The 72,089-nt window shown below is 40.2% G+C and overlaps 1 protein-coding gene across 2 annotated transcripts; it reads right to left on the bottom strand.

Moving 5' to 3' along the window:
- Window positions 1-20,762: 20,762 nt before the first annotated feature.
- On the bottom strand, window positions 20,763-70,031 carry ADAMTS5 (ADAM metallopeptidase with thrombospondin type 1 motif 5). Of its 2 annotated transcripts, XM_044251065.1 has the most exons (9): window positions 69,696-70,031; window positions 67,533-69,385; window positions 56,302-56,434; window positions 44,843-45,010; window positions 35,518-35,801; window positions 34,334-34,517; window positions 33,792-33,967; window positions 31,599-31,774; window positions 20,763-27,540 (listed from the first exon to the last, which is right to left on the bottom strand). In XM_044251065.1, exons 2-9 carry the CDS (start codon window positions 68,637-68,639, stop codon window positions 26,973-26,975), a joined length of 2,796 nt encoding a protein of 931 aa, XP_044107000.1. In that variant the 5' UTR covers window positions 68,640-69,385; window positions 69,696-70,031; the 3' UTR covers window positions 20,763-26,972. The 2 variants fall into 2 exon arrangements, with proteins under 2 accessions (XP_044107000.1, XP_044107001.1); XM_044251066.1 differs by lacking the exon at window positions 69,696-70,031 and having other exon boundaries at window positions 67,533-69,538.
- Between the last annotated feature and the right edge of the window lie 2,058 nt (window positions 70,032-72,089).

Raw genomic sequence — 72,089 nt, 5'->3', positions numbered from 1 at the left:
CTTAACCCCCTGAGCCACCAGGTCCCCCTTTTCCTTTCTTTAAAAAAAAAAAAAAAAAAGATGATTATGGAACAGCATATGGGAGGGATAATTCTTCAAAATTTGTAAATCAGAGAACAGAACTGCCTAAGGAGTAGCTAGATTATTTTAATTTGTCACACAGGGGAAAAATAAAAAAGGACTTTGACATACCCCTTCTGCTTCAGAAATGTTTTCCTATCCCTACTGCTAGGAGAATTATTAATACATTGTCAGGGATGATATTGAACATATTAAACATTGATTTGTGAGTTGGACAAGGGAGACTCTTAAATTCCAAAGATGAATATTTATGTTGCTCTTGTGGTCAAGGATGTGATCCAGACTGCTTAGATCTGAATATCTGGTCTCAATATGGAGTCAGATGCTGTCCGTGAGTTACAAACACGTGGTCTTTTGTAGAGCTCGAAGTATACATATTCGCTGATCCAAAAAAGTCCTGGAACTTTCACTTTATCAGTTGCTTTCGAATTGGATTGTTCTGGAGAGAGTTACGTAAGTGTGTGCCTGTGTGTTTTTGTTTACATACACATATGTATGCTGATAAATGATGTATACATATATGCATGTATGTGTCCATATAAATATGTATTTAATGAATTTTATGTGTCACTGATAAAGAACTGAGAGCTTTGATGAAGACAGCTCTTGATACCATCAAGCTATCCTAAGAGGGATACTTGACTGATCATTTTTTTTTAAGATTTTATTTATTTATATGACAGAAAGAGAGAGCACAAGGATGGAGAGAGAGAGAGAGAGGGAGAAGTGGGCTCCACACTGAACAGAGAGCCCAATGAGGGGCTCAATCCTAGGACCCTGGGATCATGATCTGAACTCAAGGCAGAAGCTTAACCAACTTAGCCACCAATGACTGATTATTTAATTCTGCTTTTCCAACCCCATTTCAAGTGGAATAGGGTTATAGCAGGGTTAAATCCCTTTGCACTAGTTCCTTTGTCTAGCACGCTCTACTTTTTTATAATACAGGTGAGACAAGAAGGTAGGTAGAGATCAAACAGAATTCAAGATAGATCCTTCTCCTTTTCAATCTGGAAGGGAGAGTATGATTGATGTGAATGTTCAAATATTGTCCCATAGGTGGCAATCAAGATAGCTTCTGATATGGGGCATGTTGGGGATGAAAACCCAGTAAATCTTGGTCAAATTTTTCCCAGAATTTCCTTGGTCATCTCTACATTCCTTTCAGGTTATCATTTATTGAGAGTGATGAAACATGTATGACAATTTGGAGAAATTCCTTGAACTAAATTAATTTAGGCTACCATGGGCAACAGAATTGTTAGACTTTTCACTTGGGGGATTCTTTCAAGAGAGGTTCGAAATGGAAGTTACTGGAGCAGAAGGCATTTGAGCTATCAATCAAAATAAAAAATTGTATTCCCTGAGAAATGTCTACAAAAATTACATTGTATTCATGATTATATTTCTTCATCATTTTTCATGGGTAGGGGGTGTGCTTGATTTTATAAGAATAAATTCCCAATTTGGAGTTTTCAAATCCAGTTGTGTTCCAGTGTGTAGTAAGTTGACTTTGCTTGATTCTCTCCTCCCTACCCCGGGAGTGGGAGAAGGAATGAGAGGGGAAGTGGGAGAAAGATCATAATAAGTTGTTATAAGAGAGTTTGAGGGGGGTGACTGGGTGGCTCAGTCTGTTGAGTGTCCTACCTTTGGTTTCATCTCAGGTCATGATCTCATGGTTCATAAGATCCATCCCTGCCCTGTGTTGTGCTCCATGTTCAAGGAGGGAGTCTGAATCTTTTCCTCTGCCTGCCCCCCTCCTCCATAAATAAATCTTTGGAAAAAAAGAGAAAGTTTTAATAATTGGTCTTATTTTTAGAATGTATATTTCCTGTGTTGCTGTGTCTTGATTTGGGTAAGATAGTACTGATAATATTTATTTGGAGTCTGAGAAGCTTACATCAAAATTTTCAGTGATACTTACATCAGAACTATTTAGAATGCTACATTTCTCTCATGGGTTGATCACGGTGAGCACATGACCACTATACGGCAACACATTTGGAAACTGAGTGGAAAGACCAAGTTGAAGTCATGGATCATTTCAGAGAGTCCCAAGTTATAAATAAAAGCACATTTAACTCAGAATGCTCTTCAGTAAGTAATGATTGTTTTGGCTTTTATAGTAGCCTCACTGATAATCTGCATTAAGAAGCTTTCAATAAGTTAATTTTCTAAAAATTTGCCCTCCTGAAAGAAGAGTAAGAATTTCACTGATATAAACAATAGATAAAATCATTAAATGCCGTGTTTTTCAGATAGTCTTACATTGTCATTGTATTTGTTTCTAGTCTGCTTTGTCCAATGTAATAGCTATTACTATAGTTAATCATTGAATACTTGAAATATAGCTAGTGAAATTTGAATTTTCAATTCAGTTGAATTGTTAAATTTCTTTAAATTTAAAAACTGAATATAAAATATGTCATTAATATTTTTATATTGCCTATGTGTAAAGATGGTAACCTTTTCATATATTGGGTTAAATACAGTATATTATGTATATTATTAATAATAATGTTACCCATTGCTTCATACTTTATTGTTAATGCAACTACCAAAAAAATTAAAATTACTTTATGGCTTGCATTATATTTCTATTGGACAGCACTTGTATTCGGTAGTGGCTCAAAGATGTCTAAGTTACTTAATCTCACCCCCTTTCGTCCCCCGTAAAAAAGACAGCTATATATCTCTTTTTCATTAATTGATTTAATAACTGGTTTCGGGAGAAATGACTCTGATTCTTCCATGCAATTTCCCAGTTCTGTGGAGAATAGCTTGTCTTTTTTTTCTGAGCACTGTTAACAGATAGGCAAAGTTACCTTTCTCCCTTGAGCCCCTTAATTCTCCAGGCTAACTTATGCCAACAGCCATGAACATGGCATTAAAAATATTTTGTGCTAATATTTTGGATTTGGGAATGCTTTCAGGTTCTCTTAATTCTATGTGCTTCAGTCCTGATAATGTGTTGATTCCTACAGATTTCGGAACTTGGCCTTAAACCTCTGCTCTCTCTCCTTGTCACATCCCAGAGGCACTTGTTAATCCTGATCTAAATGACTTCACCTGGCCTTCCTCAGAATGCTTCCTCAGAATGCTGCTTCCTAAATAATATCTACCTACTTCCACACCCCAACTCTAGGGGCCCAGATCAGTGCCAGGCTGGGGACAAAAGGCATTGTTGCTATTTTGCACCCTGCTCGGTATTGATACAGCACTGTTTGGGATGACCTGGTTTCTGACCTCCTGTGACCCACAGTCTAATGGGAGAGGCATAAAAACAAACACTTGTGGGTTTTGGGCCAGCTGCTCGAACCCGCCTTGCCTGCAAGCACAGAGAAGGGAAATGCCTGCGAATTTTGTTTTCCTTAGAAACAGCTCTTAGCCATTGGCTGATGCAAGAGGCAATATAAATACTCTGTCCCCTAAGGGGCCAACTCTGAGGTGAGACCTACAAGGAGGGCAGGGTGTCTTTGAATTCTTGAACTTAAGTTGTACTCTGTGGGGCTTTGCTGCTACCCCACTGTTTTTTGTCCTCCTTCCTTTTCTGGTCCCACATCCTTACTCTTTTACTTACTTGCTAGACAGGAAACTGTCATGAGCAAAGGAAGCTGGGAGACAGCCATAACAGCACAGACACAGATATTGGCATAGAGGGTATATCAGCTTATACAGCCTCCACTTGCAGATCAGATTTCACAGCACTACTTCTACTGGGGTCTGGAAAATATATGTGGTTGCAGCCAACATTACAAGGGATTCCCTACAATCTCTGTTTCTCTACCTTACAAGCTGCAAAACTGATGATTGGTGGATTTTTCTGAGCAGACAAGTGTAGGCTGTATGTCCCTGTGTCATACACCAGTCACCAGTATGGTTTGTACCTTCTGAAACTTAGGAGAATATTTTTGACACTCAACTGTGTTGTTGTGTGCACATATACGTTCATTGCTTTCTGTTGCGGAGTCCATTGTATAGGTATACAACAATTTGTTTCTATCTTAAAACATCCTTGTCTTCATCAAGTTTCTTAAAGGCTTTTTCCCAAGTTTTCTTTTGAAAGGTTGTAGTTTCAGATTTTACATTTAGGTTGATGATCCCATTTCGAAATTGTCTTCATGGTTGTAAGTGTTGACATTCTTTTTTGCCACATAGATATCCAGTCGTTCTACCACCATTTGTTGAACGAAGTCCTCTCCCCATTGTATTTCCTTAGCGTAATACATTGAAAATCAAATGATCATAGATGTGGGGAATTATTTCTAAGATTTTTATCATATTCCCTTGAGTGATACATTTATGCATTTAGAAATACCACTGGATTTGGAAATACTGTCTTGATTACTACAGTTTTATGGAGAAATTGGCCATTATTTCTTTTTTTTATTATTTTGCTCTTTAACTTCTTTTTCTTTTTTCTGACAGTTAAGTAGTTCCACAGATAATGGAGGTTCTATTTATTTATTTTCAAGCTTTTTCTCCTTAGCACTTCCTTTGCATTCCCACTGCTATGTCTTTAAGTTCATTAATCTTTCACTGTCTAGTCTCTAATTTGCTATTAAGCCCATCCTGTTAATTTTTCCTCCCAGATACACTTGTCAACTCCATAAATCACATTTAAAAAAAAATCTTCCCCATCTTTTGTCATTATGTTTTTATTTTCATTTAAATCTTTGAGAATATTTGTGAAAATGTTTTAATATGCTTGTTTGCTAATTCCATCATCTGTCACTTCTCAGTTTATTTCTATTAACCAACTTTTCTTCTGATTATGAGTTAAATTTTCCTGCTTCTTTTCCTGTTCAGTATTTTTTTTAAATTTTATTTATTTATTTGACAGAGTGAAAGAGCACAAGCAGTCTTCCTGTTGAGCAGGGAACCCAACACAGGGCCTCCATCCCAGAATCTTGGGATCATGACTGAGCTGAAGGCAGATGCATAACTAACTGAGCCATCCAGATGCCCTCTGTTCAGTACTTTTTTATATAATTATAGACATGGCATGTATTATGGTGATAGGTGTATGGGTTTTGCAGTCTTCAGTTCAAGAGTTTTTAAGTCTATTTTGGCAGGAAATGTAGATACCTATGGATTATTTTGAGCTTATATTTCAACTTGTTTGGGGTAGCATGGAGTAGCCCTGCCATAAAGACATTTTTCTGGGGTGTCTATTGAATGCCTCAGGCACTCAACAAACTTTCTCCAGATGGAGTGGTCAGACAAAATAGTCTCCCATCCCTGTGTGAGTTTGGGATTTATTCAGTTTATACTTCCTTTGTGTCTTTTTATCTCTGCCAGTTTTATTGTGTTTTACTGTGCACCATGTTTAGTTTTACCCTCTGCACACATTACTTACTATTCGGTTAAGGTCTCAAGGGGTCCCATGCAGATTTCTAGAGCTATTTCTCTGAGCTTCCTCATCATCAGTACTCTGCCTTCAGATCCACCTGCCTTCATCTCCAAATTCTAATTCTAATCTAATCAACTCAATGGGACTGCCACACATTGCTTGGACTCCCCTTCCCTGTTTTGAAATTGAGCAAGTGCTTCCAGGAGGAAAGTTGCAGTGATCACACGGCTCACCTCATGTGTTTCCCTTCTCTCCATTAACATGGTCCTAGACTGCCAGCTGTCTAATACCTGAAAATCGGTGTTTTGCATACTTTTTTCAGTTTTCTTGTTGTTTATAATGGGAGGGTGACTCCAGTTCCTATGACTGGGTTACAGGCAGAAGAGACAGTCCTTTGTTAAAATTGTAATCTTTTTTTTTTTTTAATTTACATCTGTGTCAAAACAATAATTTGTGATTGTATACTTTCAAAATCCGCATTTGTCATACACACTTGTCTTAAGTGGAAGTAGTATTAGAAGATTTTATTATGGAATTTCTTAGATATTTCTGTCTGAATCATATGACTTAAATTTTGATGACAACATCCAAGACCAAAACCTTTTGTGCTTGCTTCGGCAGCACATATACAAGACCAAAACCTTTTAACAAACCAATCCCCCAAAGCAGCAAAATGTGTTTGTTTCTTTCACTTTTGCATTTACAAGTTTCAAAATAAAATTCATGTTTAGAATAAATTAGTGCTGCTGTAAGATTTTCCTTTATCTTATTTTGCATATTAGAATCATATTCTTGCATTAATTTACAAAGCAAAGAAATAAAAAGACAAGAAAAAAATTAGAATATCAGCATACACACACATAAAGCCATGTATTGAACACAAACTTCTTTTTTCTTGGATCATTTTGCCATGCAAATAAACACTTCCAAAAGAGACAAGAAAACATTAGTACCCCCTGGAATATAATATATAAAGATGAGCTTTAGTGTTTCTCTTTGGAAGTTTAAATAGTATTCTGCCCCCAAACAGGACTTTAAAGAGACTCCTTTCTGTTCACAATCATGTCTACCCAATGCTTCCAACTCTGGTTACAATCTCACTTTGATCCGCTTATCTACTCTCCCTTCTTACATTCTGTCTGCTCTTGTTCTAAATCAGACTGACACATCACAGAAGCAGGATTTTAAGTGGGACAATTCCAGATTCTTAGTGAGGACCAGAAGTCCTATGTACTTTCTGAATCCCTGAAGCTCAAAGAGGTGTTAGTTTGGGTCAGTGTGGTGGAGCGGGGAACAATGAGACAGCTTGGACATGATACCATGCTTGCCACAGAAGAGCATCCTGATGTGACATGGAAATGTGAGGTGTTTGAGGACATGAATATGGACCTGATCCTTTTGAGTCAGTAGATGAAAGGGTGTTATTAACAGTGTTGGCAGGTAATTTGAGTTCTAGTCATGAATTATTGATCTTTTCCGTAAAAATGCGAAAGGGCAGGTGACCACACATTTTCTAATTAGTTTTGGCATCATCAGCTTCTAGTCATCTCTCTGTGTACGTGTTTTCTTTCACAGGTAAATAAACTAACTCCAGCTGCACTGCTGTGTCAGCTCTTCCAACAAGGTTGGCCCCTAGCTCTGAGTTGGCTGCATACAAACCTAGTTCTGTCTCTAACCTAATATTTGCTTTGACTTCTCATTCCCAGGTCCGTAATACTCTTGAATTCCTCTCACGATTTCTATATATATTAATCCAATGAAGCAAGCATTGAGTCAGCACCCATCTGGAATCAAAGTATGATGCAATATTTGGAAAGCAATTATAAAACAATGCACAGTACCATTTTATGTATGAGGAATTATTGTTATTTATCTAGTAGCTGGAGGTTTTAGAAGGATCTTGGGGTATTTAGAAAGTGTTAGGTGTTAGCATGACTTAAGGTAAGGATGTAGATGTTGATGATCACCTTGGGTCTTCTCAGATCCTTGAAACAAATTTCAGTGAAATTAACAATACATGTTGTATGTTGAGTCAAGATATGGAACTGAGATTTAAAGATGGAAATGTGACCATTTTCAAGGTTTTCCACTTACAAGATGTTATTTCTTTGGTAGCTCCTTTTTTTTCTTCTCATTTTCCCATTAGTTTTAAATTATTCATCTTAGTTTGAAACTGTTCTTTGGTACATTTTGAAAGGTAATAAGAAAGTTGCAGAGAAATCAAATGAAAAAAGAATTAAATGAAAGTGTTTAACATGTGACCCAATACTAAGGCAGTGAATATAGTTGTGGTGTGGAAACTTTTCAGACATAAGGAAGTTTAGATCCACCTCCCCGCCATTTTGTTTGATGTTCACGTGACTCTCTACTCACCTAGATATGTCTCGTTAGTACTTAAAGTCAGTTAATTGTGATCTCATGCTCATTTTGTGACTTTTAACATTTACATTATCAGTAGGTTTATCAATATTTTTATGTCATAGTCACAGAATAGATCTACATGAGAAGAAAATAAGGGTTTAGCTACTTAAATTAGTTCTCTCGGACATGTACATATTCATATTAAATGTAGGAAAAACTATATATTTTTAAGTTTTTGTTACAGGAGTCCAGAGTGAACATTCATTCTCTCTCCCAACTTTTCCTTCTCATATTCTTTCTCTTTCACTCAGTGTCTCTCTGCCTTTCTCTATTTTTACTCGTGGCTTGATTTTATTGGTATATCCAGTCTGTCATTCATTCATTAAATGTGACTGGAAGCAAAGTTCCAATAGAAGTCTAGCACAAACATGACTGGTTTATTTCAGTGTAAGCCCATCAACCAAAGGTGGAAAAAATTCCAAAAAACTCTATTTGCTGGAAAATTTGCTAATAAGCTTTTGGTTACTCAAAGGCTTGCTCACAATGTGGGAGTTGAGGGTGGGGGAGGGCTGGGTGGAGAGAAGACAAAATATAATAAACACAACAGAAATTCACTGGCATCAAACTGATTGGAGTGCTTTAGGAAAACAAGTTAAGAGAGAACTATGAAAACCCGCTTTGTACTTTGGAAAAGTAGAACGTTTCAGAGATGCCGATTAAAAAGATTGAAACTAATAGCAGTGCCCCAAAGCAAGGTTTCTGTTTCAGGCCTGTGTATGCACATTTTATTCTCCATTCATGAAGAAACCTTAGTTTGCAAACAGGATGTATACCAGACCCCTCAAGGATCTAAGAGTTTCATCTACATTGAGAATTAATGTAAACACAAACTCATCTTTTAGAGTGACAAAAAGTTAAGCTAAAATGAAACAAATGTTGTTGTTGTTTTTTTTTTTCAGGCGTATTTGTTTTCTATTCCATTTGTTGACTCTACCATGAATTTAAATAAATTCTTGGTGTGTTCTTGGTTTATTTGACTTGATTTTAAAAGGCAAAGGGTGAATTTCAGTCTCTAAATTTAAAAGAATGCCTTTGGAGTGAGGTTCTCCTAGCTTCCTGGAGGAAGTGGCAGTTAAATTGGCCCTTAGAAAAAGAGTACAATTTCAGCAACAAAATGATGGGGTAGAGTCTTCCCTTCAGAAGGGATGGGGTCTTTGAATATTAGGACGCTTATTAGATGAGTGAGAGTGAGAGTGACCTTATGGTGCAGGACAAAGGCAAATGGGGGGTGTGGGAAAATTAGGCTTGCATATGCCGTAGACTGCCAGCACTAGGAGTTCTGTTTGAATAATTGATATTTGGTAGACACTGATGATTTTAAGAGGAGCCCCATGAAGATAAAGTGCGTATGCTAGGAAGGAGAAATGAAGAACAACCAATGTTTATGGAGCTATTCCTCTGTGTTATGCGTTACATAAGCATGCTAAATAACCCATTAGACAGATTGGGCAAGTAGGGCTGAGAGGTTGAAAACTTGCCTAGCACTGTAGATTGAATATTCAGAATCAGGTTTGTTGAATGAACAAAGCCTAAGCTTCCACAGGGACAAGGCGGAAGAATGTTTCAGGACCAGAGATCTGGGCATAAGGCAAAGACACCAGGGTTAGAGGCCCTAGAAATCCACAGAGAGTTTCTAAATTGGTATGTAACGTTACACAATGTAGACCAAACACCAGAATTCTAGATTCATTTTTTTTTCTGATTTTTAAAGTTTGTAAAATTTCTGGATTAGCACACTAGGCATGCTTAATAATATAGCTCTTTCCAACTTCCCATTCAGATATACATAATGATATACAGAGTAGCATGATCAGATATGAGAGTCAGATGTGTGGCTGGAAAAGTTGGTTGGGATTTAAATGCTCTGAGTACCCACCATCCATCATTTACTAGATTCCAGAGCCAGACCCTCTAGGGTGAAGAATGGACCTGTAAATACTCTTCAAAGTGTGGAATCCCCCCGGATGAGAACCCACTGTGTTTCTGAATGCAACAGCACTATGGAAGTTTGTAGCTCTAGCCTGGTAAATGTAGCCAAAAAGATTTAGTTAAATATCCAGGAAAACATGCTGCTTTCAGTATTTGGCTTTGAACTGACAAAGGGAATTAGTCACCCCCTCTATATCACATGCACAGTGACTCAGAAGCAAGGTAATATGTTTTCAGAGATGGTTCTCAGTTTTGATGACTTGTGTGAGCATACCAGTCACTGTGTGTCAGGTTTCGAATTGAGCCAAGATGGGCCTTTATGACTGAAAGTCATTTCTGTGAGAGAGAAAGCACATCAAAGTGCAATCATTTTTCAAGTGGTACACTCGCTTCTAGAGATGTAGCGTCCTTGGCCTTGACTTGAAAGCTGTGGTGTTGAATCTTTTAGGAGGTGGAAGGTAATGGTTTTAGACAGCAGAAATAAACGAGAACCTCAGGAATCCTTCTGGTTTGGCTGATGGAATCCAGTGGCAAGTACACTGTATATATCTGGAAATGAATAATAGCCTCATGAAAATGTAAGCAGAATTTCATAGTGTGTCCGCCCCTGATCCCCTGATCTTACCTGCTCTTTAACCACAATGCCTGTGACCGTCTCTGCCCCACCCCACTCTGTCTCACGTTTTTCTTCGTCTTCAAGAGACTGTGTTTGTGGCTTCTTTTTGGTTTTGACCAAATTTCCAGCTTTTGTACTGCTGGTGATTTCCTTTCAAAATTGTGGTTTAAAAAAAAAAAAGAGAGAAAAAGAAAACAAACCCCCATTTTCTCCCCTCTTTAGTCAATTATAATAGCATTAGGGCTATTCGAAACAGTCAAGTTTGAGAATATATATTTTGGCATAAATCTTCCTATATAAGCCTTTATACAACTGTCATTCTTAAAAAAGATTCTTAAAGAAAAAACAAAAACCTAATATCTAGGGGCTCCTGGATAGCTCAGTCTGTGAAGCATCTGCCTTCAGCTTAGGTCATGATCCCAGGGTGCTGGGATGGAGCCCCAAGTTGGGCTCCCTGCTCAGTGGGAAGCCTGCTTCTCCCTCTTCCTCTGCCTGCCGCTCTCTCTGCTTGTTTGGTGTGTGCTCTCTCTCTCTGTCAAACAAATAAATAAAATCTTGAAAACAAGCAAGCAAGCAAGCAAACAAACAAACAAAAAACCCCAATATTTATAATTAGTGGTTTACATTGAAAACTGACTCGGGATTGTCTGTTGTAGTATTGTATTTTTGTATTTTCCAAAGTTTTCATGTTTCAAACACTCCCTAGAAACTAAAAATGCTCATTTATAGCCCATACTATTCAAAAATAAATACTATTTGCACCTAAAATAAAATAGTGTGTTAAAGTGCCCCTGAAGGAACAAAACTTTCATTATTCTCAATTCTTTTCACTTGGCTATATGGAAAATATTCTGCTTAGCTCATTCAGAAAAATGTGCAGACCTGGCTTTGGGCACAAGACTAATTTTCTAAAATGGACAGGCCAGAGCTGGTTTCTATACATTTCTTGCAATCAGTTGCCTGTGGCTAGAAGTAAGACGAACAGTGATTTATACCAACTGCCTGTCATCAGTCTATGCCATGTTCACCTGCATAATCCCAACGATTGTCCTGACGATACCCAGGCTCCTAACCTACCTGAGATTATTTGGTTCTTAATTCGACAAAATACACACCCAGTGCCAATGTCCCAAGAATGAAGCACGGGCCCCCAGCCCCTGCTGCTCCAACTTCCATAACAGGGAGGAGAAAACAGTCACAGACATGTTGACTCACACATCTTGTTAGAAGGTAAGAAGTAGTCCCCCGAGAGTGTGGATCACACAGGCAGAGTAAGACAGGAGGGGTCCATTAAAGCAGTGTGGTTTTTTGTTTGTTTTACATATTTTATTTATTTGAGAGAGAGCATGATGGGGCGAGGGTCAGTGGGAGAAGCACACTTTCCTCTGAGCAGAGACTGATGCAGGACTCGATCCTGGAGTTCCCTGAGCTGCAGGCAGTCACTTAACCGACTGAGCCACCCAGTTGTCCCTAAAGTAGTGTTTTTCAACCTCAATACTACTGACATTTGGATGGGGTAATTCTTTGTCATGGGACGGGCTATCCTGTGCATTGTAGCATCCCTTGATTTTATTCATTAGAAGCCAATAACATCTCCCCTCCCTCTATTGTGACAATCAAAAATATCTCTAAACATTTTCAAATGTTGGGGGAGTTCAATATTTGGCAGGGTGGGTCAAAGGTCCTCTGAATGAGAATGACTGTGCTTGGGAAAAAGTAAAACTAAGCTTTCACAATGGGCAGCACTGCCTAATGAATGAATGCAAGAAGTATACAGCAATCTATAAGATGAAAGAGATTAATACAAATATTTATTAAATATACTTAAAAATAATACACCCACACAGCATCCATTGACACTTTTGGAAAACTATTATGGGGGGATGGGAGGGGTAAAAATGAGCCTTCACAGTTATGATACTTTTGACTCAACTGTGTTTGCAAGAAAAATTTGTGTGTAAGAATAATAGAGATGTTTTTCTACACCGGTCATTATTTCGACCAACTCACTGGTTTAAAAATCTACCCTCCTGGGTATATAAAATAATCATAATTTTTCCTCCTCATGATTAGCCTGTAAACTATTTGAAAACATATGCTATGCTGTTCTGGGAAGTTCCTTTCCAACTTTTTTCATCATACAAAATAGAACATAGTTTTAAGTTCCTACATCTTTCTCACTTCTTTTCTATAATGGAGTTTCAGGCTGCTGATATAATTCCTAAATTAAGGTTTCCAGGATTAGAATGAAAACTGGAATCAAGTAAAAATGCTTTTGTCTGCAAGAAAAAGAAAATCTAGTAAGGACTTAACACCTTAAAAAAGTTCCCACTAAACAAGAATTTCATAGACGGTTGACTGTTGGCATTGGTTAAACTGCTCAAGGACCCAGTCTCTCCCTGACCATCTGCCCACCATGGTTCATATGGACATAGGAAGGAGGGGGGAATGGATGTTAGCATTAGCAGTGTTTGTAATATGCAGAAGAGGAAGAAGACCACTGTGTCGAGTTCTATCAATGCACTTCAAGAGTCTAGATCCTTTCTTGATGACACTTCCTTTTTCAGATTTTATTTATTTATTTGACAGAGAGAGAGCACAAGCAGGTAGAGCAGCAGGCAGAGGGAGAAGCAGGCTCCCTGCTGAGCAAGGAGCCTGATGCAGGGTTCCATCCCAGGATGCTGGGATTATGACCTGAGCTGAAGGGAGATGCTTAGCTCCTGAGCCACTCAGGAGTCCCAAATGATATTGTTTTTAAGTGTAGTATAGAAACGATTCTACTACAATATAATTTCTTTGTCACCTATGTATGCTTTCTTCCCGGCTTTACATCTTTGAATCCTGGAACTCTGTGTTGTTTGTTATCATACTCCAATATTATTACAGGCCACATTACACAAATGACCAGTACATAAGTTTTTAAAAATTGTCAATGTGTACTAAATATGCTCTAAACATAAGTGAAATTTTCACTTGCAAGCTGTTTCTTAGAAAATTGTCATTTAGAACATGTTTATTATCCCTTTTGTTACATTAGAATTATTTGTTTAGCTTCTGAAAGTCCATAAATTCTCTAGATATTATATATAATATTTTGTGTGCATTGCATTTATTTTTTTTTTATTTTTTTTTCCCAATTTATTTATTTTCAGAAAAACAGTATTCATTATTTTTTCACCACACCCAGTGCTCCATGCAAGCTGTGCCCTCTATAATACCCACCACCTGGTACCCCAACCTCCCACCCCCCCGCCACTTCAAACCCCTCAGACTGTTTTTCAGAGTCCATAGTCTCTCATGGTTCACCTCCCCTTCCAATTTACCCAAATTCCCTACTACTCTCTAACGCCCCTTGTCCTCCATGCTATTGGTTATGCTCCACAAATGAGTGAAACCATATGATAATTGACTCTCTCTGCTTGACTGATTTCACTCAGCATAATCTCTTCCAGTCCCGTCCATGTTGCTACAAAAGTTGGATATTCGTCCTTTCTGATGGAGGCATAATACTCCATAGTGTATATGGACCACATCTTCCTTATCCATTCATCCGTTGAAGGGCATCTTGGTTCTTTCCATAGTTTGGCGACTGTGGCCATTGCTGCTATAAACATTGGGGTACAGATGGCCCTTCTTTTCACGACATCTGTATCTTTGGGGTAAATACCCAGGAGTGCAATTGCAGGGTCGTAGGGAAGCTCTATTTTTAATTTCTTGAGGAATCTCCACACTGTTCTCCAAAGAGGCTGCACCAACTTGCATTCCCACCAACAGTGTAAGAGGGTTCCCCTTTCTCCACATCCTCTCCAACACATGTTGTTTCCTGTTTTGTTAATTTTGGCCATTCTAACTGGTGTAAGGTGATATCTCAATGTGGTTTTAATTTGAATCTCCCTGAGGGTTAATGATGATGAGCATTTTTTCATGTGTCTGATAGCCATTTGTATTTCTTGATTGGAGAAGTGTCTGTTCATATCTTCTGCCCATTTTTTGATGTGTTTGTCTGTTTCGTGTGGGTTGAGTTTGAGGAGTTCATTATAGATCCTGGATATCAACCTTTTGTCTGTACTGTCATTTGCAAATATCTTCTCCCATTCCGTGGGTTGCCTCTTTGTTTTTTTGACTGTTTCCTTTGCTGTGCAGAAGCTTTTGATTTTGATGAAGTCCCAGAAGTCTATTTTCGCTTTTGTTTCCTTTGCCTTTGGAGACGTATCTTGAAAGAAGTTGCTGTGGCTGATATCGAAGAGATTACTGCCTATGTTCTCCTCTAAGATTCTGATAGATTCCTGTCTCACGTTGAGGTCTTTTATCCATTTTGAGTTGATCTTTGTGTACGGTGTAAGAGAATGGTCGAGTTTCATTCTTCTACATATAGCTGTCCAGTTTTCCCAGCACCATTTGGTGCATTGCATTTATTAAGCGAACCTCAGATTTAATCAACTTCTTAAAGTGTTATTTAGTTCAAGAAATTTGAGTTTCTCAAACAATATAGATTTGTCCAAAAAAAGGATAAATGGAAGATCAAAGGAAACGTACTTTGAGAAGGATTATTTTCAGGAAAATAAGACAACCAGAAAGGAATCTTTGTTGGAGATTAACGTTTCTTCCTATGATCCTACAGTTACAAACAAACAAAGAAAAACACCTTCAGTGACAGGCCTGGGTTTCATGTCAAATTCTGTCACTGAGCTCACACACTGGACACTAGTCAGTGGTGAAATTAAAACAACAACAAGAGCAACGAAAACAAACAAGAGTTTTAGGAATCGATCTTTATTGGATTATAGACCCAAAATAATGGGCTCCAGAAACACTTTACTCCAATATTAAAATGGTTTTGTTCTTTCGCTAAGAAAAAGATGTGATACATGAGAGTCCTTTCTAAAAGCTCCTTTCTAAAGTCCTTTCTAAAAGCTCAACAGTGCACACCTTTTAAAATTTGTGCTCATGGGTTTATATATCTGACTGGCCCTCTGTAGGACCAATAGTGGAAGAACTGATGGGATTAGAAGCGAGGTCCATCACTTTAAAGGATTTGGAACCTGACCATTACATTAAATAGAATTGTATTAGGTGCTGCATCTACTGAGTCCTCATCCTTTTAAGGTAGAGGGTTTTTACTCGTTCGTGAAATGACTTGTAGGTGATTGAACAATTTATTATGCTATTATATACATCTGGCTTAATATATTCTGGAAAATAAAGATTTATTATGTGTTCAATTCCACATGGACAATTGATATCAACATTAAATTTGGTGCCTTCCGAAGTGAGGCACTTGTGGTCCACAGAATGGCAACAATTCTTAGACATGTTGAAATATTATTTTAGGGAAAGGCATGTGGACTGTGAAAACAAAATCAAAACAAAAAACAATAAAAATCAATTCATCTTCCCCACCCAACCAGGGAGATTCCCCAGAGTCAGGGCCGGTATAACAATTTAATTACAAGACTGTGTGACTTATTATCTGTAGCTTGCTTGTTTTATACAAAAATAAATATAAAGAGTAATGATTTCCACTTAATTGTTAACTATTATGCCTTTGCAATTCTAAACAGTGTCATTTCTGAAATGAAAGCCTCCATTTTTATGTGTGTAGAAACGACATGTTAGCGAGAAAAATTCACTTTAAAAGGTTGATTAACCAAACTAGAAAAAGTGGCATATTGTATGATATCAACTTTTGAAAGAATCAAGAATAGACCTTTGGGTGTGGCCAGTTCACACATGATGGAATTTTTAATTCATTGTGTCAAAACAGAATGTTCTGAGACTTCCAGGTCTCAGCTATAAGGAACCCTGTAGATTCCACTGGTTCTCTAGAAACACCTGCTCTTGGAACCCAGGACCACCTTGTAAGACAACTGACTATAACTTGGTGAAGATAGCACTGGAGAAAGGCCAGAGATTACATACAAAGGGAAAGGAGGGGCTGACACTGACCCTCTGACTGTCCCTGCCAAGACACTAGGCATGTGAGTGAACCAATCTTGGCCCCTCCACTCCAGGCAGCCACCAGATGATGCTTCTCACCAAATGACCCCGGGTGACCTGTGGAGCAGACGTGTTGTTCAACGGAGCCCTGACTCACAGAATCATGAGGTTCAATAAACCATTGTTTTAAGCCACTAAGTTTTGGGATGACTTGTTAATAGCAATATAGAATCAAAACATCGCTGTTAAATCTTTGACTTATTTGACAAAAACCTCTCTTCATGTATATACTGCAACAAATGATTTGTTAGCTGCATTTTGGAAAACATTGTTGCAGGTGACAGATTTTCCCATCCATCAGCTCCTGTCTCTTCTCAGCCTGTTTTTGCTTGTTCTTATCACTGTGATTCTCACTCCACAGCCAGCTTCTCACTAACCGGGTCCCCAAGTACATATGGATCTCTCATCCAGCAGCCCCCGTGACTCCATATCAAAGTTAGCTTAAATGGGGGTCTCATCTCATGCCTTCTTGCTAGTTCTACTAACTCAGATACTGTGTTTGTCTTGTGTTTCTCCTTTGTATTGTAGCCCCAATAACTGGGCCTTACCCCTGTCATTCTGCTTAAGGGTCTAATCAGCTCATCTTTCTGATGCTCCGTTCTAGATTGGGATCCCTCCTCGTTTTCACTTGCATTTTCATTTTCTGTAGGCACCATAAGAATCACCACATATTCAGCAGCTTAAAACAACACCAATTTATCATCTCCCAGTTTTATAGATGTGGAGGCTCAGCATGGCTTTGGTTAGTCTCTGCTCTGGGTATAACCCGGTTGGAATTACAATATCACAGTGGTATATCCCTTTCCAGGGGCTATGGGGACAAAGGTGATTGCAAGTTTTCTTCATGTTGTTGCTCGAATCTCATGTCCCGCCGTTGTAGGACTGATGTCCCTGTGTCCTCCCTGGCTGTCAGCCGGGGGCATTCTCAGCTTCTAGGTTCTGCATTTCCTTGACTGGTTGATGTCTTTCTCCAACTTCAAAGCCAGCAATGGCACAGGGAATCTTTTACATCCTTGGAATTTCTCTGACTTCCCCTTTGGCCATTCTCTTCTGCGTGTAATTCATGTGATTACAGCAGTTTTCCCGTGAACCCAGAATAATCACCCGATTTTAAGGTTTGTGAATTGGTAACATTAATTCCATCTGCAAAATACTTCACATCAGTCTCTGCATTAGTGTTTGATTGAATAAATGAGCGATGGGAATTATAGAGGGATAGCTTTAGTATTCTTCCTTCTACAACCTATCATCTCAGGAATTGAATAAAGATCTGTCTTGTAATCAAGGAACTGAGTTCTTGCTACCACCCTACTACCTTGGCTTCTCTGCTCCCCCGGCCCAAACTGGCCTGCCTTTTGTCCACAATGTCAGCAGGACCTGTTTAAAATATTCCCTTTACCATATCGTGCCCACTTCCTTCATCTCCACGGACGGTTTCCCACACCCCCCTGATGATGAGTATTTGCCTGGATTACCATCTCTTCATTCATCCGTTCTTTTTCATCCATTCAGCAAGGACTAACTGAGCACTTATTGTATGCCAGGCATCTTCCTAGAAGCTGGTGATAAGGCAGTGAAAAGAACAAAAAGAGTCCTCAAATGCGTACATTATATACACATATCATGATACCAGACATGTGTATGTAATGATTATGTAATGTGATTTCAAGCACTTATAAAGGTCATGAGGAAAAATGAAGGAGAAATGGTTCTGTTTGATTTAGGGTGGTTAGGGATGGCCTGTCTGAGAGGTAATATTTAAGCAGAGGCCTGAAGGGATGGAAGAAACAAAGGGTCTCTCTGGGACAGAATGTTCTAGGCAAAAGGCTCTCGACAGGGTTCATGCTTGGAGGGGAGCGCCAGGGTGAGGGAACTAAGAGGGAAAGTCAGGTAGAAGGCAGGAACCGCATCCCCGCAGACTTTGAAGGCCATGAAAATATGACTGTTTCATACTTTGGTTAAGATAGGAAGATGCTGGAGAATTTTTAGCAAAGGAGCGAACTGATCTGACTCGTGGCTTTCTGTGATCAGTCTGGCTGCGACATAGGAAACAGGAGGCATTTGCTGTTGCTCAGGGTAGAAAAGGTGGTGGCTTGGACAAAGAGGATAGCAGCAGAGCAACTATCAAGGAGCTGTTCTTAGTAAAACCTGGAGGAAAGGGACCTTTCTTGATTGTTCCTGGGCACTATTATCTCGTCTGGCACGCCAATTGCAGTCACAACTCCAGACACCTCCTCTGGATTCCACTTGTGTAGACCCTTGTTTCTTATCTTCTGCCCAGTCTTACCTAGCTCTTAAGTCTGAGCTTTCATCTTGAAACGGACTAAAACAGTACAATGAAGATTCAAGGAGGGAAAGAAAACAAACACCTTTGAAGAAGCAAAGAGATAGTAAAGAGGCTCAAGAGAAAAGAAGCAATGTAGGTACATTCCTACAATGCCTGGTAAGTACCAGATTTATCTAAAAGACAGTGGGTTAACAGCCCCCAACACTTTTGCAGATGAAGAATTCGTTTAACCTAAAACTAGTTCAGTCCCTGTTTTTGGAATGAGTCTACTTCCAACTGATTAAGGCATGCACTTTCCTGCCCTCCAGGATTGAGATGCTTTCAGTAATGAATAACAACAACAAAATGTCTTTAACTCCCATTCAAGGCAAACCCCGAGAATACTTAAAATAGGGAGACAAGGTACTGTGGGCAACTAGAAGTGAAAAAAGAATTAAATATTACAGAAAAAAGTCTATGAATTCATGTCAAATGAGGTCCTGGGACTGCCTCATAGCTTTCTCCATTTCCAGGAATAGCCCAGGTAGTTGATCGTCCTGAGATTTTATTCTTTTCACCCGTGACATGGGCATGGTGGGGGAACAGAGAAAGAGAAGTTACACTCTTTGCTTGTGTCTGCATTTAGACACAGGTGATCATTCACTCTGTGGGAAAACATAGGTTTAGTTGAACAGCTGAAACAACAAGACATCAAGAAAGATTCCCACGAAATCTAGGAATTACAGATGATTTGGACCTTTCCAGTGTCTGGAGTGCCATTTCTAACCATTTTGCTCATTCTACTCCAAATCTCAAAGCTCCCCTCAGGACCATTTTTTATGTCTTTGACCTTGTCTGAACCAGCTCATTATGAGCTGTGAAGGAGTTTGCAAGGTTAAATACCAATTTTAAAAAAAAAAAAAATCCTTCCCAGCAATTTGCTAGTTTTCTAAATCAAATTCCCTCTTCTCTCTCCTTAAACAACAGTCCTTTGTACACTCTGAGCACTTGCCTCTGTTCTTGCTACTTTTCTGACTCTCCATAGTTTCCTTGCTGTTTTTACTAGAATTTCAGGACTTCTCTTGCATTTACTCAAGGGGTCCACCACATATTGGGCCATGGAAACACTCCCCGAATTTCTCCCATCTCTCACAGTCTTCCATTCACCACAGAGTCGCTCCCTCAGACTCACAATCCATGCAGATTAAAGACTCCCAGTGCCTCAAGAAGCTAGAAATTGCTAAGAAATATCGATCATGCTTATCCCAGTACCTGACACTTGGTAACCGCTGGGTCACCATTTACAGTTACTACAACGCGATCGTTATCAGCAATACCACAATCTTCAGACCAACCTCATACCGGTCATGGGTAGAAACACATGGGGGAAAGTTTGTGAGATGTTTAGCACAGGGTGTGACCCAAAGATATGGCCAACGGATCTTAGCAGTATTATGATGCTGATTGAGTTCCTGCACCATCTTTTAAACGTTTAGGTGTTTAGAACTACTTTTTAAAAGTCTATAGATCCTACTAAGAAGGGAATTGAAGGTACCAGAATTCTTAAATATTATTTGATATAAGGGAGAAATTCAGTGTTTGCAGCATACACTAATAGTAATGATTTCAGGTTTAGAAGGAATCAGTGTCCTTAGGAACCTTAATGCCATAAACTTGTTAGCAAACCAGGATTTCCCTAGTGAATGAATGCCAGTTCTCTTTGAATTTCCATGCATGCATTAGTACTGACTCTTTTGTTTTCTTTGTGGCATAAGTTTATCTTTAAAAAAATAAAAACAAAACAGGTAGATTAGGGTGCTTGCTGTTCCTAACATAACACCAGAATTTCAACACTAGAAATACTTTAGGGGGTGACAGTCTGGTAAGAAGAACTTAAAACAGTTATGTCCAAAGTCCTATAACCAACGTAGAAGTATGAATTGTCTATGCCAAATGGGAGAAGAATGGTAGAAATTACAGAGAGCCTAGGGCTTCCTTAAGACCTGGCTTAAGACCTACTATTGTTATGAGAAAATTAAAAATAAATGGACAATAGTTTCCAACTCTAAAACATATTATATGCAGTACATACTTTAACCTAGTTTACAATTAACATTTATTATGCCCACTGAAACCACAAAGCCAATGTTTAATTTTACAGTTTAAAGTCACACATAGGGAAATGCTTTACAAAATAGGATATTGTTCCTCATTGAAAAATATTACAGTATAGGTCCCAAATGACTCAGTTCAAGTGGTTTACCTGAATAACAGAGCTGTTGTGGAATGCAGGCTACAAGACACAGTAATGCTTTCAATAGTTGATTCAGGTTCAAAATTTGCCAAAGCTGAAGAGACATTTTAAACAAGACCCGTCTTAGTTTTCCAAGATTTTTGGTTTTTCAACTACATTACATTTATGGAAAAACACCATCACTTCTGAAAAAGTTGAAGATAGTAAGCAGCTGACATTTTACCATTTATATACAACAACATGTCAATCTTTAATATTTTACTCTACCTTGAAAACATGTTTCATGATTTTAAAAATGTCAGTTGTACCCACTTAGGTAGATCACCTGTCTTTACTCCCAGACTCTAATACAGAAATCAAATATTTGTGCCACTGGTTACATCAAATTAAATACATTTCTGCAATCTGTTAATTACCTGTGGTCTATTTAAAAAGCATGTGTATGATTTCTGCTCATACATCATACTAAAATGTAATCAGCATTTGTCAACTCCTTACATGTAAGTCATGCCTGAGCATGTAATTCAATAACACCATCCAGACACAATGTAGTTTTCTTAATCAAAAATCTAGTCTTACAAAGTCACACACAACATGATCTCCTATTCTATTCTCCTATACTCAGTCTGGGTTGAAGGGCTTCTAATATGCTGTGCATTACTGAATGAAAGACTAAGAAGTTGTAGCCAAGTGTTTACCATGGACATAAAATATCACAAAGCTAAAAAATTCAGGCTAAAACACAAGTTTGTGTATAGGAAGCAAATCTGTTTGTTAGAAAGGCAGGTTTGACAGGAACACCAATGACTTAGTAAGTGATGTTAACATGACTCTTCTGAAAGTCTTTTCCTCTAGCCTGACACTCTTCAAGTTTTGACGTCACCTTAAACATCCTTGATGTACCTGTAGTTTATGTCACTGAACCCTGCTGATCAGACTGACCCTCAGATGCAATTTCCCAAACACTGAGTATCAAGTTGTGCTTTGCCTTGACCCAAAACTTAGAGTTCTCTTTTGCAAATTGAAAAATCATGTAGAATAAAATAGTAACTCAGATATACCACACCTGACAGTTGATCGCTGAAGATATTAGCACCTTGATAAAAATTACAATTGTTCGTTGGATGTGCTTAAAGAAAATGGAAAAAAAAATAAAAAGAATGCTTCTTTATTTACAAATCACAGTTCTCCTCACAGTGTTAGACTTTGGATCACTCTGATGTGGCCAAGTCTTAGACGATGGGCCATTTGGTTTTTCATTTGACCTCTGGCAGTCCACATGGACCAGTTGGTGGAGCTCCAGGATCAGAACCACAGGTAGCCAACTTATTGCTAAAGTGCTACTAGATTAGGAAGGTGCAACTAACTGGGTTAACTAATATGTACATTTCAGTCTTAATCTCTTTTAAAATCAACAGCTTCTAACAACATATGCTTTTATTTTTTCCCACAAAATCTGCATTGAGAATTATGGTATCATTGGTCCAGAAAGACATTTGGCAGATCGGATACTTTTGTGATCTGGACATCACGTATATTTCCATTTTTGTCTCACTAATGCAATAAATTCTTATTTAAATATGTTCCCATATGTTAAAGGACTAGATGATTATACATTATAGACTGATATGTTTCATGATCATATAACTTGAGAAGTTATTTCTTTAGTTAGTGCTGGCAGAAAGACTATTAGGAAGATTGGTTTTTCAGTGCACTAATTAGCTAACTTGATCTACCTGCTTGACAGTCTAAAACTACAGGTTGTTGGCAAATAAGAAAAATGAGAGAGAAAATATACCAGTTCCTTGTTTCTGTGTCTAAGTGATAGATCACCTGGACCCTGACCTTGGTTCTATGATAGCTTCTGTACTCTTGGTTATTCTTAACTTCGAAATGTTAAAAAATATCATGGATTTTTATTGCCTCAAGTTTAAGTATAAATAGATTAGTAATATTCACCAATCCTCAGCCATAAACTATTAATAAAATTTGGCCATTATTAAATTCAATTTTATTTCACAAAAGAAGTGAACTCTAAGTCATACACAAGTTCTGGACTTCACTGAATCTGGTTGTCATGCTCACCTAAACTATTACAATGACCTTGTTACTAAGGAAGGAGTCAAGGGGGAAAACGTTGGAACCAGAGATTGAGCTAGTCAGCTGTATATCCAAGGGTGTTGTGCTTTATTGCTGTGACCAGACTGAAATCCTAGTCAGAGGCAAGCTGATGTGATCAAAGGTGTCCTTCCTTGCCCAAGTCCTATTTGCACTCCATGAGATTTATTAGTAGTAGTACAAAGACACACTCTATCAGTGGAGACCCCATATTTGTAGAAATATCCATGACTACTAATATTTGAAAAAATTAAATTCAATTTGTTTACTCTTACTATCAAATCTTACCAATACTAGAGACCAAATGATTTTCGCTTTTAAGGAGTGTTTTGGAAGCAGCCAAGGATAAAATTTGGTTTAATTATCATCCATGTCTCTCAGAGGTTTTGTGTGTACACAAATTCCATGGAATACCTCAACAGCTCCTTGTCCAAGTTTATCGGTAGGAAATGAATGGACCTGGTTCTCATTTGTGTCTTGGCTTCTGTGGAAGCTTCCAGGCTATCTATACCTTAAGTTTAGAACTGAGACCTTAGTTGGTTGAATAAGATTTTTCTTATCTGTGACCTGAAAAAAAATTAGTATTAACGAAACCCAAAAGAGCTATTAATGTCACTACAAGTAATGAACACTACTAGTCAAGAAAGATTAAATTTAAAACTTCCTTAGAGAGGAAAACTAGAATATTAGAATAAGGATACGTGGGGAATATATACATATATGCCTGTTTCACGCAGAAAGCCTTCTGTAAAAAAATACAAAAGCAACCAGTGCTGTATATTATGTAAACTCACAAAGTGTACTTTATACACAAACATGAAGCATAAATTAAAAGTAGGACAACAGCAAAACATTTTAAATATAGAATTTGCACATATTTTTGTTAAATAAGAATAAATATTTTTGTCACACAAATTCACATACCAGTCGCAAAAACAATAAATTACTTTTTTTTTCAGTGCTGCAACTTTATTTTTGTTTGTGATTAATCCCTTAAATCTTAGTTTAATGGGATAAAACTGTTTCCACAGGAAGGCAAAGGAAGTTGAATTGAGTGACTTGATTAAAATAACGCCCTTAAACTTTTAACAAGGCAGGGCTTAATTTGGCCTTTTCTGTTCTGGAGGAAAGAAATGCGATTTTCTTCTGTGCTCCCTTTATTCAGTGAAACTTAATCTGAAGTGTTTAGTTTTGTGGGATTAGATTCTTACCAACCTGAGCATTTTCAAACAAACCTTTCTCCCCCCCAAGGAAGGAGCCTCAGCCTCACAAATAGCAGACTCCTTTTTCACGATGCAAGTTTGGAAAGGTGCAATGCATAGTCCAGCATCCAACTGGTCTGAACTACATTTCATGACGGAGGATTTTCCCTTACCATTCCTTATATCTACTGAACACTTCATTTTTCTGAATTTCAGTCTCCAGTCTATATCGTTTTTCTCAGGAGTTTAGATAGACATACATTCCTCAGTCAATCTAGTGATACTCATATGAAAAAACTAAAGAAAACTCCTTAAAAGCATAGAATAGTGGTTTATTCCTTTTAAGCTCTCTTGGATCATTTCATTGAGAAGTATAAAACTTCATTATATGGGGGAAAAATAAGTGTGAATACAGTATAGAGAAGCAGAGTAGGAGACAAGCATGTTTGCCTTTCTATTACTTCTTAATGTTGCCATGAACATAACCACAAAAGATAAAAATAAACTTTGTCAGGATTGAGTTAATTGATTAAAGTTATTTTGAAATTGGGAAAAAGTAATGTTGGCCTTTTACTAATTCTCTCGCAATAGTCAAATGGTGTGATATAAACATTTTTTTCTGACTGATTTGGATAGCTTTGTTACCTCTCCCTAATATCTGCTGAACTCCATCAAATGTTTGGAGGCCAAAAGTTCTATATGGGCCTCACTTTTCTAATTAATAATTTATTAAGAATAAATGACCAAGTATAAAGCAAAGAGAGTCTATGAAAAGCCAAAGGATGATTATCAGTTTTGTAAAACAATTATTTGTTTTACCAAATAATTTCCTAAGAAAATATTTAAAACAGTGAGAAATCCATTCTTCACACCCACTGAAATGAATGTGATATAGCTAGATCAATTACATAATTCTTTTATATTAAAAATATCTTCTAATAAAAATAAACTCTTGTGAGCTTAAGGGAACTCAAACAATGGTCCCTTAACACCTTTATATGCAAACCTTTAATAGTAGGCACATTTGGTATGATTATTATAAAATTTTATAACAAACAATTGGCTTTGTAATATTTCATAAAGAAAAAGAAATCCCAATGAAATTGAACACTTTGGATTTTCTGAGTTATGAGGTGCAGGGGTGCAGTTTACTGTTTAAAAAAATATTTTTATGCATATGATTTTAAAACTTTTCCATATCTAACATCCAAACTTAACAACCTACCTAGACAGACTATGGAAATAGAAGCAACAAACTTCTCAAAAATCATCACATTTCATCACTCAAACACTTATGGGTACAACCAAATGCTTTCCAATTGGGAAAAAATCTTAAGTATGGCATCGGTATACTCGGATTTAAAAAGAAAATGCAAGGAATTATTGCCTGTATGGTGTGGAAACAGTCTTATTAATATTAACCACTTTTTTTTTTTTTTTTTTTTTTTTAGCAAGAGCCACATTAATGATCACCACTTCTAGATGTGGCTAACTACAAAGTGATCTTTAATACTCCTCTCAAACTGAGTCAGCAAGAAGTACAAAACACTGAAGGTCTTACAGAACCCTTGAACAAACAGACAAGCGAAAACAAACACATTTTAAAGGCTTGCTGGTAAGAGGTATACCAGTGTTGAAGGTGTCGGATGTGAACAGAAAATTCTGCAGTGTGTTTTGCATGAATATTACACAATATAAGGTATCAGATGAAAGCTTCTGAATGGGGAAAGTGGTGTGAAAATACAAATGACTATGGTGAAATATGCTCTTTTTTTTTTCTTTTAAATTCTAACACGAGAAAACTAGTTTTTAGAGTGAGAAACTAGTTTTCAGACTCTTCATAACACACACACACACACACACACACACACACAAACACTATTACTACCTCCTAGTAATGCATCAGATTGGCTGCTGCCTGGAAAAATGCAGGCAGTCGAAAGTTTAAGGAAATGGACCCGTGTATGTATTTAAATGACTAGATACACTGAGATCCTTTTTCTGTTTAGAATTTTTCAGAAGATGCTTGCTGTCAAAATGGTTTTTGACTAAAATTTGATCTCCTGTAGTCTGAAAGTATGTGAAATCTTATTAAAAACAGCAGCAAGTTCTTAATTTCCAGTAAAACATCCACAGCTCTTTCTGGAAACTAGGAGTTGAAATAGCTGCAGACCTACTTTGGTCAAACATTTTTTATAGAAATATATATATGTATGTGTGTGGGGGGGTACACATACACACACACACACACACACACACGTATTTTTTTTTTATAGAACCAAGTGATATAAAGTGACATACCAAGGGAGAATGTATTTACAAACAGTAAAAATTAGCTATGGTGTATTGTGAATGATAATGATTATGATGCCTTTGAAGACATTCTAGAAGAGGTAGGTGACAAGGGGGAGACTGTTGTTCCACCATCTTCAAATGTCCCCTGATTCTACATTCATCAGTGTTTTTCTCATTCTTGTAGCCCAGGGGACGTTCAATAACTCCCAAGTGTTTCTAGTTTCCAAGGTCACTACTGTTCACACGAAACAGTGCACATCTTCCTTTGGTCACCAAGAGCAGATTCTGCCCATAATTAGACTCCTGTTGACAATGCCATCGAAGCGTGACTTTCTGTGCGTTAGGTAGACCTCTTTTCACCACGACTGATCACCACCATTGGCCAGGACTGATCCGTGATGAAACATCCAGTTATCTCTGCGGAAGATCATCACCACAGGCTAACATTTCTTGAGCAAACATTGCTTAAATGCAGAAGGCCTCTGAGAGAGAAGACATCCCTTCGCTAACTTGCGGTTTGCATCCTGGCACTGCACCGTTCTGGTGTGCCAGCCCGTGTCACAGGTTCTAGAACAGGCGAGCCACGGGCCTGTCACCCACTGCAGTTGTGGAGTGGGCGAGCCCACTTTATTGCTCCCGTGGCTGGTGACAGAGTTGACTTTTTGGGTGGACTTCTTGGGAACAAAAAAACTGTAACGGACATCTAATGCTTTAGTTGGATCTGTTGCAAGAATCTGCACTATGAGAATTTCCTTTGTAGCTGAGTAGCCCATCCCATGCAAAAAGTCATCCCTGTGGCTCCAACCGCTGTAGTTCATGACGGTTCCATTGATGTCAATGATGGTTTCTGAGGTGGAGATCATGTATTTCCCATTGATAAGGTACTCACCATTTTTCTTCTTCAGGGCTAAGTAGGCAGTGAATCGAGTCTGGTCTTTGGCTTTGAACTGTCGGACTTTTATGTGGGTTGCCCCTTCTGGGATCCTCACCACATCAGTGTAACCCTTACTGGAAGCAAAATGTCCCCAGAGGAGAGAGGGGGAGAGAAAGAGAGAGGAAAGAGGGAGAGGGAGAAAAGGAAAAACGTAAGTAAACAATAAATCGACAAACAAATCAAAGTTCTCTAAAAATCTTACCTTAACGCAAAGTTTTAATGTAGTTAAGAGATTCATTTAAAATTGGCTTCAAAGATTAGCTTTCTTATAACAAAATAAAATTAAAATTAGACCATGATATTGTATACATTTTTATTATCATGTTCAAAAGTAGGATGATGTTAGCAACCTTTGTTTTAAATGTACACCGACTTCATTTAAAAAGATTTACAAAAACATTATACATCTGCCCTCACTCTCACAGAAAGCTTTAAATTAATGTGTCTCAAACTCATTTGCATATTAAAATCATGTGGAGAGCTTTTAAACATTTTAAGCCCCAGACCCCAGGCCAATTAAACCCCATCTGTCAGGATGGGCATAGGCAGCAGGACTTCGGGAGTCCTTCCAAATGAGCAGAGCAGTTGTGGAACCACGGGTTTCACTGTTGAACTAGAGACAGAGAAGAAACTCTGCTTCTATTTCAACTAGAACAGTGGATTTCTTGAGTAGAAAACAAATGAAATATAAAATTCTCTAAGTGCGTAACCATAACTTACCAGTATCATCAAAAGAAAAAAATAAAGAACCTTTAATGCCATAGCAAATTTCCTCTGATGCTTTTGTGTCCATGAACACTATGATAGATTGAGTGAGGTTTTATGATGGGTGACAAATAAAGTAGGTCTCTAATGAGCTATCATCTGCTCAGGAAAATGCACAAAGGCATCAATATCTCTAGTATCTGTAGCTTAGGACAGAAATGCCAATTAAGTGCCAAGGAACTATACCAGTAAGGAGTCATTTGTGAAACTCTTTGCCTCTATAAGTAATTTTATAATAAGGTCACCTCATGTTTTGCTTTCTTAGTTATTTGAATATAAAAAAATAAATTGTCTGTGAAGTTTGATGTGTGTGAAATTTAATTAACTACCACTAAATTCTTATTCAGGTTTGGAGGTGATAGGACAACTGATTCATACCCTGAAAATCCAAGTGTATTTCCCTTGCCCAGGCATTCCTGAATTAGAGGGGAGGCTCCTCCCGAGGGAAGCCTGCTGTCTACTGGGCATCTGATGGACAGGGACTGATGGCTACACAGGGGTCGGAGTTTCCCACTGCTGGGAAGAGAGAAAATACAATACTGATCTTGCTTATCCGTTCAGCGTGACTCATTATTTTTAGTTTTGTAACACAGTTTAGATTTGTTACAGGACTTATTTATTTATTTATTTGAAATATCTAACAGCAAGAGATCATATGCAAACCTACAGTGGCTTCGAACAAAACCAGGAGGGATGTTGGAGAGAATATATCATCTTACATAGAAAACATACAAAGTGTAGGTATATATATTAAACATATAAAGTGTTTGAACAAGTGCACTCTAAAACCAATGGCAGAGTGAGGCTCTAAAGTCATGACCCCTTACTCGTAGTTTACTCCTTTCCTGAAATCTTCCCCACCCCCACCTCTACCAATCATACTTTCTAACAGTCATGTGAAAACATGTTCTGGTTATATTCAGAGTTTAAATGATACCTATCAGAGTGTAAAGAAAATAAAGAATGCAGGGTAAGGGAAACTGGTAGGAGAGCATTTCTTTAATGCTTATTCCTGAGAGCCTGACTCAGATTCATGAGAAACAGTTGGGACTGGCAGCCCTTCCGGGGTCTTCAGACGGAGCTTCCCAAGGCCACGGCCAGTGGGAGGACTGGTGCCTTGATCTCTTAGTGCCTTAGTAAAATAGGATTCTCTTATTCTCCTGGTACTGAGCAACAGAAGGACTGAGTTGCCATTTACTGAGATGAAGAACATTGAGAGAGGGGTGAATTGAGGTTACGGTCATATTTGTGAAGTGGCTTTAGCTTGATGAAATATTTTAATATGCATGATCTCATTGGATCCTCGCAACAATATGAACTTGCAAGAACATTACTATTAATTCCATTTGACTCTCAAGAATTCTGATAGTAAAAAAAAAATAAAAAATAAAAATGAAGTGACTCTCGAGAGATCACACAGTCTTTGTAAATCACCGAACAGAGCTTGATTACAAAGATTTCAGCTCCAAGATCAATGTCCTTCTTTATACACTACACTAGGCCAAGGTAATTTATCTGGAAACGTTAAACAGACCATTTGTACCACATAATATAATCTTGGTCAAATCAATTTGCGAGCTGTCAGGTTGCCCACCACTTATTGCTCTCATGGATTTCTTCATCTTTTCATGGGACAACAAATGTGCAGACACTGGTTGCCAATACAAAAAACAAAATGCCAAATTTACTACTTAGAAAAAGTGGCTTCTAAGTTTATGTAGGAAGACTACATAGTACCTAGTATATAAGGTATTTTTTTTTAAAGATTTTATTTATTTATTTGACAGACAGAGATCACAAGTAGGCAGAGAAGCAGGCAGAGAGAGAGGAGGAAGCAGGCTCCCCACTGACCAGAGAGCCTGATGTGGGGCTCGATCCCAGGACCCTGAGATCATGACCTGAGCCGAAGGCAGAGGCTTAACCCACCGAACCACCCAGGTGCCCCTACATAAGGTATTTTATTTCCTACTTGATTCCTGAATTTCTTCTTCTTCCTTCCTTCTTTCCTTTTTTTCTGCCCTAAGATATAGACTTTGCTTTGGCATTCATCGGCCATGCAAAATGAGATGAGCCCTGAACTTTCAGAGTCCCAGTTTCCTAGACTTCATCATTTCTAAGGTGTCTTGCACCTTTGCAATATAAAAACCGCAGTACACGGTAGACATGTGGGATATTTTATAAATAGAATAGAATTCTACATGAATTCTATTCATACAATAGAATTGGATGAATAATTACTAACTCACTAGCAAATAGGATTAGTAATGCGTATTTAAAGTCAGAATAAATTCTTTAGCCATGCCATTTTTTTATTGTATCAAAGATAATTTCCAGTTTTCCATAATAACATGGCACGTGCTTATTTGAATAAATCCTTATGGCTATGTGGTTTGCATATTACCCTCCAGCTAAAAAGAACACAGCACACACATCAAGAAAAATACAGGTGCACTGGACCAATACCACTCAGCCTAAGAGTGGTTTGGTGAAGAAGAAAGACAATCCTGCATTCCAGCAGACCCTTTAGCCGTTCCCTCATCCTCACAGATAACATAATATTTAATGGAGGGATGCCTGGGTGGCTCGGTCACTTAAGTGACCAATTCTTGGTTTCGGCTCAGGGCATGATCTCATGGGTCACATGGTTGAGCCCCTCGTAAGCGCTGGATCAGGTCAGTGGGGAGTCTGCTGGAACATTCTCTCCCTTTGCCCCTCTCCCCACGTGTGTGTGTGCATGTTCCCACTCTTTCTAAAATAAGTAAATAAACCTTAAAAAATATTTAATTCCAGAAATTGGTACTTTATAAACTTGCATATTTAAAATGAAAGCATAATCAAAGACCCTAAGAGGAAGCAGACATTATTGTACGTTCTTTATAGAGTCAATAGAAAGCAGGAGAGCTCACTATAAATGACACTGTTGCCTCCAGCCCTGCCGTTAACTGACGTTTGCAACGGGAGATGTCTTCTCAAGAAAAACAGAGCCTAGTGAAAATGTGTCTGTAAAATGAAATAATTATGATGGAAACCAGCCGTCCTTCCCTAAATGCGGTTTCAGAAATAAGAGACCTGCCCGAGATCGCTAGTGGGGATTTCACAGCCTTTTTGTTCTCGGTGCTCGCATGCTGTAAGATCTTGACCTCAGAGCCACGCAGTTTCTCTGCTTCCAGAAGCAGTGGGAGTTTGCACTCTGCAACCAGAGCTTTCTCACGCCCTCCCTGGTTGTCATACGTGTGATATGTTACCAGGGCCATGCTGGACCTCCTGCCAGAGACACCTTACGATGCAACCCAAGTCCCCTTTTCTCAGTGGTGCAAGTCTAAGGCCTCGCTGGATGCCTGTCAGGGCAATGATTCTCTCACCTTACCTTTTTTTATTGAAAGTTCCAATCACCTTTGTGCAGCTGGAGTTGTCTCCCCCACACACGGCACACTTGTCATACTGCAGCTTTGAGCCGATGATGCCATCACAGCCGGTGCGTACGCACTTGCCCCGGACGCAGACGGAGTTACTATACGGCCTGCATTCGGTCCCATCCGTCACCTGAAAAACAAGGACCCCGTTAGCAATGGGAAGGTACCTGTGCACGGGTACTTGGTTTCCATGGTAAAACAGTAAGTTCCAATTTGTGGAGTTTTGTGTTTGACAGGGATAGTGCATCGAAAAATAACCAACCAACCCCAAACCCTAGTGGCCTGGAGTATCTAACTGAAAAATCCTGATGTCTTGCCAGAAAGCAGATCTGGGGTAAATCTGGGTTATGCCCTTTTTCTCTTGAGCTTAATTCCAAATATGCCAGGAGACCTAAGGTACCCATTTCCCTTTCCGCTATGTGAAGCACAGTCCCCAGGACGATATCCCTTAGCCTGGGGGACTTGTCACTTGTGTGGAGAGCAGAAAATGAACATGCTCCAGATTGTGGAGATCCTTCTTTGTGGCATGATTGTTACTACAGAAATAGATTTGAAAATCTGAAATTGACATTCAAAACCTTGTTAATGGCTGGAAAGCATTCCCTATCGTGCGCTGAACTGTCAGATGCTGAAATCGAGACCAACAAATTAGCGTAGAAAGAGTCTGGGGAAGTCAGAGGAAAGTACTTGCTGGGGGACTCTGACTGTATGTTGAGTAAAGGAATCAGTATGTTCTTAAAAAGCAGTTATGGGGGCGCCTGGGTGGCTCAGACGGTGAAGCAGCTGCCTTTGGCTCAAGTCATCATCCCAGAGTCCCGGGATGGGACCCCGCGTCGGGCTCTCTGCTCAGCAAGGAACCTGCTGCTCCCTGTTGCTCCTCCTTCTGGTGCTCTCAGTCTTTCGCTCTGTCAATTAAATAAATAAAATCTTAAAAAAAAAAAGCGCTAGTTGTAAAATAGTCCATATATGGACTCTCTGGTTTGTACATGTGAGTATATATAAGAAATATATACGGTCTTATACGTAAATAAACAGACGTGCTTTGTACTAGTGTATATACAACTCTTTGCATGTGCGTGTATGTGCGTGTGTGTATGGGTGTGAACCGAAGCAGGATACACGTCAACAGGCTCACAGCTCTCCGGGTGGTGGCAATGCCAGCTGATATTTCTGCTCTTATTCTTCGTCCTATCTTTTAAGTGAAAATATATTATCTTGCAATAAAAAGACAAAGCGTTTTAAAAATTACTTAAGTTGGATGTGAACTTATTTTTTAGTCATATTTCACACAAATCTGGAGGCCAAATTCAGAGGGGATTTTAAATGTAGCACCTGTTTATAAATTAGAAAAAACATTATTTTATGTTGCTTCATAACACCGATTGAGAGAAATAAAACTTAGTAATTTAGAAAATGCTGTCCTGTGAAAAATAAGGGATAATTTTACATGCATATATTATAATGTCAATACCTATAAGGACATTGGTTCATATTAAGGATGCGAGACGTTTAAAGGTCTGGGTCAGAGATGATGATCTTGAAACCTATTTTCATTAAGTCACCAAAGAAATTCTTAATTAAATGACAGAAAAGTAGAAAGCTTTCTTGCTTTCAGTTTCCTATACCAACGTACTGAGGAAATTCAGGTTTTTTTTTTTTTTTAAAGATTTTATTTATTTATTTGACAGACAGAGATCACAAGTAGGCAGAGAGGCAGGCAGAGAGAGAGAGAGGAAAGCAGGCTCTCCACTCAGCAGAGAGCCCGATGCGGGACTCGATCCCAGGACCCTGGGATCATGACCTGAGCCGAAGGCAGCAGCTTAACCAACTGAGCCATCCAGGCACCCCAATTCAGGTTGTTTTCATGGCAATTTTGAAGCGAACGTCACACCTTACCTTCCCTGACAGAGAGTTACAAGTTTTCCAAAATAGCTTTTAAAACATTAACTTGTTTTGTTTACAGGATATTTTTTGTTCTTTGTATAAGTTTTGCAAATATAGACACTACAGAGATGAAAATAAAACCCTCCCAAACCTAATCATCCAATAAATAATGACGGTTGATATTTGGTATCTCTAGGCTTTATTCTACCAAATAATTTCTGGCGAGGACGCCTGCTGTTTCTGGACAGTCGGTGTGCAGTTACCTTTGGAGAAAACACCACGTAGTAACCAGTGCCCTTGGCTCTGCAGGTCAGTTTGCACACGTCTCCCAACAGGACGCCTGCATATTTGGGGACCCACTCCACAAACGTTTTGACTCCTTTTGCGTCAGATTGATACCCATTTTTGGCCTCACACTGCTCGTGACGAAAAGATTTACCTAAAACACAAACAAGTCGCGTTATTACTTTTTCTCTTCTGAAACTCAGGCTTAGTCATGTGCACTGAAGTAATTTTAACGTGAAGATGAGAACTTTCTTTTCAGAGCTTCTTTATATACCAGCGCTGGGTTTTATCTGTACACAGGAGTTAAAAGCAGCAATTATTTTCTTCCTACCTTCTAAATATCTGATTTTTTAATTAATAGTTTAAAAAATCGCTCATGTATTTGTTATTGATTCTCACACTGGTGGAACCGTGGAGTACAAGATGAACAGGTGATTTCTCCAGCATTCTCTACGTGCTACTGCTAGAATACACATTACACGTGGCACACGGTGGTTGCCGACACTTGGGAGCAGCGTACCGTTAGGTGGGCAGGACATGACGTTGCAGGAGCGGTAGATGGCCCTCTTCCCCGTGCAGTAGCGGCCACTGTTTCTGGGTGCGGGATTATTGCAGTGCCGGTAGGCAAACTGTACTCCTCCCCCACATGAGCGAGAACACTGGCCCCAAGGCCCCCAGGACCCCCAGTTGCCATGGCTTGATGTCTAAAATAGAAAATAGAAGACATTTTAATGCAGAAAGGAGAAAAAAAAAACATTCAAAACATACATTTAGAAATCACTTGCATCCGATGACATAGTGGAAACCCCATCACAGGTATACATTTTCATGGACTTGAACATGGCCACAGACATTGGACATTCTGGAATTATAGTGCAAATCCAATTCTAAGCAAGTCATTGCTTCTGTTCCCTGCTGCCCCCTGGCACTAGGATCTGGATGTTTCCCTGGCAGAACGGAGCACACTACAAGGAGTCCCGGGTTTCTCTGTGCCTTCTGATATGGGGCATTGCTGTTAATAACCACTTGAACCAAGCTAACTTTCTGTCAACTCTGATCCTGCATCTTGGACAAAATATATGATGCTAAAGATTGTGCATGATGCCTGGAGTGGTTGATTGCACTTACATTTTTTCTCCCTGTTTAGCACTGACATTCTGCATTCCCTTGTTGATAGCACACATCCCATCGGAGACAGACCCTCCGTCACCCGCTTAATGCATTTGACCTGAGTTCGGCTTCAGTCTCATTAGACTAGAGTCCTTCTCTGTAGAGAGGGACTGTGACAGATATTGAAATGCACCCACCCCCCACGCACACGCCACCTGCGCCCACACCATGGGGGAGTAATAGACTCCGGGTCTATCATTCTCTAGCAGGAAGCGGAGACACTTCTAGAGGGAAGACCATTATAAACCCCTTTGCTTGGGACTGGGTGAAGAATTTCTTCTGGCTGCTGTCGGAGTATCTAAGAATGCACAGTTGTAGGACAGTCTTAGAAGACAGAAGCACTGTGCCTTCTGTTAGTGCTCTCCTTGGGACTCCGAAACTCAGAGATGAGCCCGCAAATGCTCTGCTTGGGCATCTCAAGGAAAAACATTTTATCTGGGAAAGAAAGCCTTCTGTGACAGTGCCCACACATGTCACAGGAATGGACTTCAGATCCTGTGTCCCCAGGCATTGCGTGACAAGCAAACCACTTACTGAATAATATTTTTTCTTGGTTTTGTCCACACACTTGCCCTGCAGGCAGATCCTCCCTTTCCCACATGGTGTCCCCTCCACGGCCGGCAGCTTCTTGGTGAGACACACCATCTGGCCTTGGCGCACCACGGCGCACCAGAGGCGGGCGCAGACATCCATGCCAGGGCACACGGAGTACTCGGGCCCAAAAGTCAGGTTGCACTGCTGCGTGGCATCGTACGTCTGTCCAGGGAGTTCTTCCGGGCCCAGGATCTGCGTGCGGGGTAGATCTAGCAAACAGTTACCTAAAAGAAGAACCAAGATTGACCACTGCTCTGTGTTTGGGTTTCAAGCTACTAAAATCCCGCTTCTGAAAATGCAGAGCTCCCAGATCTGCAGGCCGAGATCTTCGGGGCAGGTAGAGGGCACCTCTTTGCATTCCCGAACCCCCTCCAGGATTTTCCGTGGGCTAGCTATGTGCTCTGGGACATTTCTAATAATGGCAGTGGGATGATCGAATAAAATTATTTTGTAATAATTAGTTGTGAAAATAGCCATTGTGCTGAGGCAGTAGGAGAAATTGGCACGGACCTATAGGAAATAATATAATGGATATAACAGCAACGACAATAGTCATAGTAAATAAGCATTTACAACTCTGAGAAAGAGTTTATCCTTCTTGTCTATACTTTTGTCTACTTTTAGCTTTTCTCTTACTCACGTGCCCACCCAAGTCTCCTCCCCATTAATTGCATAAACAATAACAAAGTGAGACCTGATTCATTCTTGCCCTCAACAAGCATTTGGTCAGCACCTACAATGTTCTGGCATACTAGACATCGTATGATATTTGGATACTAGATATTGGGAAATACATACTAGATATTGGGAAAACACACACAAAAAACAGATCCACCCCCTCCACCCCTGCGGTCTCCCACTAAGGTGGAGAAAACAGAAAAAATCAAGTATTTCTTCTGGACGTATGTGAATTTTAATAAAGAATTCAAGAGCCACAGAATAAAGGAGCAGTGGGCAAAGACAAGACATTATCTTTGATAATTTGGAATGAAACCCATCTTTTTTTTTTTTTTTTAAAGATTTTATTTATTTATTTGACAGACAGAGATCACAAGTAGACAGAGAGGCAGGCAGAGAGAGAGAGAGGGAAGCAGGCTCCCTGCCAAGCAGAAAGCCCGATGTGGGATTCGATCCCAGGACCCTGAGAGCATGACCCGAGCCGAAGGCAGCGGCTTACCCCACTGAGCCACCCAGGCGCCCCTGAAACTCATCTTTTAATCCTTCTTCTTTGTCACCATTTGGGTCTGTTCTTTAACACAACTAGTAGTTGTTGGGTGCTCGAAGTATGTTGCACAAAGAAGTTGGTGCTCTCCTTACATAATATGGGGGATATAAGGGAGTAAGTTTGGGGGAATCAGTAGAAGTGGCCACATACTCGGGCAAAACAAATTCAGAAGCTGATAACTTCTTCCTCTCCCCTCAGAAGCTTCCCTAAGACTCCCTGACCTGTGATTAACACCATGAATTGTCTCTGGGCCTATGGGATCATGCACATCACCCTTCAGTTTCTGTCCACTTTTGTCTACTTAGGATTTTGGGATTTTCTCATCAACTATTCATAGTACTAAAAATAAAAAAAGAATTTGTTACACATTTACACCATTTTCCCTTTCTTTTCTTTTCTTTTCTTTTTTTTTTTTTAAGATTTTATTTAATTATTTGACAGACAGAGATCACAGGTTGGCAGAGAGGCAGGCAGAGAGAGAGAGAGGGAAACAGCTCCCCACCAACCAGAGAATCCGATGCGGGGCCTGATTCCAGGGACCCCGAGATCATGACCTGCGCCAAAGGCAGAGGCTTAACCCACTGAGCCACCCAGGCACCCCACCATTCTCCCTTTTTTAAATGTATTCACTTGTTGGGGCACCTGGGTGGCTCAGTGGGTTAAGCCTCTGCCTTTAGCTCAGATCATGATCTCAGGGTCCTGGGATCAAGCCCTGCATTGGGCTCTCTGCTCAGCAGGGAGCCTGCTTCCTCCTCTCTCTCTCTCTGCCTGCCTCTCTGCCTACGTGTGGTCTCTGTCTGTCAAATAAATAAGTAAAATCTTTAAAAAATATGTATTCACTTGTTTAATCCTCACAAGAACTCCACAGAGCAGATTCTAGTATTTTCCTTTTCTTACAGATAGGGAAATTGAGAAATGGAAAAATTGGTCACTGAGCCAAGGTCACATAGCTATTAGGGGTTTATGCTCAGAGAATCTGCTTTCTTCATTGTGTACCATCTAGCCTCTGCATGTGGATAGATTTCCTGTTTTACTGTGGACCTGGCAGGTGTGTGGAGGAATCCTTCAAATAACAGATACTGTGTCTAACGGTGGAAACACCCAGTCTAAAGTCTCATTCTGGCCAAACACCAAGTGGCTGAGTGTTCTTGACCAAGCTAATTAATATCTCCTTAACAGATTTTCAAGTTCTGGGAAATGTCTCTCTTCTCATTGTGACTAACAGAAAGGGTGACCAGAAAAATACAAAGCAATGACAGTTGATACTATGCTCAACGTATTAAACAATTTTAGATATATTCGAGTCATTCTTTTTACTTAACAAAAGAAAATCACATTTCAATCCTACTTTCCACTGAGACATGGAAGAGTCAGCATGTTTTAAGTATACTGCAAATATTTTCACAAGTACATTCAAGTTTCTTCAAAGGGAATACCTTAGAATTTGCCAATCTGTGATGGAAGCATTATATGAAAATGAATACGGAGCAGAGTTCCTATTTAATTTCCAAGCCAGAACGTTTGAAGAGGTAAAGCTTCTGAAGGCAAGCCAGAAAAAGCATTAAAAATCAGTAACCCGCCAAAGAGAACTTTGGGAGAAAAACATCCAGTTAAAAGAAAAACATCAACACCGAGTCAATAGGAAAGAATGATAGTAAACCCTCACTAAACCTTGTTTAGTAAGATTAGGCATCGACAATTCCAAGAGAAGCGGTATCTTCATTGTTACATTAAAAAGAAAAAAAAAAAAAAAAGGGACGCCTGGGTGACTAAGTTGGTTAAGCAGCTGCCTTCGGCTCAGGTCATGATCCAAGCATCCTGGGATCGAGTCCCACATCGGGCTCCTTGCTCAGCAGGTAGCCTGCTTCTCCCTCTGCCTCTGCTGCCACTCTGCCTGCCTGTGTGCTCTCTCTCTCTTTTTCTCTCTTTCTCTCTCTGACAAATAAATAAATAAATAAATAAATAAAATCTTTGAAAAAAGAAAAAAGAAAGAAAAGAAGAAGATTGTGTAAACCAGGGAATGCTCCACAGATTGCTGATGTTACAAGACTGTCAACAAATTTCTGAGACAGCGAGAATGCTCTCCAATTCTTCAAAAGTGCTGTTTTAAGAAACTCTTATTTTACTGAAAAGCACAGAACCGTTAAAACTGCACCACTAAGGATTAGCTGGGAAGTCTTCAACATGTGTGGGTACACGTGGCACGGATCCACCTTGTTCGTCTCAAGCCAACATAACTCACCACCTCTTTGTGGACTTGTAGTCACTGACCTCTTTCTACCTCCGTAGGACATGATGAGCAGAAAGAAATGTAGAATTCAATTCGAAATCAACTTACAACACATAGACTTCAAGATGCGGCCATCTCTTTAAAAAAGCTTAATGCCAAAGTAGAAGTTTTGTTCTGTTTTTGTTGATTTGAATATAGCGGACAGGTAATGGTACATTAGTTTCAGGTCCAAAGTATAAGTTTTAAAAAATGAATCACACTTTTGCTTTGCTATGAAAGGTACTGTATCTCAGATCTATGGTTTTCCCTTAGAGAAAGGGAACTGGGGTGGATGTTCCTGCTTATAATCAAATGATTTATTTCAGAATTGCCATTAATTTATTATTCCAATGTTCTCATCAGGATGTGTTGTTGCATTAGTTTCTGTTTACCCTATACATTGAATTTTGACCATTTGCAATAAAATAGGTATAGACCTCTTTCGCAAATGGAATGCTTTCCATTGTTGTACTATGGAACAACAACAAAAAATAATCTAGAGCCTGATTCTGAATCTCACGGTATGAGATATTTAAAATCTAACGCTGGATTATTGTCCATTAAAAAAAAATGTTACAGTTTGGGGGAAGAATGAAAGAGATAATCTGTCAATCTGCCAGTATCATTTGCATTGAGCTCTAAAAGTAGCTGATCTACTGCTGACTTTCTGAATCTGCTTGACTTTTATTCTCAACCACTCCTTCCTACCTAGTTCACAAATATTTCACTTTATCCCAGTTTAAAATCCTATCTGGGCTTTGTTGCCAACATTTTGCCTGTTTGTTCTTTTCCACACATTGCCAACTTTTTTTTTTTTCTTTTCCTACCTGCGTCCTTCTTTTCTTTTGTTTTAACATTTCCTATGTATAAAAATGGATAGCTCCCAAAAGAAAGACAATACAAATGTGTCCATATTGCACTTTTTTTTTTTTTTTTTTTTTGCCATCCGTGTTCAGTTAAATGCTTAAAGGTAAAAAAGTTAAAAAGTAAAAGGCAGTGATTTGTGATGGATAAACAAAGGAAAGAAAGTGGAAGTCTCTCTGTGGCCACAGAGGATACTACGGGTGATGGAAGGTGTGCCAGACCGCTGGGAAACAGAGCAGAAAAATCGTGGCTTTTTTGTACCTGACAGCCAGTACTGTTTGTCCTTCATTTTAATGATTAATGAAAATTATCAGCTCAAAGTTAGCTCTTCTCTAGTCTTTTCATATTTTCTTCTTTGTTTCTAACGCTATAGTTATTTCTGTCCTCTCTTCCTTTCTAATACACAGGCATGAAATTAGGCATCAGCCCAGATGTCCACGGCATATCAGAAATCAATATTCCTAATGAAACCCATCCATTGCAGATTGTCCCCTTTTACTTCCAAGCGCAACTCCCTGGCCTGGCAACTCAAAGTTCTTTTAGGTCTTTATTTGAATGGCTAACATGAAAGAGAAACTGGTGTATTATGGGCATCAGTGGCAGATGAAAGGTGGCAGAGAACACTTAAAGGCGCTGAAATGTACAGACCATGGTTGCTGATCAAAAGTGATCCTGGGGGTCTGTTTGTGAAACTGTCACAAGCTTTAAGGGCTCTGTTTAGCAAAGGTGATGCCAAGGAAATTGGATGGAAAAGTGTCCTTGTTAAAGAATGAAGCATAGCTGTGTTGTTGTTGTTTTTTAACATAGGTCACCGTGTCCTTAAAATATATGTCTTACGTGCAGACTCTTTCAAAGAACATATTTATTGTGAAAATTGAGATCCTATCATGACGGACCTTGAAATGTATGAGTACTACCTTAAAAACTGAACATTAAGATCTTATTTAATACTAGACTATAGTCTCCACGGACAAAGAATTCACTGAACTGGGAGAACCAGGTTTCTAATAGCCTTTTATCTCCAAAGTTCCGTGTTTAGTGGATGCTGTGAACTTAGCTCTTCAAACATGCTGCATATTACTATTTCACAGTTCTCTCTAGATTTTCCTTTGCAGTCTGTTGTCAAGAGGGTTCCTGAGCTGTGCCTGTTTGGGAGGTGGCCTTTTTCATCACCTGGCACCGTGGACTTAGGGAGGGAGCAGAGGCGGCTATCTTTCTTGGCTTCAAGGTTATAGGATTTGAGAAAGGAAATTCAATAACCTGCTTTCACTGCACAATTTCCTTGCCAGTGCTTACCTTTATTTCTGAGGCCTTGCCAGCTTGCCTAGAGCTAACTTGTATAAACACTGCAGAATGTCTATAAGGATCTTGGCAAAGGTGGTTGGGGAGGGGGGTTCCCCTGAGACATGGCTTCTCCTTTTCTGAATCACAAATCTGCAGGCACAGTTATTTTAGCGTGTGCATGTAGATTTTTCAACCATAACCGAATTGCTACATAGTTCTTGGAACTAAATCAGGAAACACTCAGGATTAATGAATTTAAATTTGGCAGTGGGACAGTGCCACAAATGTCCAGCTACTTATGGCTAATAATTTTAAAAACAAATCAAATGACTTGAACTTAATTGTGCTTTAAGACCTCATTTCTCTAGAGCCACTGGAGGTGAGAGGGAGAGATGGGTTGTTATCTATAAATGGGTTTTCCAGAAAAAGAACTCTTTAGGTCCCATTGAAAAATTCTGTAAGTCTTGGGAGAATATCTCCTTCTACATAGCAATGGTTTTACAGCCTCTATAATTAGTGTCACAATTCAGTTTTCCTCAGTAATTGCAAATCACTTTTTTTTCCTGACTATCAATAATGGTATCATGTGAAATATGGAGATACCTTCGGGGATCATGGTGGGGTGATACTGTTTTTGACCCTTTGGGAAAAGGAGCCAGATCTCTGAACTGTCAATGATTCAGGGCTATGCTTTACAGCTTTTCTGGTTTCTCCCTTATCATCAAATGATATTCCTTTTCACTCTCAGTCTATTTGAAGTGCACCCCCGGGCCCCCTACCATAACTATTTCATTGCTTAAAATTGTTATGGCCTATAAAATTAGTGAAAAAGAGTAGAACTATTTCTATTAACTCTGAATGAATGGCTTGGGATGGAAGTCTGAGTCATTTCCTATGAGCAACGTAAAACAATTTTACTATATGGTTTTTTGGTATCAGTGGAGTGTTCTAAGAAAGATGTGTTTGTTTGTTTTCCTTTCCTCGAGGACTTTGATGCTCTCCCTGGTTCTCTCGTAAGCTCTGAAGTTGAAATGCCAGAGCCTCAAAGATCTCAAAATTGTGCTTACGAGTTTCTATCATCACACTTTCACTTAAACTAACTTAAGTCAGTTTTCTGGTGACAGGGTAAAAGTTACTAAATTATTTGAATTCATGTTTAAATGACAATGCTTAGAGCATATCACTATTTCAATATCTGTGAGAACTGTTTTCAAATGAGCATAGTTGAGCTTGGCTAACCCTAACCATGGTACCATTGCCTTCTTCGGCTTTCTATATTCTGAAATGACTTCATTCATTACAGGCTACTGATAAAAACAGTGTGTGTGCGCGTGTCCGTGTGTGTGTGTGTGTGTTTTGGTTGTAACACAAGACTGCCTAAACATTATATTAAAAAATGAGAGTCTAAGCTTGATGAAATGAGTTAATAAATAGGCTTATCAGGTATTTATTGTTCCAAGAATTTTGCTAATTTAATCAGTTTATTCAACATATCCATGGGAAATTCAGAAAAGATTGTTATCAGTGCCAGTAAACAAAATCCACCTCTACTAGATGTATGTTCCTTGGTTGTTATCTACCATGAGGATCTCTGGAATGGACACAGTGAGCTGTATAAAATATGTCATTTGTTGGAAAAGTTTTAAAAAGCTGAGTGTGGAGACTTTTAAATACAGAAGTAATGTTAAGAAATGAAGACAATACTGAAAGCATATTTACTGCACAGAACGTAAGATCATGAATTCCACAAACATGAAATAAACGAATCATTCCAAAATTATGGCAAGAAGGAACAAAATTCTGCACAGCATTGTAATTAGCTGACCTAATACTTGCACAGGAAAAAAAGAATTGGTCCCATTTTAGCCATAACTATTTGCTGCCTTAGCAACTAAATCCGTTCATTTAGGGATTCAAACTTTAGCTCAAACTTTTGGAATGTGTAATGTGTGATTCTGAAATAAAATATTAATGTTATTTCATTTTCAGAAAACCTGAAATAAAAGGCAGCGAAAGCAATATTAAAAGTGGAGATTAGGGTTCCACCCAAGAGGGACTTTATTAGATCCTGACTTGGTCAGTGTGGACAGGGAGATAATTATGTAAACATTCACTGCAGGACTTTATCAGCATTAAATCAGCATTGTAAACTGAGCTACACAGAAAATTATCACTTAGTATTAGTCTAAAGGAAAAGCCTAATACATTAATTCCTAGTATTTTTTTTTCCTAAATCTTTGCATCATTGGGATGTCCTTTTAATGAGCAGAGAACAGACTGTATTGTGGGAAATTTTAAACCAGTCTAGGCATGTGAATTGTTTTTAGGAATAGGATATTTTAAAAAGTTTAAAGTAACTAAAACATTACTGGTTCACCACTATTACAGCAAAACTGAGTTAATGAACAGATTTTTCCTCCGAGAGACTGAAGAACTGTGTGGCAGAATTCCTTTTTGTCTAAAAGAGTTGAATTCATCAATTGTTTTGACATTACACAGCCAAAGTTCAAAGTGGCCAGCATGCTATAATATCTTAGTATTATGAAATAGGCCATAAACTTTGTGGAACTAGGAAAAACAACTATCTGAGACTCTCCTTAGCTAATTCTGAACCACACATCACGAGATAATTTTATGGACAGTTATTATGATCAAAAAATTTCTGTCATATCCAGTCCATACTCAGTCTTTTGGAAAGAGACAAATTTTAAGAGAAAAAAAGAAGGAATGAGAATAAGTCCATTTTTATAACATGAGAAACTTGAACTACACTGGCATCTGTAGTTGAATCACTTGACTCGAACGCATCTATCCTCCTGTGCCTCTAGTGTTTCAAGTCCAAGGGATGCTAGGAAATTAGCAACAGCTTGTTTTGAAGACTACTTAAGGGTCAGAATTTATTATTTCTAAAAACCTCGACTTCTTTGGTATTTTTATGTAATTTACAGGACCGATCCCCGATTTGCAGAATTTAATAAAATAGATTATGCTCTTGAACTGTATCTAGCGGGTAACAGTCAAAGATTTTCTTTCGAAGTTCTTAAAGTGTCTTCCCGCCATTCAGATTGATTCTTCTCTTTTTGTTCTGCAGCTTTCACTCTACTTCCGGAGAATCTGCTGTCAGGATGAAGCCAGATTCTTCCAGTGGATGCAAATCTAAAGAGCTTCCTTTTTGGTTTTCTGTTGCCATAAAGAGGATCCGACAGAATTGTCACCTACGTCTTAACCACACCCCTCTAATAGGCATGTAACAAATAATTCTGAGAGTCATATTAATAGCAGGGAAACAAGATGTCTGCCAACATTCTCACAGGAAGCTAGTGGTGAAAGACGGAATAAAAGCCAGGCTTTCAGGGCACTGGCGAGGCATTCTGTGTGGTCTCCCACACTGCTTCTCTTTTGAACCTTTTAATTCCAAAGCAAAAATACCATAGCTACAATGCCACCAAGGACGTTGGCATTATACACCAACAGACCATCCCTCTGCTCCTTTCCTGACCCAATCTAAACAACCATTGTCTCAGGAGGCACGGTGGGCTTCATGAGGATGTCATAAAGTAACGCTGGTAATAATCTCCCCTAAGTGTTGTTATTGAGCCTGTGTTGTCTTAAATGATACATACCGTGGCCATCATCCAGGAATTCTGTGATGGTGGCTGAGGTGCACTTGGACCAGGGTTTGGATGCATCAATGCTCGTTAGGATAGAAGACATTAAGCGCTTATCTTCTGTGGAACCAAAGTTTTCTTCACAGAACTTGGAATCATCATGGGAGAGGCCAAGGAGATGTCCTAAAGCAGAGAAGAGAAGGAATGCAATAATGGGTGATTTTGCATTTCTACTTTTCTATGACAATTACACGAGCACTTGGTTTCCCACCTCCCAGCAACACCCGCCCCCCCGCCCGCAAATGTCCATGAGTTCATTTTAACTGCCTTCTCATGCACAGGATGGACCCCCAGGGAAATTAAAGCTGCGTGTAGTCAGAGCAGTCACTTTGGGTGAACATTTAGGGGAAAACTGAAAAACTACATTAAGGAGTGGATGCTCCCATAATCCATCTGGATCACACATGCTCAATGACATGTAGAAACAGGCCTTATTTAGAATCCAGAATTGGCAACTGTGGGATTATGTCATAGCCCTCACTACATATTATTTTGATTACTTGTCTAATTTTCTGCCTTCTCCGATCAATTACGAGCCCCACGAGATCAGAGAGCATCTCCTCCATCTACTGTTGAAATCTCTGTATTTAACTCAATGTTCTGCAAGTTGCAAGCACTTAATAGATGGTTTTTGAATATCAGTAACTTCTATTTTCTTGGCCAAGTTAATAGGTAGCTAACAATCTGAGAGATGATTCCCCCCAGATGACTGATCCCCAGTCATCTGGGGGGAAAAGAAAGAGAAATTATGAACTTGCCGATTCCAGGCAAAGATAAGCTTGCTTTCACCCTTCCAATTCTTTCAGTTCTTTCATTTGCGAAGTTCTGCATGTTTACTAATCCCATGAATGAATGATATATTTTGAAAACACACCCTTTTACATTGAAGAAATGTCTAAAATACCAAGATGCCCATCATGGAGTGTTAAAGCTTAAAGAGAAAACAAATTCTAGAAAGATAAGTCATTGTCCAAAGATAAGTCATTATCCTTCTGCCTCGGTCCACCACACATGGTCTCTGCAATCCCACACTGCATTTCCAGTCTATCAAGCTAGGTATCCTAACCACATTCTTATCATCAAAATTGTTTTCTTATTATATAAGATTAATTTTCACATCGTCTAAGGATAAAATGACACTCACCAGTAAATCTAAAATACTGTTTTAAAAAAAATTCCAAGGCAGTGGTTTGTATAGACTCTAAAAAAGCAGACAAGTAGACCTCAGTTGCTTTTCTTTTTTAGTAAAGCTTTATAGAATCATACACATAGCATTAAAAAGGGTGTATAAAATACTACAGAAAAGTGATTAATGCATTCTTTTTGGGCTCCTGTATGCCAAAGGCAGGGACTTTTGGCCATTCTGCCAAAAAAAAAAAAAAAAAAGTCCAGCATGCAACAGTAAAACCCAACAGAGATGAAATCTTTCATGCCACATTCCAAGTACTTTTGGCCAACTTGTTAAATCACCAACACCTCGTAACAAAATTGTCCACTGAAGCAGCTGCTTGCTGCTGTGGCTGAAGTTAAGTGGCTAGGGCTCGGTGACCTTCCAAAGCTCCACATTTTTATGGTATTTATGCAGTTATTTACTTCAATAGCATTTGCCAGCCTAGCAAGTTTTCGGTGGGAAACCCTCCTGCTCTCACGTTTTATTTGCTCAGTAGCACGAATGCGCATTAGAGTCTGTGAAGTATGGCCCAAGTCATATGCAACAGACTGGCAGGGCTTTGTCCAAGTTTTGGGTGGTATGTTGATTTCTTTTTCCTGTAACCCACAGCTCAGAAAAAACCCGAACATTTCATCATGCCCGGCTCAAAATGACTTGAAGTCACTTGGTACATCTAACACTTATTGAGAAGGCACTCTGTGCTTCTTGAACTTTCCACTGTAGAATCTTTATCAGCTAACATTGTGGGATTTGTGTGGAAGTTTCACACTTGGGTTTTTTTCCCTGGCATAGAAAAGAAAGGGGGAAAGTGGCCTAAGGTGACCTCTGCCACATAACATTTATTTGAATCCAGGTTTTGTATTTTAGAAAAACATGTGACTTCTCATTCTAGTTCATAAGATCATCATATTTACTTAACAAAGCAATAGTCTTTTCCTCCAGATATATCTAAGCAATTAGCACTTTCTAGATGAATATTTTTAGGATTTTATTTATTTGAGAGAGAGAGAGAGAGAAAAAAAATATGAGCAGGGGGGAGGTACAGAAACAGAGGGAGAAGCAGACTCCCCTCAGAGCCTGACATGGGGCTGGGATTATGACCTGAGCTGAAGGCAGATGCTTAACTAACTGAACCATTAAGTGCCCCTAGATAAATTTTTATTATAGCATCCAAGTGATTTTCACTTCCTTTGGAGGATAAGTTTCAGATTTCTGGTTTAAAATACAGGCCATGTATGGGCGCCTGGATGGCTCAGTGGATTAAGCCTCTGCCTTCAGCTCAGGTCATGATCTCAGGGTCCTGGGATAGAGTTCTGCATCGGGTTCTCTGCTTGGCAGGGAGCTTGCTTCTTCCTCTCTCTCTGCCTCCCTCTCCGCCTATTTGTGATCTCTTTCTGTCAAATAAATAAATAAAATTTAAATAAATAAATAAATAAATAAAATACAGGCCATGTAGCAAACACCAAATTCTCTTTGAGAAATCTGGCAGAGTATCTCAAATTTTTCTTTCATACAGAAAGGCGAGGCATCTAATTTTATAAAGATTTCAATTATATAAGGAAAGCCATTTATTTAAAAATATTTTGGTACAGTTTTATGAATCTTTTGGCATGTGACTTGGCATAATATTGTGAATTTTATGCTCCCTAAATTTGCTAATTTATCAATGTAACTTAATTGCTGCCAAAGATAAATATAAGGTATTTTTATATGACAACCAAAAAGATTGCCATTCTGAGCATGAACAAACCTTGGTTCCACTTCAACAAGAACTAAAAGAAGATGTGAATTTTGTCAGTTCTGCAAAGTGAGTCAGGAACGGGCTGCTTGAAGGTCAACTGAGAGACAGACTCTTTGGAGGAATGTTTTGTCTTCCATGAAGAAAGTCTGTCAGCTTGCTGGGAGAGGCATGCTCTCTCAAGGACAACAGGAGTCATGGTCAACGTGAAGAGCATTTAAGCACCCATGGAAACAGGCAGCTAGTTCCAGTAACTGCAATCAGGACACAGTGAGAGAGACCCATGTGACTTCCTTCAGGAGCTGGACAGGAATTAAAATGGAAGATCAATGGGAGGGACGTTTGGATGCTCTTCAGGAGAGACGTGACAGCCATACTAAGGACCAGGAGCAGCTAAAGAGGTGATTATTTTCAAATGGGATCCCCCAATCATGATGCTAAGACATCTAATGTTGGTCTGAAATTTGCCCATATCTTTGAGCAAGAAATGGCAAGATATATACAAAGGCACAAGCTGTTTTAAAAGGACATTCACATTAGAGAAAACACACCATGGTGCTAAAAGATTATGAACAGAAAATCCAGAAATCCAAGAAATTTAAACTATAATGTTGTAGCTGACAATAATACAGTTCAAGCTGGTGTTGTGAAAGGCTTAATCAGAATGCATCATGATGTCACTGATCTCCAAGGACATCCGCCTTTTCCAGTGAAAGTTTGTTCATCAATCACCCACAGAGATGTTTAAAATCACAGGTGTGGGTTGGAGACTAAGCATTTCTCCACTAAGCAGCCTCTAGCAGGATTAGCACAGCTGGGATTTACACAAATATGTCCCAGAGAATAAGACAGCACGGGAAGAATATAAAGAATTGTTGGAGAAAATGTTTACAACCCCTAAATTAACTGGTTGTTTTATGGAGCTGTATCTCATGATGAGTTTTTGGAACAACACAGAGCAGAGTTAGTTGAGGCGTGAGGTCCTTGGAGGAGGCAGGGTGACAGAGCCAAGAAACCCACAGAGAAAGGCAATATAGATACTTCTTTCTTGAGTCCATGTAGAAAAGAGGAGCGAAGAGGAGAAGTCAGAGCAATTTTGAAGGTAAGAGTTTTGAAGAAGCTGGACCAAGCTCAGGCAGTAGAACCATCCTGAGAAGCAACAATGCAGGTACTAAATTTAAGGAGGCAATTCCCTGTCAGGGTTTCAAGTACAGGCCCCAAGGTCTTGCTCTAAGGACGAATTAGTATTTGTATTTTTATTTGGAGGTATTAGTATTTTGTAATTAGTAGACATGCAAAAGATTGAAGATCTGTTTGTCGGCTTAAAGTAATCTCGCTCATGAGGCTGTCTTTCTTAGTCAATCATTAGTTCTTGATTGGTGTAATTGGTAACCTCTCATCTCAGATCCTGAGGAGATGAAGGAACAAACACACTTGAGTAGTAGATGCACTAGTTAATAGCATTTGTATTTATATACAAAAGAAGAAAATAAAAGGTATTACAGGAGTCAGAGGGAAACTCAGAGAATAATGCAAACATGTAATCCAATATTATTCCACGTGATACAGACCTCAGAACTCTATCTTGCTTTTTGAAATCATTTGTAAAAATCAAGATGTAAGTTGAAAATGCTTTTGGAGAAAATACTTATCTATTCTTAATAGATATTAAATCATATCGCAAATACAACAATCTTGCTAACGAGTGTCCATCACACAAAGTGACATCAGGAACAAGTTTATTTGGATGACATTAAGGAAAGGAATTTCACAGTAAATTATGTCAAAGCAAGGTCTCTAGGATAAGAGTCTGAATGATATTGTTATCTCAGAATTAGCCAATAATTAGTCAATGATAATTTCTTTAGTATGATAATTATCTTTTTAAAGGAAAATGGCAACATTAAATTAAATTAAAGGCAGCATTTCATTAAATACATTTCATCACTGATATTCACAATACAGACTTAAAAAGTATTTTGCCTCCTTAAATTCACAAATGAATCTGATGTTAGAAAATCTGAGATCATGTACACTGGGTGAAGACAGGTAACGAGAAAGGAAAATATTGGTCCAGCTTTTTATTCAGCTCAGGTGTTACTGTACCACAAGGGCTGACTTATCACATTCACCTCAGGAAGGAAATCTGTTTGTTTTTCTAAACTTTGGTCTGAAAATTAAACAGAACTTCAAACTCTTGTCTCTTGACCCCAAACTGACCAGTGAACAAGGGGACACAGAACCACATCCTAAAAAAAAAAAAAAAAAAGTCACAAGCTCTGTAATGTGTTTACTTAAGAAAGCACTGCTCAGATGAAGCATCTGTTTCTTAATGAGGTCATGTTTTTATTTTACCTAATTTTCCAGCTGGGATTATTGAGGTGTAAGAAGGTCTTGCCAGGGGTTGAAGAGTGAGCCAACAACTCACATGGGATCAGAATCCAGAATCCTTGAAGAAGAGATTCGGGAGCTCTAATAATTGGATTATATACGTCTATTCAAATGCAAATCTTTATATAGAAGTGATAAAATTCCCAAAGTCCCATTTCAAAACATTAAACATACATGGTAAGTACATGTTGTATCAATTATATAATTTGGAAGGAAGAAAACTCAATTTTTTCAACTTATAGCAAGCTGTGTTCGTCTCCTTTTGAATCAAACTCAGGTTTACCTCCTGAAAAATGAACACTAACAGACCATTATAGGAAAGCAGCAAAACCCTGGGCTTTAGAGCCAGGTGAATTGGGTTCAGATCTTACCCTTGTTGTATACTAGTTCTTGGCCTCAGACAGGTTTGAAAACTTCTTAAAAACACTTGTATCTCTGTGTGTCACTTTTTACTTACTTGATAAATTTTGATATTACTAGACACTTCTGATGTAGGAGAGAAGGGGGAAACTGACTACTCATTAGAGGAAAAAAAAATCATGCATTACGTTTGTGATGTATTTACTTTTTATGCGACCTTCAACTTGGATTTCTACTTGTGTGACGGGCAATCTCTAGGCCTCCCCAAGAGGAAGGGAAATTGGGATAGGATTTTAAAAATACAGAACTGACACTAAACACTCAATCTCTCAGTGCTGCTGGACATATTAGTATAGACCCATTCCCACCTTTCATCTGGGGGCTGAGAAAGACACAGTGTGGCCTTGCTCCAGGCTAGACAGAAAAAAAAAAAAAAGGCTCAGTTCATGTTGATTAAAGCTATAGGTTTGGGGGGTAAATACCAAGTTTAATCCAGTTTTCTTTCACTTCACATCTCACAGTCAGTCTTGACATCTGATTCTGGGAATTGGCTTCGGTCTACGGTATTTCTAGGGCCTCTGCAGCTTTTCAAAACCCAGCCTTGTTTAATCTAATCATCCATGGGAGCTCAGTCACACGCAGATCAGCACAACCAGAGAACTCCGTCTAACCACAGCAAAACATGGGCAGCCATGCTGTTGCCTCTTAGCCACTTCCTCAGCCTCCAGCTGAATATTTGGCTTTGACTTTTTTTTAAAAAACATTTTACGTATTTATTTTAGAGAGAGAGAAAACACAAGTGAGAGAGCAAGTAGCGGGGTGGGGGGTGGCTTAAGGAAGGAAGGGGCAGAAGGCGAGGGAGAAGCAGACTTCCCACTGAGCGGGGAGTGCAATATAGGTCTCGATCCCCGGACCCTGAGATCATGACCTGAGCCAAAGTCACTTAACTGACTGAGCCACCCAGGCGCCCTTGGCTTTGATTTTCTAAGTTGACTGACTTTGGCTTAGGAAGCATTTGGCATCTTTCATGGTGGAGAGATTCACTTAGCACATTTTATGACGAACTACTATAAAGCCAAGCTTCAGCAAGTTCACAAATTATGGATTTCATTAGCCTAAATAAAATCAGATTGTTCCCCCTAGCATATTAGAAGCTGGCACAACATCAATAAAATTATTATTCTGAAGAACCATGTGGGCAGCAGGTGAAATCTTTAGTATTACAAGCCAATAATAAAAGTTTGACAAGTTAAAAATATAAACTCAAAATGTAAACTTACATTCATTTGAAAACTTTCTACAGTTCACACTTGAGTTGTAAAATGGCCATAACCACATTCTTGCCTCCAGTCAAGGCACAGGGATGGGGACCGTGTTCTTGATGGTTTAAAGCAACTTTTTAAATTGTCCTGATGATTTAAGTTAATGTTTACATATACATAAGAGCCATGGGGGGGGGTATAGCTCAGTGGTAGAGCATTTGACTGCATAAGAGCCATGGGGAAGACAAATTATTACTGCCTCTGTAGAGTCTATCCATATCAAAATCTGTTTTCCAGAAGCCTGTGCTGGCATCATTTAATGATATAACTCCAGAGTCCAGTTTTTTATTAATTTTTAATTTTTTTAAGATTTTATTTATTTATTTGACAGAGAAAGAGAGCAACCATAAGCAGGGGGAGCGACAGGGGGAGCGGCAGAGGGAGAGGGAGAAGCAGACTCCCCGTTGAGAAGGGAGACAATATGGGTCTCAATCCTGGGACCCTGATGACCTGAGCCAAAGGCAGATGCTTAACCGACTGAGCCACCCAGGCACCTCATCTTTTTTAAGAAACAATTGGAAGGAAAAGAGATGAATCCACATTAACATGTGATCCAGGAAGAGTCACTTTTCAGAATTGTTCATTGAAACCATCCTGACTTTTACATGATGGGGAGAAAAGGTGTAAGATAGTATTTCAGACTTGCCGCTATTTATCTTACATGTTCATTTCCAAGTTATGACATTTTTCAGATAGAGGGCATAAAAGGCCAAAGGAAAATTTGATTCAGGTGAACGACTTTGTATTTTAAAGCACTATCTGCTCGAGGAAGCAGTGGTAGAGCATTGCATGAGAAACTGTAAGTTGATTGATGAAAGCCTTATTCTTTTTTTTTTTTTTTTAAGCTTTTTATTTTATTTGTTTATTTGCCAGAGAGAGACACAGTGAGAGAGGGAACACAAGCAGGGAGAGTGGATGAAGGAGAAAAAGGCTTCCTGCTGAGCAGGAGCCCGATGTAGGGCTTGATCCCAGGACTCCAAGACCATGACCTGAGTGAGCTGAAGGCAGATACTCAACGACTGAGCCACCGAGACACCTCATTAAAGCTTTAGTCTTAACCAAATACATCCTCTTGCTCCGTATAGGAGAAATAAAGTAGAAAAATTACGGGAATAGTCTGGAAACTTTCTCCATTGCTTATGCTTTGAGCGCAGTCATGTATTTACACTGGGTACAGGACGTGGATTGCACATTTGGGAATGGGCTCAAGAAGATTCAAAGCACTTGGACAAAACGGAGGTCACTTTGTCACCATCCATGATCTGTATATATAACCTCCCAATCTGGAAAGTGTTTACATATACATAAGTGTCTAATAAAAGGGGAGGGAGGAAATTACATAAGAATGGAGTGGAAGGGCAAGGGGGAAGACGTGAGCCTGGTTAGCTCAGACCCGTATTTTCATGCAACGATCTAAAAATAAAGCACTGGAAACAGATCTGCCAGCAGCGTTACCAAAGATCACACTGGCTGCGGAGGCAAGATTGTAATTACAGACAGATGATTAGGAAATATTTTGTGAGGTTATCATCTCTAATTTCTTTAAGGCTTGTACTTTGTAACACATGCTCACAATATTTAGGCAAAAAGTGAAATTAAAGAATAATAAAGCAATTAGAAATGCTTTATTCAAATGAAAGCCAGATCCCCTTATGAAAGGGAAATTAAGTTCATGTCCCCCATCCCCAGATCTTAAATTTCTCTGATTTGGCTATATGCAATGCAGAAAGACAAATTAAATAGGCAGTGTTGGACTGAAGGATGGATCATAGAGAATTCTAAAGAAGGAACTAGAGCTGGCTCAACCAAGACATTAAAGGGAAGCCAAGGCATAGTCATGGAGCAAAGATTCAGGTTTGATTTTTCACATAGAAGCCTACATTTCAGGGCACCTGGGTGGCTCAGTGGGTTAAGCCTCTGCCTTCGGCTCAGGTCATGATCCCAGGATCCTGGGAACAAGCCGCACATCGGGCTCTCTGCTCAGTAGGGAGCCTGGTTCCTCCTCTCTCTCTCCCTGTCTGACTCTCTGCCTACTTATAATCTCTGTCTGTCAAATAAATAAATAAATAAATCTTTAAAAAAAAAAAAAGAAGCCTACATTTCTCCTTCACCATTCCCTTGTAAAACTGTATCCAGTCTCGCACTGTTAAGAAAAGTTCTTACCATACATGTACAGTTTTAATAAAACATTTGTTCTTCTAAGACCCTGTCTTCCTACCTCTCACACTCCCAGGTCGGCCGGTGTCCACCCTTGGTTTAGGAATTCAGGAGGGCCAGGAAAGGTGATGCTGGAAGATTCTACATCCCAGCCCAGTTGCCTTGAGAGTCAGTGCAGTCCCAAAGAAGTTGCATTTACTGCCACGGTGATACTCTTACAGAGAGACCTCCCCAATACTATCAACCTGTGAGAATGGTTCACTGCAGGATGCAAGGAAGAAACAGCCCTTCCCTCAAGAACTCTGTCATCCCTTCCTGAGAAGATCAGGATTTAGGGCTCGTAATCTTACGGACAGATGATGATCAGGGTGTTGCTTCCCCAGTCCAAAACGAACCAGCCTTTGCCTACCAAGGGATTGAGAACGTTTCTTTTGGAAGCTCCATCACTCCAAATAATGGTGACTGATTACTGCTTTTGAAATCATCCCTGCTCAATTACAATCCTCTTAAGGATTTGGTCCAATTCTTCTTAGCTTCCACTGTACATTCTGAATGTTGCTTTGGGGAGCTCTTGTGTTTCTCCCACTGACCCCCCCCCGCCCCGTGCACTGATAGAGATAGGTAAGAATACTGATTAAAGATCTATATTCGGCTGGTTATTATCGGTTTAATAGGTACAAATGAGAGATAAGTGAAAACATACTCCCAGGGGCCAGAAGCTCAGTTGGCGTACGTGTTTTTAAAAGTTTTTCGGATATACCGGGTCTTCTAGAGAAGCACACCAGAGAGTCACACCTTATTGTTCGCCTGCCTTACATACAAGAGATGGAGACCGAGGATGTGAATCTCTTGCATGAGACAAAACAGAGACCCCTGAGGCAGAGAAGGGACTCCATCTTGAAGCTAAAGAAGTCTAATTAATAACATGTAAATTATTATCAGTGATGCCGTTGGATGGTTATTCATGTTAAAGGTTTATGTTTTTGTGTCTTTTTTTTTCTCCTTAGAGGGTAAGAAGAGTGTCAGTTAAGAAAATTAAGGTCACGATTAATACTTAGGAATTGAAATTTAACTACTAATTTCTATTTTCACTGCTGCAATATATTGACTTATACAATGACATCTTTGCTTTAAAGTTACTTTAACTTTCCTAAGAAAACATAGCAGCTAGAAATCTACCCCTTGTGAAATGTTCTCTGCCTACTACTAGGAATGTGAAAAAGAAGCTTTAGTTTCTCTTTAAAAATTATGGTTTTAGGTTAAAAGCTAAATCCGTTTAATAAAAATACAGCAAAAAAAAGTATCAAACCATACTTTCCTCCCAAAAGGATGATGCTAAAGCTGATACACACTTTTAAAACGAAACGAACTAGTTAACTAAAAAGCAAAACCAGAAATGTACGTGGGTGTAAATAACAGCTGGTATCTGTAACCTACCCAATCTGGTCCCTGAAATAATCCCATGAAATCGGCACCCTTGTTCCTGTATTTCAGATATGAAAACAAGTTTCAAGAGTTTAAATAATAAGACTAATCATAAGACTGGTAGAAAGTACTCTAGCAAGAATTGAGCCCAGATGTGTCTGATTCCAACGTCTAAATCTAAATACTGAAGTACTCATATACCTAGGAACCCAAGTCATCACCTGGAAAACACATATCCTAACTGGCGGGATATTTTTCAACAATGAGCCTGGTCCGAAAATTCTAATTTTAAGATTTAGGTGTGTTTCTTACGACACACAAATCGGTGACATATGAAGACAAACCCTGTTGATTGCCGGTCTTGGTTTCTCTGTCTTTGCTATTAAAAAGGAGATAGGACTGTTTATCGTGAGCTATTGTTCCCCTTTGACAGAAGCTCTGATCACTCACAATGGAATAAACATGACAAATTTCTGTGCAAACTGATTAGCCCTGGATGAGTCGGTAGAGCCTCAGTAGCTTTTAAGAGGGGGCATTCCTGCATACCATAATCAACTGTGACAAACTCCATCTAAGAGTCATTGCTGGAAGCTTAAGAAGACAGGAGCAGTAGCAAATTTCTCTTAAACTCTTCAATGACACTGTCAAAAAGGAAATGTCTCCTGGGTGCCTGATTTGCCATCCTCCTCCTTAACTAGTTAACCCTGAGAGTGCAAATATAAACAAATGTAATCCCCAACAGAGCGTCTGAACCTGGAGAAATCTGGGATTAATTGCCAAGTATTTGGGTTCCTGTTGCAGCTGTTATGCGTGTTTGATTTGGCGAGGGAAGGGAAAAGGCGCTGCATACCAATTTCGTGAGCCACGGTGAATGCCGCATGGAGGCCATCATCTTCAATCACAGCACAGCTGCGCTCCGGAGAACATATGGTCCCGACGTCTGCCATTCCCAGGGTGTCACATGAATGATGCCCACATAAATCCTGCCCCGGAGAAAGAAAGAAATCATTAAAATCAATTGCCATCCAGAAGGAGCCACCTTGTAGAGCCTCTTGCTCACTCCAGACAGCAAGAGTGGGTATGTTTATGGTATCACCTGTTCAGCTCTGGAAACGTTCCAATGACAAACGAACGGCATCAGCTCTTCCCAGCTTCTCTGGGCCCCAGAGGCACAGAAGGATGATGGGACTCAATTACATTTAAAAAGATGTCCTAAGATTGTGGTTTGTCCCTTACAACAGCCGCGGTAGCTTTCCCAAAGCTCTGGAGCATATATTCAAGCACATTTGTCTGGGATCACTTTCACATAGAGTCAGGCTTACTAAAGCCCTACTCTTCAGGCTTAAATTCATGCTAAATTTATCAGAAGACTGGCCTAATAATTTATCTTCTGTCACTGGGGCAAACTGCAACCACCTATTTGTGGCAAAATGTCAGTGTGTCCGTAATTCAAATGGGAAACTAAATTGTAATCCAAGAGCATAATTCCTTGGAAGAGCATCTCCTGATTTCCAAATGGAGCTGCAACATCGTGGGTTGTATCTCCAAAAATGTATACAGTCGTACTCATAGCATTTCATGTAGATTGAAGATGTAGATTTCATGTAGATTTCTCAATCTGATCAATCTTCAGAAAATATATGTAATATATTATGTTTATACAAGTGAGTGTGTGCATTTTTTTTCTAGTGAGAAGTTGTATAGCTCTTAAGAGATTCTCAAAGGAAAACATGATCACACCCCCTTAAAATGATCATTAAAAATGATCAATTTGATTGAAAGAGACATCAGAAGACAACTTTAAGAGAAAATATAAACCAAAATTGTTGACATGATAGGTCTGTAATAAGCTTTCATTTAAATGCTATTTGAGCTTTAAAAGACATTAGAACTTCTTGTGCTTGACTACTGTTTTCAATGAAAATTAATTAACATCACATACATTTACATTCACAAGAGCAAGACAATATCCTAGTAAGCCATGAGTGAATAATCATAGAAGGAAAGGATTTTTTTAAATCAATTATTATGAAAGATGACTATTTACCAGTTGCAATAATAAGTGTTGTTTCTATTACAGCTACCATGTTTGCATCTCCAACTATCACCACGTCTGGCTTCTGCTACAAACTCGACCAACATTTGCTTAATTGAGGTGAATTGTGACATACAGTCAGATGCAATGCAGAGCTCACACACCTTGATATGCAACACGCTAGCAAGATCTCAACAGATTCCTGGAAGTCAGTGTAAGATATTATTACTACATAATCAAAGTCACCTACTCAATGTCAATATACTCTTCTAAATCTTCCCTATGTTCCTGCACACAAATCCAGCCAAGGTAAAGAATATCTAAAAGATATACCCTATTATCTTCTTTCTAGTACATTTTCAGGTCCTTATTGTGTTCCATATATTATGCGATCCCAGCTGTGATGAATTACATTGCTGTCACCATATTATTATAGCTTCAGACAGTGGAAATTTAGGCCAAGTAGACTTGGTGAATCAAGTCCCCAAACCAGTGATAGCCTCCCCAACTTTCCTGTGTATCCTCATATGTCATCCCGTGGGATCTCAAATTACAGCTGTTGAGAACAAATTAGTAGTTTTTAAAATTGAAATTGGAATACACTTTTGCATAATAATCAGTCTTTGAGATAATAATATAGTACAATACATTTTTAATCCTGTTTTTCTCCAATCATTTCAGTAACGTTAAGATGACAGACTTAGACACCATGGGTTATTTCTGCACACATTTTTTAAAAAAATAAGATTTATGTTTATTTTCACAAATTGAAGTTCATTATATCTAGATAATAAAATGCAAGAATCGTTTTCCCTTCTTATTCCACATGTCAAGAACAAGCTCAGATGAAGAGCCACAGCGAATGGAAATGGCCCTCATCAATAGAGTTTAAACTGGATTCTTCATATCTCTCTGTTTGCTGTAGCAATTGCTCGTTAGAAGCTATCAACTCTCCTTGTTATCCTTGAATTGCATTAAGTGCATTTGGCCCTTTGCCATAGAAATGGGTGCCTGTGACAAAATTATCAACAGAAACAATTTTTTTTTTTTTAAACCACACTGATTAAACCTCTTGATGACACGGCCATACTCTATATATTTTTGTAACTATAATTATGTAAACTAGTAACCTCTCAATCTCATTCACACAATTTCAAACCATGATACCCCGTTACGGTTTCATTTCCAAGACTGGCAATGAATGCCTGTGTTTTTTTGCTATCCAGTGTTCATTCCAATGTATTAAAACTCAGCTTGTGCATCAAATTTATTAAGAATACAGCACATCACACTGATGTCTATTTACTGGTGGAGATTTATAACAACATTTATAGTTGCAAACCTTATTTGAAGTTTGTAGAATTTTTTTTTTTTTTTAAATTCAGAACAGGAGTAAGGATACTAAAGGGGCAATAGCATCTATCTATTTATCTATCTATCCATCTACCATCCATCCATCCATCTTATGGATCTGGAGGCAGGGAATACTGGAAAAATGTGAATCACATACACTTTCCCCCTAAAAGGTAATTAAATTACAAGTGCTGACCAGAGTTTTTCTGCTTGGTCAGTTTAGATCAAGGTAAGCTCCATCTTTGTTGTGCTAAAGGTGGTTCTTTTCATACAAGAGCAATTTCTTAACACTATGGTGTAGATAGCAATGCAAAGAAAGATTTAGTGAAATGAAAGGGTTGCTAAAGTATGCAGAGGCTTATTAGGTGGGCTTGTGATGTTGGCCAGGAAAAACGACTGGAACATTGTATGTAACTCAAAAACACAGCAGAGGTGGTCAGCAAGACCAATGAAGACTTGACAAGAACATCTCTGACATGGTGGCCTTTCACCAGGTGTGGCCATTTAGAGGACTAAGAATATGTCAATATCTTTGATTCATTCTGGAATTTAGAAGGCCTAGTAGCATCCTTTGGATGGAGAAGGGGGCAGGGGCAGGGATCCAGTGAAGTATGCTACCTTGAGAAGCAGATGTCCAGAAGATAGTACAATTTAACAAATCCCAATGGTTGGTACTGGGTTGGGAAAATGGACCAAACAGACATGAGAATGCACAAAGTGGAAGGAGTAAGAGAAGCTACAGGATTTCTAGCCTTGCCTGGGAGGCTGGTCTTTCAAGCAGCATAAACAGGCTGAGGGAAAGAGCCAAAAGAAACACAAGGGGAGAAAAGCAGATGTCATCTTAACTGCAGCAATGGAAGTCCAAATTAACCAAGAATACTTATACAATGAAATCTGGAGTTAAATAATAGCAACTTCTTTTTCTATAGATATTATGATCTTATAAGCATGGTAAAGCATGGAGCTCAAGAGAAGGACACAGAAGAGGGTTTAACTAGCCTTAGATGTCTGTCTCTCGTCTCAATTCCTATGAAGAGGGTTTAGTAATAGAGTTAATCTGGTGTGGTACATATTTAAGTTACATGAATTATACAAACATAGAGTGGCTCAGTTGGTTAAGCATCTGCCTTCTGCTCAGGTCATGATCCTGGAGTCCCGGGACTGAGCCCCGTACAGGGCTCCCTGCTCAGCTGGCAGTCTACTTCTTCTCCCGCCCCTCACTCTGCTCCTGCTCTCTCTCTCTCATCCTCCCTCCTTCTCTCTCTCTCTCTCTGTCTCAAATAAGTAAATAAAATCTTTTTTAAAAATTGGGATTGCATAAAAATATTAAAGACAAACAAAAAATACATACATTTACATGCCATAATTTACATTTATACTGTGCATCCAATTCTTGAGGTGACATCTGTCTTTTGGGCTACCTATACAGCAACCCCCAATAGTAGAGGTTTTTTTTTTTTATTTTTATTTATTTATTTATTTTAAGATTTTATTTATTTATTTGACAGAGAGAGATCACAAGTATATGAAGAGGCAGGCAGAGAGAGAGAGACAGAGGGAAGCAGGCTCCCTGCTGAGCAGAGAGCCCGACGTGGGACTCGATCCCAGGACCCCGAGATCATGACCCGAGCCGAAGGCAGTGGCCTAACCCACTGAGCCATCCAGGCGCCCCAGAGGTTTTGATTTAGATCTCAAGAGAAACTACATTAATTGGGCCTGGTAGTTAATCTGACTATTATAAGGACCCACGTTACACAATCTCTATCGCTTATGGGTACAACTAGGTAATAGTAAGAGCCCAACTGGATTAGGGACCGAGGGGTCCAGATTCACTTATCCCTAACACAATTACCATGTGCCAACAATCTGCTGACACTGTGATAAATAAATATGATCTGATCTTGACCTTAAGACCCATCACGGTCTACTGAGCAGAATAGATAAGCCAAGAGGAAAGCAGATTATGACATGCGATGATGAACAGATTTTTGAGGGGATGCAGAAGGGAACTGACATGCTCTCCTGGAGTGAATCAATAAAAGTGTCTCAAAAGAGTAACTAGATATTGAGGGAGGAATAGAAGTCTGACAGTCTTAAAGGAAGGGTATCCTAGGGAGGAAAGACTGGTCAATACATCAGGGGATGGAAAAAGGCAGGCTCTATTTGGCGAAATGACAGGACGTTTGTCATGACTGGAGAATTGGGTGGAAGCCAATCAGGGGAAGCTGGAAAGACAGTTAGGACCCAGAGATCCAACATGGGACATTTTGTCTATAAATGTGAAGGAAGACGAAAGGAAGAGGGAGGCAGCAAGTTATGGACTGCGGGGCGGAGATGCTTGGAAGAGTCATTTTGGAGAATGGGAATGGAAGCTGATTAAACACAGTGAATACAAAGTAGATCACTTTTTATTTGTTTTGTTTTGTTTTTAAAGTAGATCACTTTTCATTTCTAATGCTATTAGTAAGACTCATTACTAAGATGTTTATATGCTTTGAGAAAAAGTCCCTTCATCATTAACATAAGGAATTTGGACCAGGTGTTCTCTACATCTTTCTAGTTCTCCCTGTGTTGGTATTAAATGAAAACACTCCAATTTACAGGTGGAGAAATAAGAGCTCAGGGCTTGCAAAGCTCCAAAGTTGCAAACTTGAGACTGCTTAAGTCAAAATTCAAACCTATAGCTTAACATCCCAATTCCTGAACCACCTTCACTAGGTTACTGGTAAATCATCACGCATGTTTTTCTTGACATTACTGTTATCTTTTACACTTATAATCTGTGCCTGGTAAATAAATTCTTTTCCTGTGACAAATACCACGGCATAGTCTTTCTATCTATGGTATATTCGTTAAGACTCAATTTAGAAGCCTACTGAATTTACAAAATGTGCTGAGAAAGATATTCCAAAGAAGAAGAAGATGGAGTGTTGGGTACGAAACCTGGACATCTTTTCTTTGCACTTCTCTCTCTCTCCTGCCACATCTGATGTGTAAGTCCTGATTCCATCTACCAAATGTTTCAGGTAACTGCCTACTCCTTCTCGTTTCCTTCCATTCTTCCTTCCTGCCTGCACTGTCATCTGGGGCTTCTAAGTGGTCCCTTTGTCTCCTGTAACATCCCTGCCTGTATGCTGCAGTCAGTTACCTTCTCGAGCCCAGATCTGATTAGGCTGCACCATGCAGTCCACCTTCCACAACACAACCCAGGCTTCCTACCAGCCTCCACTGCACTGTTATAACCCCTCTTGTCCACAGTTTCCTACATATCTTATCAACTCTTCGGTGCCAAACCTTAGCCCAAACATTTCTTTTGCTAGGAAGGCTTAATGAACTTGCATTCACCTCATTTTAAAATTTCTTGATGTGGCCCCTGCTTCTTAATTTCTAAGGCTAATGCTTTAATTTTGGTTATCTCAAGGCTCCTCCTGCAGGTTACTGAAATCGCCTGCAAAAGGCTCCCCCTGGGCTGAGTTCAACTACTCACGTTGGAAGGCTCATACCGGAACATACGTCTGGTCACTGCTGTTTCCTTTCCATAGATTCCCACTGGATTTAATTTACAATTTAAACTCTTAAATGTGGCGCTCTGGACTGACTTGCATCTTCCTCCCCCAAACTCAAATTCATATATTAAAATCTTAATCCCCAGTGTGACTGTATTTGGAGACAGAGCCCTTAGGAAGTTAATTAAGGTTAAATGAGATCATAAGGGTGGGGTCCCAATCCAATAGAAATAGTTAATGTCCTTAAATGAAGAGAACTTGAGATCTCTCTCTCTGGACACATAATTTCTTCTCTAATGTAGTTGTTACCATCTTCTCCACACCCTGTCATCCTTCTGCTCTTATATTGTCTATCATATCCCTTCTAACCCCCTACATTTCATAGGTTGCCCCTGGGCCATTGCACAAGATACTGGGCACGTCTGCAACGCTTATCTCCTCCTTACAGCTAACTCCTAGGCCTTCTTCCAAATTGAACTCAGATGGGTTAGGAAACCTTCTAATGTATTTCCAAGATATCTAATGACCACATGTACCATAAAAATCATCATGCTATATGACAATGACCCATTTCCCTGTCTGTTTCCTGGAATAGACTCTTAGGAAAGGGGTCACATTCAAATTTCTGAATCCCTCTCTGCTTATTAGGAACACACCGACTGAATAAATTAGTTACAATATCTTGTGTAGAGAGCACTAGACAAGGCTAGCAGCTTCTCTACCTGCCGTTTGGCAGTTATTACTCTTAGAAGACTATCTCTTTTCATGAATGATCCTAGCTGTCCGATTACGATGACAGTATGGGTGCAGATTATAGAAAGAATTAATTGTAAAATGGCTTATGATGATGGATAGTACCAAATAAATGCTCCATAAATCTGGCTGAATCCAAATAAAATGTATCCATCCTTTGAGTTTTAACTCAATCATACATCTGTATCAAAGTCTATATAAAGATCCACAGGCAGAATTGATCACTTCTCCCCTCTCTTTTCACAGACTTTGTTATAACTCGGGTCACATTTACCCAAGTTAGTTCCTAACACTAGGGGGATTCATGTATGCACCCGCTTCCTTTCCCCTGGTGATAAGCCCAGGTGGGTAGGGAGCAGGTATATCCCATCTTGCTGTCTTCAGCTGCATAAATGCATGCCTCACACATGGAAGGCACTTCTAGATATGCACCAAAAGTGAGAGAGAAAGACAAAGATGACATATGTCCTGTGTGTTGTGGTATATTGTCTGTAATGGACATTTGATTCCTTAGCATATTTTCCTTCCTTCCTTCCTTTCTTTCTTTCTTTCTTTCTTTCTTTCTTTCTTTCTTTCTCCATTGAGATATAATTGACTTCTTATATTAGTTTTAGGTACAACGTGATGATTTGGTACATGTGATCTATGTTGTGAAACGATTGCCACAATAGGTCTATTTAAAATCCATCGCTATGCATAGTTACATTTTGTATTTTTCTCATGATGACAGCCTTTATGATCTATTCTCTTAGGAACTTGCAATTCACATGTGTTTTTAAAATGTCAGCTGGAGCTGTTTAATTTGCTCCCAATCTTCCCATTTCTGAGTTATTTGGATTTTTGTTGATTGGAATTGATCTATAGGCTGGGAACCCTGGACTGGAGTTCACTTCAGACTTCAAATGGGATTTGAACTCATATATGCAACTGAATTAGTCAACCCCATCAGCAAGGAAATAAGAAAACGTACATCCATCTTCTTCTTCCTAGCTTCTGGTCTCCCCCTTCAGGGCTCCCTATTGTCACAACCTAACAAGGGGCTGGCTGGTAGAGGACAGCACTGCAGGGCAGAACAACATAAAGAGAGGTGTAGCTGAGAGACAATTGCCTATTAATCGGCACACTCATAGTTAAGGAAAGTAAATGGACCTTGTATATTGCAAAGTCTGTAGCTGGTTCATTTTCAGTCCAATGCTTTTGATCCATGTGAGGTTTGGGATGGGGGGAACTTAAACAATCTCTGATTTTGTCATTCACCAGATAGGGTTTTTGTTTCTAGAGAAGAATATGTGATCTCCCAAGTGGGTTTTAAAGAACCTATTTAAACATAAAAGAGGAAGCCAGGGACAAGGAAAGGATTCTGGAAAGCAAAATTAAATCCTGGGGAGATCAGATTTCTACTGTTTGATGGCAGAAGTGGTATGAATTCCAGCATGAGTGCTATTCCAGAATGAAAACGGCTTCTATGCCAGAGAATTGCCTGGTGCAAAGTTTCTCGAATTAGAGTTCCGGGGTTCAGTGAAGTGTGCTAGTTTGATAAAAGAATTACTAGCACTATTCTGCTGACTCCTGGACACAACATTCAAGGTGGCCTGGGCTAGTAAACAGGAGTGGAAAACATATCCTCACACATTTGCTTCAAGCCCGAAAAACAAGCAATTTAAGAGAAGACATCTGGACACAAAATTTGAACAGTGCTCAGAGCCCATCAAAACATGGATTTGATGGCTTGGCGTCTGGCTGCTAAGCAACGCACTTCTTACATTCAAAACAGAGTTGTAAAAGTTGGATCCCGGTGCCAACTGAGGGCATTTCTCATTGAAAAAAAAATAGTCACGGACATTTTTTTTTAGGTCGTAAGATATCTGATTTCTATGGTAGAAGAGCTCAGATTATTTCTGCTCTAGTCCTCTCATTTTCCATATTCTGAAGTATTAGATGGAGCTTAATTTTACATTTTGAAGTACTCTTAATGAATGCCGCAAAAGGGTTTTGTAATATTTTTCTCAGTCCCCGAATTAACAGCATTCTTTCAAATTGAAGTATGTATATTCACTATACACATGCTTTTTCAAATATTTGGTTCCCCTCAAGTTAGATGTATATACCAGAGGGCCAACCGCAAGCTAAATGAGATTTGCTTCACCAAAAGTATGCTTCTGCTTGGCAGGGAGGCCAGGGAGGGCCCATGTATAATATTTTCCATGTGCAGACTAGTTTGGAAAATGTATGTTATTATAATACTTATTAACATTAAGATAGACCGCTAATTTCTCTCTCCCTTGCTTCTATCTACTTAAAATGTTTCTGATATGCTTCAGAGCTTGGAACATAGGAATTGCTAACTTCCCAAATAAAACACAAATCCAGAAAAAGCAACAGACAGATCATTCAGAACCATGGACTAGTTTTCTTTCTTTCTTTCTTTCTTTCTTTCTTTCTTTCTTTCTTTTTTTCTGGGAAGCAGTTAGGAAAATGATGGGGCAGGAGGTAGAGAGGAATAGGGTTTTCTATTAATTTTTATTTGTCTTAAAAGTTGTGGAATGTGCATTTGTATTAAAAAATCAAACTGAACTATTAAAATGACCTAGTCTTTGGAGTAGTGTGCCTACAAAAGTATTTTTTTCCTGTCTTTAGAGAACTTCCTTCCACAAACTCTCTGAAGCCTTCTTCTTGGCAGCTTCTTGTGATGCAGCAAAGCAAGAAATCCAGACGTGGAAAATTGCTTACAAAAAAAAAAAAAAAAAGGCTTAGAAACCAAATAGGAAAGGGCTAGTTTTTACAGGAGAACTCCACTTCATATGGAAGGCTACAAAACAAATGTTCTTCCATGTCAAAGATTTATGTAGCGCAGAGAAATTAAAGGATGGTTTTACATCACTTAATGAGAAGGCAGATTTTCCGTCGTGCATAGCATTGTGGCTGCCAGGTTCTTCCTAAGCTAATGCCCTCTGGCACCCTTGTTTACACGTGGTTTACATTTGTGTCCACCCCATGGACCACAAGTGTTTCTCCATTCCAAATTTATCAACACTTTTCCTTCATACCAGCGGTGCCTCAGCAAAAACAGAGAATTAGGTAGTGGAGCTGTGTGATTCCAAAACTTCCTGCAAGCCATCATCAGTGCATTTCCTATCCTAGCTGGGATGCCCCAATTCATACCAAGATTTTGCATGATATTTCAAAATTTTGCATCCTTCAGCTACCCTGGGTGGATCCCAAACACTTAAAGAATGAGCTTTAAAAGGCAGTTTCTATCAGGCATCCGAGAGGCATGACTTAAAGCTGCCAATCAGAGGAGAGTCATGAAGTAGACTCAGAGCCCTGAGCAAGCCAGGCTCCAAAACAGCCCAGACTCTGTGTCTGAAAGTGACACTTAACATGGTGATGGAATGATTGAGCAAATAGATACTGTGTGCGCCCCAGAACTTTGGACCTATAAAGATCACTTTCTTTCCCTTTCTGTAACCATCTTCCTTAAAAGAGGGAAATCCTGGGCAAACATTCCTTCCTCATGTCTTGACTCTTTGCCCAGATCTTTCCACACTGGGCCTTCAGAAACATATTCATCCAAATCCCAAACATGCAAGTTGGATGCGACCCTTCCCTGGAAGCTCTGGAGGGACAGGCGGTGCTTGTGGGGCATTGGAGGACTCGGGAGAGGAGTTGCTAAGGAACCTGACAGCATTAGGTTTCTGTATTTTCCCTGCCTCCCTGCCATCCTGAGTTCCTTCCTTCCTGGAAACTGAAATTCCACCAGGTGGACATGTAAGAACTCCATTAAACAGCCAGATTGGGAGGGAGGGAAGAGTCTTTCCTCTGGAGAGTCTTTTCAACTTATGTCACAGAAGTGGTTCAATGAAGAAGGTATGGACCTTTACAAAGAAAAGGTGTGGATAAAAGTGACTACAATGGATGAACCAATAAAACCCTTCCCATTAAGTTGGACAAAGTTTATACTGAGGTTCACTGGGAAGGAGAGGCTCTCCCCCACCAAAACAAGAAAGAAGGGAAGGTGGAGAGAGAGAGAGAGAGAGAGAGAGAGAAATATCTTGCATTCCAAAGACAAACTTGCTTTCTGCCCCTTTCCATTTAGCTATGCACATTTTCCCATGCATTCCAGTCCCTTCTTATCCTACTTACGCATCTAGGACACCATGTCTCCGACTAGACACATTCTGCCCGACTAGACACATTCTGCCCGACTGATGGATGGCGGATGCACGTTTACTCATTTAAGGCAGGGACTGCTGCTGGCGAGCCCCTGAATGCAGGAGCAAAGCTGAAGGCTGACTGGGTTTCCTGCGAGGAGGAGCCGTTAAGCACATCTTCAGTGGCAGGAGGTTTGTGGGAGAAATGAGGCCCTTGGCAAGGCTGAACCTCCACCTACCTCTTTCCACCAGCGCTTGGACCACCCGCACAGGGTGAACTTACCTCTCGCGTAAATAGGATGGCCGCGTCGTAGTGCTCCTCGTGGTCATCCCCCAGCTGGTTGTGCTGGTGCTGCCACTTGCAAAAGTTCTTGAGCGTGGTGGCCGCGTTCTTGCTCACCTCCAGGCTCTTGTCCTTGTCACCCAGCACTACGACCTTCACCACGGCCAGGCGGATGTGGTTCTCGATGCTGGCATGGCTGTACAGCCTGTTGGCGATGGAGGCCAGGGTCAGCAGGTAATGCTGCAGGCCCCGGCCATACATGCGCGCCATGGACGCGTCAGCCACCAGGAGAAGCTCCACCTGGCGCGCCCGGGAGATGGAGCGGCGCCGCCGCCGCCACCACGTTTGGGGTTCCTGGGCCCCATCGGAAGAGGGAGCCGACTGGTCCAGGAACGGCGGGGCCAGCGCCCAGCGTCGGTCTGGGCTGCTGTGCGCCGGGGGGCGCTCGCGAGGCCCTGGCGGGGACCCGGGAGTCTCGCAGCTGGTGCGCGGCGGCAAGGCCTCAAAGCTGAAGCCCTCGCGGGTATAGACGTGCAGGATCCGCGAGGACCCAACCCCGTACACTCGCCCGGCCTCGGCCTCGGCCCAGGGCCCGCGCAACAGCGGCTTCAGGGTGTAGCGCGCGTGCTTAACTGCGAAGAAGCCGTCGAGACCGCCACAGAGGTCAAAGACAGCCAGGGAGCGGGGGCTGCCGTCCACCGTACCGCGGTAGAAGCAGTGGTCCCGGTGGTGCCGGGTCGCACTCAGCCCGCTTCCTGCAGGCACAAAGCCAGCGGCGCCCACGGAACCATCCCGCTCCAGGTCCAGGAGGAACCTCCGGCCGCCCGCGTAGACGAGGTAGCCCACCTTGCCGCCGCCGGAGTAGATCTGGTCGATGTTCTGCACCAGCCCGCTGCTCCTGCGCTGCGGCGGCGCCAGGGGGTGCGGGTGGCCCGGAGGCTCGGCCCGCTCCTGCGCCTCCTCCCCCTGCCGCCGGCGGGGCTGGGCGGCCTCTGCAGCAGCCCAAGGCTGCCCGGCTTTATCCTGGGCAGGTGCCGCGGCGGGGCCGACCGCGACCAGGGGCAGGCGGAGCGCGCACAGCAGCAGGGACGCCCACCCGAGCAGCATAGTGCGCTGCCCGCAGGGAGGGGCTGCGCGACGGGCACTTTATGGGTATTTGTTATTCGCTATGGAAGTTACCGGGGCGGGAGATGGGGACACACACACACTTGCTTGCAAGGTTGAGTCAAGTGTCGGAAGGAGGGGGACCGGCGTCAGCGCCAGCCTGTCCCGGCTTCAGTGCCAGCGTGCGAACTTTTCTTTGTTGGTTTGGAAAATGTTTGGATTCGTGCTCCGGAAAAAAAGGGGGGGAAAAATTAAGAAGAGAAAAGCCGGGTTGTGGAGGTCCCGCAAATACGAGGACAGGGGGGAAAAAACAAACAACCCCCCCCCAAACTAACCCAAATTCAACCCCCAAGTGCAGCCACTATCGCCGCACGAAGAAAAGTAAGGATGGTGCCGCGCACCAGGCGGGCAACTGGTGCGCGCTGCCTCCCGCCCCCTTGCTGCTCGGTACCCGCCGGCGGCGGCGGTTGCAAGCTCCGGAGCCCACTTCCTTTATTTGGTGGGTTTCCTTGACTCTACTAGAACCAGGAGGAAAGGAAAAAAGAGAGAGAAAAAGCCATAAAAGTTAAAACAAAAAATGCAAGGGGCGGCCTGCGGGGAGCCCGTGAAGCGGCGCGTCCGTGTCCCTTCGGATGCAGTGTCTTCCCGCCGGCCGTCATCCCCAGTCGGCCGCTGCGAGCGCGGAGAGCAGCGCGAGCGCTGTGAAGATGCGAGGAGGTGGAACAATGAATTTATAGCGGCATGCCATCCTGCAATGGCAATTTCAACAATTCGTCACTGCAAGCTGCCTCTTAAAGGGAGAGCTTCCCCCCACCCCTCCCACCCTTCCCGGTCCGCGCCTAATCAGATGGGGGAGGGCCGGAGGGGGGGGTGATCAAGGAAAAGGAGACCGAGAAGGACCCAGCGAGGTGGAAGAAGGGACGAGGGAGGGAGCAAGGGCGAGGGGGAAAAAGTATTGGGGTAAGAAAAACAGATTTCCTTGGCCTCATTTAAAGCCACAGTGGCTCCGGGTTTGTCTGATATTTCACAACCAATCGGGGTTGGCTAACCCCGGCTTACCTCATCTCCTGAAAGGGGTGTTTTGCTGTGTTTTTAAAGTTACTGAGACATTTCAAGTCTCTCCCTGCCTCCCTCTCTCCTGCTTCTTTTTTATTTTTTCCCCCCTCGGTAGGAAGTTCCTGCCGCAAGTTTTTCCTCTTCGCACGCCCGTGCGCTCCGGTTTCGAAGACCTTGCAAGTCCGTCCAGCAGCCTAGGGCTTCGGTCTTCCCGTGCGCCCCTCGCCCCGCGCTCCTCTCGCCTCCTCCCAGCCGCCCCGGGTACTGGGTTTCCTCCCTCCTCATTCCCCGGCCGCTCCGCGCTGGGACGCTGGTCGGGTTCGGGCTCCGGGTGACTAACTTCTCCCAGCCACCAGCAGAGGGGCCGGGCAGCCGGGGAGCCTCAGGCGGTTCCTGGCGCGTCGCTGCGCCCTGAGTGCTGCTGTGCCCCGGGCAGGGCCGCCCGCCGCTTGGGAACTCTTGCTCCTTTGTGTGCGAGTCCAGGGCTCTCCCTAGCTCCGCGCGCCTTTCATCGATGCCCGCAATCTGATTCCTTAATTCCGGGTGATTGGAACTTCCTCCGCTTTGCTTTAAGAAGGCAGGGCGAGAAAGTGTTAACCGTGGCATAAAATTGGGCTTTTTTTTTTCTTTTCTTCCTAAGATTTAAAAAAAAAAAAATTGTGCCCACATTTCCTCTTCTTTCTCCTGCTTAAATAAAAATTAGATACCCTGATTTGTATTTATCTGCCCGAAAACAAGCACTCATCACTCCAGGGCTTGACTTACTGTCATTCTCAGAAATTCCTGTTGGGGGGGCGGGGGGAGTGGGACACAAGGGAGTGCAGGTAGGTGAGTGGCATTTTCACAGGAACTAGGTTTCCCCTTCCTTCCCTCTAATTACTAACTCTAACCAGGAATTTCTAGCCCCTTATCTGGTAGTGGTTAGAAGATCTACTGAAAAGACAGGAGCCCCTCCCACCCCCCTTCATTCTTCAGGGCTCATTAGTGAATACATCAGTGAAATTGAATCTGTAAGGATTAGCGCAGTTCTTTCCTACCTTTAATTTACAGAGAAGGAAGAGAGCAAGGATGCTTCTGTAGACCCCAAGCTGCAGGTGGTCTCCCCAGATCCTTGCTAAGACACCTGGTCACTTTTTCAGGGAGTGCATCAGAGGATCCTGGGGTGATTTGAGGTTCTAAGAGTAGCAGTGAGCTCCAGGTGGGAATCTCGGAATTGCCCAGCAATCAAGCCCTTTGGCCAGTGCCTAGAGAACGCTCTGGAGTCAGTCACCCGGGGGGCAGAGAGAAGCATATCCTGAGAATTAGTTCACTTGAATAAATGAAATGATTGTTGAGACCTGGGACCACCCAACAACCCCTAGTATTCTGAACTACCTCCAGACTTGGCAGGGAATTGCTGTTGCTTAAGGCCATCATCCCCTTCTCATTCCACAATTCCTCAGTCTCCAAGTGGTCCATTGCCCAAAGCCAGTTCTACTAGTTGAATGTTGTGAGGAGCCAGAGATGTTCAGGATCAGGATTTAAAGAAAGAGAACCTGGATTCCAGTAGTCTTCTCTGTCCTTCCAGTAACCTTAAAGGCATGTGTTCCTTATGTCTATGGAGAGCAAACTTCATCATTATTATTATTAGTTCTACCAAGTTCACTGAAAAGTAGTTCAATATTTGGCACTAAACACCTTTTCTAAAGCAACTGTGATTTAATAATTTTAACCACATTGTTAAGTCATTATTGTTAATCTCAAAAGATCATTCTGAGGGGTAAGCATTTTGGATGACAGTGGTTTAAACTTATTAATTATGATTATTTGTATTCATAGACAGGAGGTGTCTTCTTTAGCACTTATGGGAATTCCACGTGAATTTTCTTCTAAGTGAAAGTTTTTCTCCTTTTTCAAAAACACTCTATTTCTCAGTGAATCATGCCTCTGAATTTTATGCTTATAAATTTAATTACATAATGTCATTTGTACTCAGATTATTTGAATATTTAGAAATATGTTGGAGAACAAGGCAGAAGCAGATAAAGCTCCAAACTTGAGTATCAGGTACTAAGTATTAGAATCACATACTCACAAAGAATGGCACTCATACAGCATATAAGTATAATGAGTAAATTCTTACATATCCAGAAAATTTCTAGTTGGGTATAAATTTTATTTTTCTGTGAAAGTAACTTGGATACTTTAGGAAGTTCATTTGGTAATACTTTTCAAATATTACCCTAGTGGATTAGGATGAAGTGCTATGTTCCAGAACAATGAATGTCTTGTCAGTCCAAGGAAGTAATTTGCACTGGACGAGAGTCGTCCAAGTTTTTTTTTTCTTTTTACAGTAGAAAGCTAAAATACATTAGCAATCATGTTTAGGTGATTGCCACTTCAGTCTTTCATTATTCC

Source organism: Neovison vison, chromosome 6 (assembly GCF_020171115.1).
Source record: "Neovison vison isolate M4711 chromosome 6, ASM_NN_V1, whole genome shotgun sequence".
In the NCBI taxonomy this organism is placed as follows: domain Eukaryota; kingdom Metazoa; phylum Chordata; class Mammalia; order Carnivora; family Mustelidae; genus Neogale; species Neogale vison.
Note: the sequence above shows the minus strand (reverse complement) of the source record. Positions and strands in the feature narration are given on the sequence as shown.

Bases quoted from the DNA above. Each gene is read 5' to 3' on its own strand.
- ADAMTS5 (XM_044251065.1), bottom strand. From the start codon at position 68,639: ATGCTGCTCGGGTGGGCGTCCCTGCTGCTGTGCGCGCTCCGCCTGCCC. The intron at 45,011-56,301 runs GTATGCAGCGCC...TCTCTGCTTTAG, and splicing joins CACCGTGGCTCACGAAATTG to GACATCTCCTTGGCCTCTCC. The intron at 27,541-31,598 runs GTAAGGTGAGAG...TTTTGCTTCCAG, and splicing joins GGAACTTTCAATAAAAAAAG to TAAGGGTTACACTGATGTGG.